This window comes from Aphidius gifuensis, linkage group LG2 (genome assembly GCF_014905175.1).
Source record: "Aphidius gifuensis isolate YNYX2018 linkage group LG2, ASM1490517v1, whole genome shotgun sequence".
In the NCBI taxonomy this organism is placed as follows: domain Eukaryota; kingdom Metazoa; phylum Arthropoda; class Insecta; order Hymenoptera; family Braconidae; genus Aphidius; species Aphidius gifuensis.
The window spans coordinates 22,962,082-23,034,170 of record NC_057789.1 but is presented as its reverse complement, the minus strand read 5'-3'; the positions used below and the strand labels follow the sequence as shown (position 1 = coordinate 23,034,170).

The following is a 72,089-nucleotide window of genomic DNA, read 5'->3' as shown; positions in this document are numbered from 1 at the left end:
TACAATTTTGTTTAATAATTATATTTACCCAAAAAAAATTTTTTTTCTCTTTAGATATGTAATTCAAACAAAGCAAACGAATATTTATTTGCCGGCTTTTTATTTATCTTATTTATATTAATCGTATAAAATTTTAGATACGACACAATTATTTCAGCCAATTTTTTTTTTTTTTTGTTATATCACCAACAGTGTGATGCGATAAACAAATATTCTTGTCAAGCCAAGCGTATATTATTGTTGATAAATTGTATATCAAATTAAAAAACAATTTATTTTTTTTAATTTAAACGAAGCAAATGAATATTTATTTTCCGGCTTTTTTTTTTTTTTTAACTTATTTATTGTTTTACCCAGGTAGGAAGTGACGACGGGCACAAGCCTAGGACAAGCCTGATTACCCGGCTCTCGGGCCTGTGTCAAGTCTCACGATGTATTTGCTGGTGTCGGACTAGTGTATCGGCTTGACACAGGCTTGTGTTTCACGCTTGACACAGTCTTGCAAAAAAAATTATAAAAAAAGATCAATAAACAATTATTATTAATTTATTAAGTTGATCTTATCATTTTTTATGCAATACAATTCGAATTAACGATAAATATATAAACGAAAATATAAACGGCGCAACGGGGGATCGATCCTAGGTCTTTCACGTGAAACTTCTATGCTCTATCAAGTCAACCACTGGGGTATCCATGAAAGAGTCAGTCAAAATTTTTTATATGAATAAATTTATTCGAGAGTCAATACACAGTCCTTGTAAAAGCCTGGCACGATAGTCAAAACCTAATAATTGTTATTTAAAATTTTTATTTACAATTTATAGATCTAATTAATATAGTTTTTTTTTTAATTGAATATATGCACAAGTCAAGTCCTGTGTCAGGCTTGTGCGGGGCTGGGGAAAACAAAAAAAATAGGCTTGACACCAGCTTAGACTATTGAGGCCTGTGTAAGGCCGGTTGAAAACAACGAAGACAGTCTTGTGTCAAGCCTCTGTTAACAAGGCTCGTGTGAGGCCGGGGAAAACAATGGGCACACAGTAAAAAAAAAAATGTAAAATGTAAAAAAAACGTAAATGTTAAAATAAAAATGTCAAATTTTTAACATTTTTTCAAGTGTTAAATGAAAGTTTAACATTTTTTCATCTTTAACATCTAAAAAAATGTCAATTTATTTTACACATACAATTAACACTTGAAAAAATGTTAAATTTTGGATTTGACATTTTTCGAATGTTAAAAATTAGTTGAGAGATGACCGCTATGTCTTGCGAGTTGCGTTAATTATTTTCCCTCGCTTCTACCAGTGAACGACGTCAAAGAAAACTTAGTGTTACAGAAATAAGTTTAATACATATTATAAAAATAAATAATATAATTAAAGAAGTTACAAAACATAAGTTATTCTTCAGTTCATCTTTTTTTTGTTTTATCGAGATCATATCCATTCGAAATAAATAATTATTTACTTTTTATTACCAATGTGTCATACCTAACCTATGATTTTGCTCGTTTGTGTCAATTTTTTTTTTATATTATATATCCATTTTACTACAAATAAATTTATTTTGTGAATATAAATATTATTATTAATTTTGAATTTGTGATATGTTTGATATTATTATTATAAATAGAAAATTAATGTGAATTGTAAATTGATAATTGTAATTGAGAACATATATTTTAACGAAATATACTATTGTGTGATTGTTTGTAATTTTATAATTAAGAAAAGATTGAAATAAATAATTTGAAACATAATCATATTCATATGCTTTTTTTCTTCAAGACAATTTACATTTTTTTGAATGTAAAATTTTTAACATTTTTTTGGATGTCAAAATCGGTCTACACTTTTTTAAATGTTAAATTTTAACATTTTTTCGAATGTTAATTTTTAACACTTTTTTAAATGTTAATTTTTTAACATTTATTAAGTGTTAAAATTTAACATTTAAAAAAATGTTGAATTTAACATTTAAAAAAGTGTAGACCGATTTTGACATCCAAAAAATGTTAAATTTTACATTTTTTTTTTTACTGTGCACAAGCTTGTGTCAAGCTTGTGCTTCCAAGGCTTGATACACGACCCTCGCACAAGCCTGGCACAGTTGTTCAAGCCCGAGAACTCTTACCTGGGTTATTTTATCTTATTTAGAACATAATACTTTAATTAAAGTTCAATATGCAATTCAACATCAGCAGTCAAATTAAGCCGTACTGTTTTAATTAGTGCAGATGATGATGATATATTTTTGAATGGAAGACGTTAACTTTTTCTATTTGTTATTTCAAGTTTTTCTGGATACGTTTTAAAAATTGAATCTTCCCGAGTGGAAATCTGATCAGGCTAGCCTGATTTGTCTTCAAGTCTTGATCAAGACTTGATCAATGTTGCCTTAACACGGGAAGCCTGATCAAAATTTGATCAATATGCTTGATAAAGGATAACTTGATCAAGATTGGATCAAAGAAACCTTAACTTATCCTTAATGAGGCCGGCTTGATCCGAACTTGATCAAGAATTGATCAATTAACATATATTTCGTCCCTTGTATTTTTTTCAAGATCATCTTGATTAAATTGGATCAAGAAAACCTTAACTTATCCTTAATAATGCCATCCTGATCCAAACTTGATCAAGAATTCATCAGTTACTATATATTTCGGTAGTTGGATTTTTTTCGAGATCATGATCAAGATTGGATCAAGGAAACCTTAACTTATTCTCAATAAGGCCGGCTTGATCCAAACTTGATCAATTATTATACATTGAGGTACTTGTATTTTTTTTAATCATTTATTCCATTCATTGTTACAACTATATCATTTTCACACTGATAAAAAACTAACGCGTTCCTCTTATTACAATCTAAGCTTCGTCGGTTCGAATCCCGGTATGTGCGCTTAATAAAAAAAAAAAAAAAAAAAAAAAATTCCGTCTCTATAATTCTCGATCTTCTGTCTCGTTTGGCGTTACGTTCTTGATCAAGTTTGGATCAAGCATCTTGATCAAGAATGGATTCGAAATCAATGTTGCCTGATCAAGTTTTAATCAAAACTTGATTTCAATTTCCAATCGGGATTTTTCTCAAAATACTGTCCAATCACCTGACTCACAATTTCTGTGGGTAATAATGAGTTTTCATTGAAAATGCAAATGATGTATGTATTATAAATAATCAGGTTCGGGAAGTTCGTCTGTTATTTCAGATCGCCGAAAATAGTATGCAAGATGGTGAAATATAGTTAGAAAAAAAGACGATCTGAACCTCGTACATCGGAAAAATGGCCTTTAAAAAAAGCCCTGACTTTTTTTTGGCTTCTTAAAAATGGCCTGATTTAAAATGGATCTAACTTAGAAGTATTTGGAAAAAAAAATAAAAATTAACTTCACAATGTCATTTTATTTTTTGATAATATTAAATACATCGTTGCCTATTTATATTATTAATCATATCAAGTTTTTTTATTGTAATTTTTAAATAACTTTCTACGCTTGTAAATGACTTTTGATTTCAACGATTTCATGTACGCCGCTGTGGTCGATAGGACAGTGTCGCTGACTTCGAACGGACAAGCTTCGAGATCGATCCCCGAAGGTTCCGGAATTCTAGTTTAGTTTAGGTTGAATTTTATGAGATAGAAATGTTGTTAATAATGATTGTTAAAAAAAATAATTGAAAAAAAGACATGGTAACGTTCGTTGGGGCGTGTGGCCCGCGTTACCCGTTGAAAATTAAAAATTTTTAATACTCCGGCTAGGGCCATGGTTATTTTAAATTATTGCTCAAATATAATTTAATGGTTCATTAACAATAATATAATTCAGTTTAAGGCTTTTTTGAAGCCTTATAAACATTTTATTTCAACTCTATGATGACATTCTTCGGACTGTTTTTTTGATTGTTTTTTCGGCATAACTTTTGTTATAATCAAGATAGAGCGTTCGTATTAGGCTCAAATTATGCGTCTCAAAAAAATCTAGTGACATCAGTCAGGATTTTTTTTCTATCAATAACGGTTTTCGAGAAAAAAAATTAAATATCCGAATTTTTTGTTTAATTTTGAAGTTTTTTTTCATTTTCTCAAAAACTATTAGAGATAGAAGAAAAAACCTCAATGCAGGCGATAGAGTTTTTCAAGGCGCATAATATGAGCCTAATACGAAGTCTCTATATCTATTTGACGTTGAGTCCCAGGTACCCGAGTAGAAATTTAAGTCAGGTCCTAATCAGGACCTGATCAGGATATTCTCATTTCAAATCCATTCCGGATCCACATTCTGGATCCGAAATGGATCAGGATGGTAATGTTTTTTGGTAAGGTTCGGATCCGGATTGGATCAGGTATACCTGATGTCGTCTTCAGGATAACGTAAAGTTACATGATCCAAAATAGATCCAGAATCTGGATCGAATTCTGGTCAGGATACATGATCCGAATTGGATCACGATAGATTATCAAGACTGGATCCAGATTCTGGATCCGAAATGGATCGGGATGGTAATGTTTTTTGGTAAGGTTCGGATCCGGATTGGAGCAGGTATACCTGATGTCGTCTTCAGGATAACGTACGGATACATGATCCAAAACGGATCCGGGATCTGGATCCAATCCTGATCAGGATACATGATCCGGAATGGACCAGGGAACATTTGCATTTTCGAAAAAAAAAAAATATTTTTTTTTCATATCTTTTCTTATAACATATAGTGGTTAATATATGACGGATGTATGAACGTTACATTATGGAACTTAACCTAAACCTAAAGCTGAATATTCTGCTCTTAAACTTGACCCAAATTAATTTACAGTGACCGGGTCTCGAACCCTCGAACGCGGAATTGAAAATATGCGGGTGACGCTCTACCCACTGAGCCATTTTGACAAACGATACTCGGGAAGATTTTTTCATTCTTATGAATTAATAAATAATAAATAAATGAGTTAGTAGATAAATAAACAAAAAACATAAATAAATAATAATTAACTATTAAAAATATAAAGAAAAAATCAAAACATAAAATAATTATTTTTTTTGTACGTGTTCAGTCCGAAATATATAAATTACTCTATCAGTTCAAGATCAAGACATAGTTACAATAAAAATACGAAATTCAGCCAATTTTTAAATACATAATTACATATATATACATAAATAAAACGTTATGTTTATGTATAATAAACGTATATGTTGAGGGTGTAATAAGTTATCCTGATACTATCTTTAACAAGAACATGGTGAAAAATTAACTTATTCTTTCAATATTTTTACTTCAGCAAGTCTGGATCAAGATTGGATCAATATATCCTTAGTAAGGATAAGTTAAGGTTATCCTGATCTAGAATGAATCAAGCAAATGGTATTGAAAGATATAAGTTACGTGATAACTTTTACCTGATCAAGACTGGATCCAGATTGGATCAAGATATCCTTATTAAGGATAAGGTAAGGTTATCCTGATGCTATCCGGATCAGGCAAATTGTACTTTAAAAAATGAATTATGTTTTAATTTTTACTTGATCAAATCTGGATCCAGATTGGATCAAGATATCCCTGTTGAGGATAAGTTAAGGATATCCTGATGTTATCTTGATCAGATAATTGGTATTTAAAAAATAATTTATTTATTAATTTTTACTTGATCAAGTCTGGATCCAGATTGGATCAAGATATCCCTGTTAAGGATAAGTTAAGGTTATCCTGATGCTATCCGGATCAGACAAATTGTTTTTAGAAAAATAAATTATCAGATAATTTTTACTTGATCAAGTCTGGATCCAGATTGGATCAAGATATCCTTAATAAGGATAAGTTAAGGTTATCCTGATCTAGAATGGATCAGTTTGTGATGGAGATACCTGAATAGGGAAAGCCTTATCATATCCTGATCCATATTGGATCAGGATGTGGTAAGGATACCTGAACAAGGATAACCTTACGATTTCCTGATCCGATCCGGATCAGGGTTCAGGCTATCCTGAACACATTTCTACTCGGGACATTTCTACTCGGGTAGGATCCCACAAGGGTGAACGGCCGTGCCAGGCTTGTTACAAGCTTGTGTTTCCTAGCCTTGGTGGACTAGAATGTGCCTAGCTTGGCACAGAGAATTTTTGCAGTCATTGCACAAGACTTGTTAATCTAGGCTTGTACCAAGCCTGTGTCGATTGTTATTTCCAAGCCTCACACAAGGTTAAAAATTCCAAGCTCAGTCTGTATTTCCAAGACTTGTTATTCCAGGCTTGTACCAAGCCTGTGACAATCGTTAATTCCAAGCCTTACACAAAGTTAAAAATTCCAAGCTCGTATCAAGCCTGTATTTACAGTCATTGCACAGTCATTGAATATTTTTTTATTGTTTTATTCAAAAGTTTACGTTTACTATATAAGATTATGGGCCTGGACAAGACAATATTTTTATATTTTGTTCATATTCTTATGCTTTTTATAAATAAATAACTTTTAAATATAAAAAGTTTGAGAGTGTCGGGGAACTGAGTTAACTACTACAAGCATCGTTTTAGTGTCGATGTAAATTTCGCTTGTTAGTATATATCCGTGCACACACATACTACTAAAGAACTTAATTTTTTCATCAGTGACGCGACAAAAAATTTTAAGATACGAGAATAAAAAAAAGCATTAATGATATATGGGCCCATATAAACTTCTTCATATAACATCATAAAAAAAACCGACAAGTATCTAAGTTAACGTCGTTTCCATTAGGGAACGACTTCCAATTCTTTTCACAAGATAGTTAATAAATATAGAATGAATATAAGGAAAATAACAGTTTTAACAAAAACATTTTCTCATTTTTAGCTGTTGACCACAGAGTTTTATATGTACCTCATTGCATTTCCATTCTCCATTCTCCATGCCGCTGGCGATTTATTTCTGATACTACCGAGAACACTAGAAAACGAAGATAGTCAACTCTATCTGTTACTGTAAAGAATAGTGTGTTGCTGTTCGGCTGCCGGATAGAAGCGCTCGCGCAGCTTATACGTTATACCTCATTATACTTCATGCCTCGTTCTCGAGATTACAATGTAGTACCGCCTACTGACCGCTAGAGTCCGCCACTTTTTAGATACCAAAAGCAAAATCTATATATCGATATATCGACCTATATGTCTACATTACTCCCTGACTTCATTACGCTTTTGGCGTTAGACAAGTCACAAAGTGTTTTTGCAAAAAAGTAAAAAATAGTGTAATTAATAATTATTAATTAATAATTATCAAGAAGAAAAATGGCAGAGAAGTTGGATAGGAAAGCAGAGAAGCGCAAGCGAGAAGAAAGGATAGACTCGGCTTTAGATTTAATCCTAAATAAATTACAAAAATTAGAGGATAAAGTTAAGGAGATCGATGAAAGAGATCCATTAAACAACGAAGGTAAGAAAATTTTTTATTAGAAAATAAATCTCATTATCAGATGAGACAGGTATTTTTAAGTACCATTGAATAACCGAGCTCATTATAAGGTGAGACAAGTGTTAATTCAAATAGACAGAAGAGTTCATTTTTAGATGAAACATAATCTGATCTCAGACAAAGCTTTTCACAAGAGGTTAAGTTGTCAATGTAAACGTTGTTGTGTGCAACGGTTTCATATTACGGTCACGTAGTCAAAACAAACGTTATCTTTTACATCTGTTTTTTCAGATGAGCAAAGTGAGAGATCTGCATTATCGGCTGACGATTCCTCGTCTAGCGATGATGACGGGCCAGTAGACAACATCAAAACTACTGCTCAGGTTCATCAACCTGATGATGGAACTGATGAGCAGCAGAAGGTGTCTGTTGAAATTGATGAAGAGACACAGCAGTTATTAGGTGATGATCCAGTACCCAAAGATGTTAATACACTCAAGGTACATGCTGATCTGGTGTCACGTGTTCCTAGCTGGATTAAAAATGGAATTGGTGAAAAGTTCAAGGAAAATTTCTTGGCCAAATTTCCAAAAGAGGGTGACCTCTCACTAACAGCACCTAAACTGAATCAAGAAATTGCTGTAAAACTCCAAGAAAAAGAGACAACCATTTTAGAGACATGCAGCAATTAATCGGTTCTGCCTTGGGAGCAACAGCATCAGCTTTGACTCTGTTACTTAATGGAGAAAAAGATTCACTAGATATCAGAGTTAACATGGTGGGTGCAACCCAGATATTGGCAGAGTTATTTCATGCAACTAGTACAGCACGTAAAGCTTTTATTACGCCTGGTTATGAGAAAAAGACACAGAATTTGCTTAATGAATCTGTGACAGGTGAATGGCTTTTTGGAGACAAATTAGGTGAGAGAGTCAAGGACCTTAAAGCTGTAGAAAGTGTTGCACTCGAGCTAAAACCTCAAGATGAAGAGAAGAAAAATCAGGTCAGGTCTGGTTCTTTAAACTCGAGAAGTTCGACAGGCAAGAAAGAGACGAACCAGTCGAACTACAAGAAACAAAATTCACGAGCATTCGTCTCAACAAAATCAAAGAGCCAACCAGCACAGAAGTCATCAACACAGTCAACAAGATTCAAGTCTCGCAGTCAACATCACCGTCGGAATTAAAAGTAAAAATTGGTGGCAGATTAAAACAATTTATCAACAGGTGGCGAGAAATCACCACGGATGAATATGTTTTAAGTGCAGTTGGTGGGTTTAAAATCCCTTTTTTTACTGAGGTGATACAGCAAAGTACACCAGACGTCACAAATTTTATAAATAGCGAAACAACTGAATTACATAATGCTATTAATAGACTGGAAGATATTGGAGCAATTGAAAAATGTAAAATAACTGATGGACAATTTTTATCTTCTTATTTCTTGGTACAGAAATCTGATGGAACATACAGGTTCATTCTCAATCTCAAAAAGCTAAATAAATTTATTGCCACTGAGCATTTTAAGCTGGAGGATGTAAGAACAGTTATAAACATCTTGAGACCACATGAGTACATGTGTAACCTGGATCTTAAGGATGCATACTTATTAATACCAATAAATAAGAAAGATAAAAAATATTTACGTTTTTGTTTTAATAACCAATTGTATCAGTTTACAGCACTACCATTTGGCATGAATGCCAGCCCTTTGGTATTTACAAAAGTGCTAAGACCAGTTATGGCTTATTTAAGGAATAGAGGCCTCAAATCAGTAGCATACCTGGATGACATTCTATTACCGGGAGAATCCCCAGATCAGTGTCAACATAACCTGAACAAAACAATAGAATTGTTAACATTACTTGGGTTTATTATAAATGAAAAGAAAAGTAATTATATACCCAGCACAAGTTGTAAATTTCTAGGTTTCATCATAAATTCGAGAGCTTGGCAAGTTGAATTACCAGAAGAAAAAAGAATTAAATTACGAAAATTAATTAAAGATTTTAAAAGAAAAGATAAATGTAAAATCAGAGAGCTGGCTCAACTGGTAGGAACACTGGTAGCAGCTTGCCCAGCTGTCGAATATGGTTGGATGAATTATAAACTTCTAGAGAGACTTAAATATTCAGCTCTGGAAAATAATTTTGGTAATTATGAAAAAACAATAAAATTACCATATAATGTCCAAGAGGACTTGAGTTGGTGGGAAGAACGTATTATAAGATATAACAGCCCAATTCGCTCTTATCAATATAAAAAAGAGATCTTCTCAGATGGATCATTAACAGGTTGGGGTGCTTTCTGTCAAGACGAGAGAGCACATGGTTTTTGGGGCCCAGAAGAAAGCAAGCTCCACATAAATCATTTAGAGATTTTGGCAGCTTTCTTGGCTCTTAAATGCTTTGCATCTGATGAAAGGTCTTGTCAGATATTGTTACGTATTGACAATACCACTGCATAGCTTATGTCAACAAAATGGGTGGAATTCGTTTTCCACATTTAAATAAAATCACCAAAGAGCTTTGGGACTGGTGTGAATCAAGAAAAATATGGGTATTTGCTGAGTATATTCCTTCAAAAGAAAATACAGAAGCAGATACCGAATCAAGAATAACAAATCTTGACACTGAGTGGGAGTTAAATGATAAAAATTATAAAACAATTGTTGATAAATTTGGTAAACCAGAAATAGATTTATTTGCCACCAGATGTAACAAAAAGTGCAATAAATTTTGTTCCTGGCAAAGAGACCCAGAGGCATTAGTTATTAATGCATTTACCATGAACTGGGAAAAATATTTCTGGTATGCTTTTCCACCATTTGCACTCATCCCAAGAATCATGAAAAAGATCAGGGAAGAGGGATCCAGTGGTGTTATTGTGGTACCATATTGGACCACTCAACCGTGGTTTCCAGTATTTAAACAAATGTTAAAAGGAAAACCAATCATATTCAACCCAGCTAATGACCTTCTTTTATCTCCTTGCAGGAAAATACAACATCCAATGGCCTCGAGCCTTTCACTGATTGCAGGGATATTATCACCAGGTCCTTTAAATTAAAAGGATCATCAGACGAAGTAGCCAAAGTCTTATTGGCTTCATTGGCTGATTCAACAATTAAACAATATCAGTCAGCACTTAAAGTATGGTGGTCATATTGTCAAGAAAGTAAATGTATCATTTATAATAAATAACTATATGTTTAATTATTAAAATAAATACAGAAATTAATTAAAACTTGTTGTTATAATTATTAGGAAGGTACAATCCTTATCAAGCTGAGGCCAGGGTGGTACTTGAATTTTTAGCAGACAGACTAAAAGCAGGAGCTTCTTATGGTACCTTGAACACTTTAAGAGCTGCAATATCATTAATTAGCAAGGAAAGTCTATCAGAATGTGCTATGTTAAATAGATTTTTTAAGAGGGTTTTTCGTATAAAACCAATAAGACCAAAGTACAACAGTACATGGAACGTACAACAGGTTTTAGATGTGATAGATAAGTGGATGCCTTTAGGAAAACTAAGCTTGAAAGAATTAACAAAAAATGTTGTTAGCATTAGGTTCAGGTTTTAGAGTTCAATCTTTAGCACTAATTAAATTGAGTTGCATCAAGTTCAAATCATCTACAGTAGAAATAAAAATAGAAGACATCACTAAGACATCAAGACCTGGTACATTTAATCCATTCCTGGAGTTTCCTTGGTTCAAGGAAAAACCAGGTTTATGTGTTGCACTAACACTGCAAGAGTATATTAATGTAACAGAAACAATAAGAAAAAATAAATCAGGGCAATTATTTTTATCATATGTCAAACCACATGGTGAAGCTTCATCACAAACACTCAGCAGATGGATAAAAGAAATATTAGTCGAATGTGGCATTGATGACAAGTATACTGCCCACAGTACAAGACATGCATCAACATCATTTGCATTTAAAAAAGGACTAGATTATGACACTATTAGAAATTCAGCAGGTTGGTCAAAAGACTCAAGTGTATTTGCAAGATTTTATAACCGACCGATTACTGTAAATAATAATAACTTTGCAAAAACTGTAATTTTAGATCAAATATAAATAAATTATTTGATAAAAAAGTATCAAAAGTAACTCTAAAGATCTACATTGTAATCTCGAGAACGAGGCATGAAGTATAATTGAAAGATCAAACGAGGCCGCCGAAGGCGGCCGAAGTTCGATCGTAATTATACGAGTGCCTCGTTCGAGATGATTACAGCCCTCCCATAATTAATTATTAATTAATTATAAATTATTAAAATTTTTCCCTACCCAGTAATCATCTGTTTTGATACTTGGGCTCTTAACTAAATGAAGTCAGGGAGTAATGTAGACATATAGGTCGATATATCGATATATAGATTTTGCTTTTGGTATCTAAAAAGTGGCGGACTCTAGCGGTCAGTAGGCAATTACACTGTAATCATCTCGAACGAGGCACTCGTATAATTACGATCGAACTTCGGCCGCCTTCGGCGGCCTCGTTTGATCTTTCAATTAATCTCTTAGATCTCTGATGTGTTCTCAGTCTGTGCAATTTTTGAAAGCTCTTTGATATCTATTTATATATAATTATTGAAAAAATGGAATGTGCGATATTCGGCGATACATTGATATATATATAATGAATGATTCCCGCATTATTTCAATACTAAAAATATAAAAGTTGGCTTCAGATTACCACAAGAGACTTTAGAAAAGTACCTCATGGAGTGGGAGGAACGTACTTTTAGAAAAAGTACCTCCACTTAATTTTTAATTTCATAAACAGATTTGTTTTCGGCGTCTATTTTTTCCTTAAATTTCAACTTAACAAAATTAAACATGATAATACAGATAATACACAAGACCAGTGTTTTTATTTATTATTGCAATTAAACAAATATGTAGTACATTTTCATTTAATACCGTCAAGTTACTTATTCTTTTTTTTATTTTTAAACATAACGTTCATACAAAATATATTTGTATGCGTATATATTTGTTGAACAAATTTACCCCCACGAAAAAATATATATCCTGGATATATCCAAATGGCGTATTCAGTATATATCCAAGATATGTCCAGGATATATCCTAAAATTTTCTGGAGAAAATAATAGTAACGCACTCTTGTACACTGAGAAAAAAAAACCACAAAAATTGTTGTGAGAGCACAACAAACTAGAGGCGAAATCCTATCCTGTCGCTTTTTGTTGTGCTGCAACAAAAATTGTTCTATCGTTAAACAAAATTTGTTGTTGTTACGTCTTGGTATAAATAATAATTAATAATCGATAATAAATAATAATTTATTAAATTCAACGGATGCTGATCAAGCAATAAAAATTTTCTTTTTTTATTTTTTTTTATTTTTTTTTTTCACACGGAATTAAATTCAAATTTTGCGTTTTTATAAAACAAATTATTTTTTTCTTTTTTTTTATATAAATTTTGGTAAGCAGTTTTCAAAGTCACCTCTGCAACGCGAGACGCCACATCCGTTGAAGTTGCTAGATTATTATTTATTAAATTGTTTAAACAAATTGAATATGCTGACTACTATGGGAACCATTGAATCCGATTGGTTCAACTATGGTACCACTTTTCATCCCTACCTAATAATTAAATTTTTATGGTAATAATTTTATTTTAATATTAAGGAGCGTCACTCTTTTATGACAACTTTCGTTCTATTCAAATCATTGAAACTAAATGAAAATTTAAAATTAAAAATTAAAATTAAATCAATTACATCTTGATGTAATAAAATAAAAATCAATTGAATTTTACGTTTTAAATAAATAACATTTTTCGAGTGAATTTAAACTAATTAACTGGTGATAAATTATTATTTCCTGTGTTATTTAACCTTCCTAATTCTATATAAAAATTATTGACTGTGACATTTCTCCGGGGTGTTGTTTTCTGTGCTTCGAGTTTATTTTACCGTTTGGATTATTCGAGACTACAAACATCAACAGTATGACCATCAGATTGACACGCTCTCAACAATTGTTTCTGGATTATTCTTACATCAAGGTACATCTACAATCATACACATTTCTAAGTTACCCTGTAGGAATAACAAAATAAGAGGATTTTTAATTTTAACGTGAAATACCAAGTTGATTTATTTTAATTATTCTATGATTATTTGGTTATTTAATTTTGATTTTACATATTCTTTCTTTTTCTTGTTATTTCATAGTTAAATTTTTATTTTTCAACTTGGTACGTAACATTGTGCTACAACAAATTTTATTGTATCGTTGAACAAATTTTATTTAGCTGCACAACAATTTTTACCATCCAATAATATTTGTTGTGTTGCTTAATAATATTTGTTCGGCTGCTCAATAAAATTTCAAGGCAAATATTACAGTGCTGCACAACAATTTGATTTTCGGGTGTTATCGGTAAGACTCGGTCTTGTTCGTGTGCCTCAGTATATCTACATGACATTGTGTGGAATTTTCTAAGTCAGTCTAAGTTGAGATCAGCTTTGGTGTGACTGACGTTTTGAAAATAAATTAATTAATCCCAAGATGTCAAGTTTTAATAACATTTTAATCATTGAATTATAAACTAAAATATTTTACAACTAGATAAATAACCAAACTTGATATTTAACAAATCACATCAACAATAAAGTATGAAATTATATGAAAATGACAAACATAACCTGCATCTGTCATTTTAATGCAGAGATTTTTTATTTTAATCTTTAATAATTATGAATATGAAAAATAAATCAAAGCATTAATTTGAATTAATTTGTTCCTTAATTGTTTTCCTTCTTCTTTTTAATTATCATAATGAAAATTTATTTCGTAATTTTGAAAAAAAAAAAAATTTAATATGGTTTTAGAATTTTTGTTATGTGGAATAATAAAAATTATTAAACTAAATACAAAAATTGTTGTATGTTCAACAGTTTTTGTTTGGAGCATAACAAATTTTGTTGTATGTCTATTAATTTTTGTTTGGAGCATGACAAATTTTGTTAAACAGCACTGTAATTATTACTCTGCCAGATGAACAAAAACTGTACTACCGGCAGAACAAATATTATAGAGTTTCAACTTCGCCTCTACTTTGTTGTGCGGCACGACAATTTTTGTCCTGTTTTCTCAACAATATTTGTCGTTTTTTTTCCACCGTGTAGCAACACGTTTTATAATGTAGCATTAAATAATAAAAAAAAAAAAAAATTAGCGTGTTGCGAGTACGCGCGGGGGAAGTGAAACTTCTTTCAGAGTAATGTCACGCTGAATATTAATAATAATAATAATAATAATAATAATAATATTAATACTGACAATAATATTCAAATATAAATATTATTAGTTAATAATAATTATTAGTATTTATATTTCGAATATTATTATTATAAACTTTATTATTTATATCGTCACATTAATGGAAAAAGGGCGTAAGTGCCATTTTTAGGAATTTTTTTTTTTCTAAAAGAAAAAGGGCGTGAGTGCGAATTTATAAATTTTCGGGCTTTGCATCCAATTTTAAGGCTTAAAGAAAAAAAAAAGTGCGTATGTTCAGGGACTTACGCCTTTCTTCCATTCTCAAAATCATTTTTAATAAAAGATGAAGATTTGTAATTATTTTTATGTTTTTCTTATTGATAATAAATTATGTATAATTATCAGTAAACAATCAATAATTTAAAAAATCCTGCCATTAAATGAATTTCAAATAAAATTGAAAGTATGCCCTTCATCTTTATCAAAATTATTTTGATAACGAAAGGCGTAAATCCTTGACATACGCTTTATCCTTTATCAAAGGTTGTTACGCCCATTTTCGCTTTTTTAAGTATTAAAATTAGATGAAAAACCCGAAAATTTATAAATTTGCACTTACGCCCTTTTCCTTTTCCTTTAAAATTGACGTTTTTGGCACTTACGCCCTTCATTCTTTAATGCGACGATATAATTGATACTATCAGTGATATTAATTATATGAATAATAATATTGACAATAACATTCATATATAAATATTGATAATTATTAGTATTGATATTCAAAATATTATTATTATAGATATTATTATTGATATCAATACTATTGTGAATAATTGGTAATATTATCAAAATTATTGTTGTTATAATTATCATTTATATATATTTATAATAATTTTATTGTTATTATAATAATGATTCTTTAAACCCGCGAGATAACTATTGCTTGATACGTTCAAATGAATTTTTTTTAAAAATCAATTATTTAAGTATTAAACTCAGTTGAACTGTTTAATAATATTTAAATAAATAAACAAACAAAAAGTCGCACACGCATACACACATAGCAGCTGACGCTCCAAGTTTATACGCTATATATAGTGCATGTATAATGCTTGCCGGCTTCCCTTCTCTCTATGTAATTCTCCTCTCTTTATCCGCTTGCGACCGAGCGTATAGCAGAGTATAGCAGAAATGAGAGAACGTCTACAAGAGAGTATACGAGAGAGTAAACGCGAGAGTAAACGCCAGAGTATGTTTAGAGCGCGTAACGCTAGCAGGGCCTCGAATTTTTTTGCTACCCTCCGTAAAGAAGTTTCACTTCAAAAAAATATGGTAACGTTTGTTGGAGCGTGTGGCCCACGTTACTCGTTGAAAATTAAAAATTTTCAATACTCCGGCTAGGGCCATGGGTGTCTTAATTCCTCAGATATAATGAAATTATGGTTTTTTAGAGAATTTTACGGTTTATTAATAATAACATTATTCAAAAGAAAATTTTCATGTTTATTGTATTTTTTCCTCAAAAAATATTGAAGATAGAAAAAAAAAAACCGCGGTCTCAAATGGACTTATAACTGATGTTGAAACTTCAAGTGGTCCAGAATTGGTACTTTGCTTTGTATTTATATCAACAGGTTTATTTGATATTGATGAATTTATAACTGGTTGAGTCTTAAATGGACTTATAACTGATGTTGAAACTTCAAGTGGTCCAGAATTGGTACTTTGCTTTGTATTTATAACAACAGGTTTATTTGATATTGATGAATTTACACTCTTGCTTGGATTGAATTTTGTAGTCGATTGACCTCCAGACCTCGAGAACGTTGGCAGATGGGCAGCGTAACCATTGGATATTCTTCGTACTAAAGTGATCAGAGGTGTTGAATGAGATGAAGCCTTCTTAAGAGAACTAATTGTTTTGTTATCATTTGACTCTTTATTATCAATTTCAACTTCACTTGAAGTTGATTCTTTCTGGTTCTGATTAGGTCTTTTAGTTGTTTTTTTGTGATCGGATCTAATATTTTGACACATTTGATTTATTGTTTCATTAAATTGAGGCCATGGTTTTTTTCCTGGGAAAAACTTTTGTTGAATGTATTCTAAAAAAAAAATTTTTTTCATTAGATTTTCATTTTATATCTTAAAAAAATTATTCCTTAAATATACTTACTTTGTAGAGTTTCTCGGACGTCATTATCAATTCCAGGTCGATTACGGGTACCAAGAGCTGATAAATTTTTTAATGTGTTTGTTCCAATAAGATCTTTCAAAATTAATCGAACAAGTCTGGCTGGATCATTTTTTGATACTTCTTCGTACTCTTCTAACCCAGAAATACTTATCCACACACCTTTTCCAGATATTAATTCTTTCTATATATGAGAAATGTCAAATATTAAAACTGAAATATTATATTCAATGTAAGAAATAAAAATAATCTAATTTTAATTATTACCTTTGAGCTATCAACTTTTTTCCACTTGGGGATGGTGATGGATTTTTTCATGATTCCATTGTGGTTGATATTCATTGATTCTTCATCCTGGCATAACTTTTTGTATTTTAAATAATTCAAATACTGTTCTTGAATTCGGATCATGTCATCAGTAACTATAAAAAAAAAATTATTATGAATACATAGAAATGTATTTAATTTAAATATCTAGAAAGAAAATTTTTTAACACAAACTGTAAATATCATTGATAGAAAACGTTGGTGAGGCTCCACTGTTTGATCCTTTTTCGAAGTTGCTGTTGTGTTCATCATTTTCTACAAGATCATAATCATCATCCAAATCTAATTTTTCATGAGCTGTTTGTTTATTTATATTTACTTCAACTGTGGCCGAAATTTCTCTGTTTTTTATTCCGAAACTTTTTTTTTGTTGAACATTATCCTCATTGTCATTATCATTACTGTTTATTTTAGATTTATTCTGTTGTTGAATGTCGTCGTTGTAATTATTAATTAATGGAATTTCTTTGCTTTTTATTTTAGATTTTTTTTGTTGTTGAACATCATCCTCATTGTCATTATCATTACTGTTTATTTTAAATTTATTCTGTTGTTGAATGTCGTCGTTGTAATTATTATTTAATGGAATTTCTTTGCTTTTTATTTTAGATTTTTTTTTGTTGTTGATCATCCTCATATTCAGTAAGCATAGAATTTTCATCGTATTTTCGTTCATTTTCTATGCGTCTTCGCTTCACCGATTTGTTTATTTTTTTCAATTCACTTGTACATTTTTTTATTTTATTTGTATCAACTACGTTCAGATGAGAAGTTAACAATTCACCATTTTCCGAAACTGGCATATTTTAAAGGCCATTTTTAAGCTCTGAAATATGAAAATAAAAAACCACAAAATATATAAAATTAAATTAAATTAAATTTTTAAAACGAATAATCAAATCCTCAAAAGAAAATGTCTTGAAAAAGACATATTTAGTCTTTCTAAAAAAGTGAGGTTAGTTTACTTACTAGATTTGCACAAAAGCTTTCCTTCCCATAGTCTTCCACCATATGTCACTTGATAATTTTTATTAATTATTTTTGCATCTGTTGAATTAATTTCATCTTCTTTAGCAATATAAGTTTTTTATCTTTACTAAACCAAAAAAGGTAATACATTTTTAATCAACTACATAGATTAAATGACACGTGAAAAGAGTGCACATGGAACAGAGTTTAATTAAAAATGGCTGTTTCGCAGATGACAACATGGTGGTTGAGACGCAGTATTGCTAGTAGCGCTTGGTGGACACAAAGGTAACCTTCACGGGCATGCGTGTTGTGTATACATTCCTATTCTTTTCTGTCTTGGTACCTGTTTCACAAAAATAAGTTGAGTCTTTCTGTCTTGGTACAATATAAAAATAAATAGAATGACCCGAAACAATTAAACAAATTAATAGTAAAGGAAATCAATAAATTATAAATAGTTGAAAATTGAATAATACAACACCAATAATAATAATAATAATAATAACACACAATAATAATAATAATAATAATAATAATAATAATAATAATAATAATAATAATAATAATAATAATAATAATAATAATAATAATAATAATAATAATAATAATAATAATAATAATAATAATAATAATAATAATAATAATAATAATAATAAATAATAATAATAATAATAATAATAATAATAATAATAATAATAATAATAATAATGACAATAATAATAATAATAATAATAATAATAATAATAATAATAATAATAATAATAATAATAATAATAATAACAATAATAATAATAATAATAACACAATAATAATAATATACAATAATAATAATAATAATAATAATAATACACAATAATAATAATAATAATAATAATAATAATAATAATAATAATAATAATAACACAATAATAATAATAATAATAATAATAATAATAATAATAAATACACAATAATAATAATAATAATAATAATAATAATAATAATAATAATAATAATAATAATAATAATAATAATAATAATAATAATAATAATAATAATAATAATAATAATAATATCGTGAATAAATATTTAATTACAGTTTATGTGCATATACATGTCTATATAAGGATTGGAGTAACTTAGTTATTCTTATAAAATTATATTCAATAAAAATAGATTAACAGTATTAATAATTATTTAAAAAATGAGTGATCAAAGATGAAAAGTATTCCCAGCCACTTTAAGCCCATAAAAACAAGTCTTTGGACGAAGTTTTCATGCAGACAGTAGCGAAAGAATAAAATTGAGTGATTCACAACATTACCAGAACCAGTACCAGAACTGATACATAATCAAAGATCCTCTGTCCTGTGTAAGTATCATTTATATAAATGATAAACAGAATTTTAGAAAAAAGATTCAGTCATCAGGATAATTATTGTATCTTTGAAGATGAATTAATAACATTTTTAACGTCTGTATCACATAACCAATGAAATTTTTAATATTTATCTATAGGTGACGAATCATTGGGAGAAAAACGAAGATGTCTCGACAGTCATGTTAGGTTTGAAAATAATGGTAATTATGAACAAGAACAACATGGAAACGTTGGTGTACAAGAACAAAACGAACACAGTGATGTTATTGAAGAAGACTTGAATGAGCAGGATGAAGTTCGTGGTGATGGTTCTACTTCACATGATGATGATAATAATGATAATGATGGTGATCATATTGATGATGATGGTGATGATGACGATAATAATAGTGATGATGATGATGATGATAATAGTGATGATGATGATGATGATAATAATGATAACGATGATGATGATAATAATAATAATGATGATGATAATAATAATAATGATGGAGAGGATGGTGACGATAATAATGATAATAATGATGACGGAGAGGATGATGATGGCGGTGATGAGGATGATAATGATAATAATGATACTGATGATGATGATGATCCAGATGAAAATCCACTGTTATATGATGGAGCTTCTATTACAGTTGGTGAAAGTTTGATTTGTACTCTTGCGTTTGTTATGCGATTTTCACTGAGTGGTGTAGCTTTATCACATCTTCTAAAGTTAATATCTTTACATTGTCCAGAACAAAACCGTTGCAAGAAAAGCCTATATTTGTTTGAAAAATATTTTCCATCAATGCATACGCCTCTTACTCGCCAGTTTTACTGCTCACAATGTTATGAAAAACTTGACAGTAAAAACTCAAAGTGTGGGCCTTGCAGTGTTGATCCAAATTTTGATAAGAAAGCAGTATATTTTATAAAAATTCCAATTCTGCCTCAATTGCAAACTCTGTATAAACGACCTGGTTTTTCTCAATTGTTAAAGTGGCGTTTTCAAAGGGTAAAGAAAAATATAAACAATTATGAAGACGTATATGATGGTACATTTTACAAAGAGTGGTGCCAAGAAGGTGAATTTTATCCAACCCCGATAAATACATTCATTTTGGAACACAGATGGTGTATCACTTTTTCAATCGAGCAAAATTGAAATATGGCCTTTTTATTTTAAGTCTTAATGAAATTACCATTTTTCAGAAAAAGAACTGTAAAGAAAAATTTGATACTTTGCTGGTTTGTGGTTGGCTCAAAAGCCACTACCCTCGTTATATATCTTGAATCAGTATGCAATGAATTAAAATGATTTAAAAAAGGCATTGAATTTAAACTACCAGCTAACCAAAGATGTTTTTGTCCAAGGCAAAGTTTTGTGTGGCACTTTAGACCTTCCTGCCAAAGAATATTTTTGAATATGAAGCAATATAATTTGAGTATGGTTGTCAAGCATGCAAAGCTAGATCAGTAGCTGTACAGCCTGGTTCTTTAGCAAGAGTATACCCATTTCAAGAACAACTAGAACTTCGTGATATAACACAAACAGTATTATGCTGCACAGGCTACTATTATCAAAGATTCTGTATTTGGGGTCAAGGATCCAATTATATCACGAATAACTGATGATTATTTACGTCAAACAGCAATTGATTCCATGCATGCAGTTTTTCTTGGTGTAGTAAGATCACTGCTGATTATTTTGTTTGATCAAAAGATGGAATAACAATACTGTACAACTGTTGATGAAGCTATACGTCAAATTACTCCACCTGATTTTACCAAGATTACCCAGAGCTATTATTGACAATCTCATGTATCTCAAGGCAAGTGAGCTGAAAGTGTGGTTTTTTTACTATTCAGTTCCAATCTTAAAAACATTTATGCCTGGTAATTATTTAGACCACTACATGATGCTTGTCAAAGGCATATACATAATAAATCAGTCAAGTATTTCAACAGAATCACTAAATTTATCAAAGGAACTTATTGAAGACTTTGTAAGGCAATTTGCCTTGATGTATGGTGATGAATAGATGACAGCAAATCTACATCAACTGCTTCATTTGTCATCAACTGTTTTTAACTTTGGACCTATATTTACAACAAGCTGCTTTCCCTTTGAAAATGCTGATGGTGTTTTAAAAACACTGGTGACTGGAACCAAATTTGCTGATTTGCAAATATGTAAAGGGGTATCTATTTTCATGAGTATGCCACAATTTCAATCAAAACTTGAGCCTAACAGTGCAAGTGCTAAATTTTATAAGACAATTACAAACCCCCAAGAGAATAAATATAAATCTCACAAAATATCAAAAAATTCTTCAGTTGTAGGAACTATGGCAGTGATGAATCAAGTCACTCCTGATGTCGTGCAAGCAATTCAATCATTTGATATTGGTGATAAAAATATAAGAATTTTCGACAGATATATCAAGTCTGGAATTTTCTGTACATCAGAATTATATAAACGATCCAGAAAAACTAACTCAAATTATGTTAAATATAATTCAAATAATGAGCAATGTTTCGGGATAATTCACTGTTTTTTTTATAATTTCAAATTGTGATTGTGTTCATTGTGGACAAAATTGCAATGCCCAGTATTATGCTGTCATAAAAAAATTAAACACTTACTTGCCATTTTCTGCTGAGGCTGAATTAACTTTGAGTTTTATTCACCGATATCGACCCACAAATATAGTATCAGTAGTAAGCGTAATTGACATCAATTGCGTTTGTTTTTATGTAAAAATAAAGCCACAAAATCTTGAATATATAATAGAACCAGTCAATTTATTAGAAATGGAATAACAGATTTATCTAAAAAAAAATATATATAGTATAGATATAATTATAATAAGTATGGAAATGAGAATGGAAATATAAATATATTGAAGTGTATGCCAGCATATAATCATCAACAAAGAATAAAGCATAAAATCAACGTTTGTAAGAATCTGTGTACGTTATTATAATGAGAATATATTCAGCTATTTGTCTGCAAACAATTTTACACCAATAATAAAATTAAACAATAGTCATATTATATAATTTATTATAACCATTAACCCGAGATGAAAAAACTCTGTATACTATTTGCAATATTTCCTATAATATACTAAAATATTTGTGGCAAATAATTGAGGAATTAATTTGAACTGTTAATCAATTTATTTAGTTACTTTCTTCCCTTAAAAAAGGTGTAGCCAAATAAATGAATTAATATAAATATATAAATCAATTTACGAGCTAGATTGATTCCACAGCATTTTTTTATATATTAAATTAAAATTATAGTGTCAAATGGCTGTGGAGTTAATCTAGCTTATATATTAATTAATTCATTTGGTTACATCATTTTCTAAGTATCATTTGCCATAATTAATTAATTAAAAAGCTATTGGCAAATCTATCTAAGGAAAATTATAATCATAATGAAAATTATTATTTCCCGGGATTACTTTATTATTAATTGAGAGATTGGATTATAATAAAAAAAATAATATTTAAATATAAAAAAAATTAAATATATTTACGCTGAACTTATTAAATTTAATCAGTAATATATGTTTATTTATATTCAATTGTTTATTTATAATCTCTAGATTGATAGACTATTTATCGTTTTAAAGATATCATTCTATCATGCTGTTTTAAGAAACTTTGAAAAAAATACATTTTTTTTTAACTTTGAAAAATGTAGGTGTTGAAAAATTCTAAGTTTTTTTCTAGACTTATAAAATTTTTGACATCTCTACATTTTTTCTAAGTCCAGAAAAAAACTTAGAATTTTTTTTAACACGCTTTTGAGTTAAATAATAATAACTAAAGGCTTGATAGTGTATAGAGATTCAAGGCTCGACCGGTGCAAAGAATAAAAAAGACTCGGCCATAGAAAAAAAATTCTGGTCCACAGCTCATTTTTTAATTGAGAATGTTTGAACGTCTGGAGTATAGAAGTAAACAGCTCAATAACGTCTCAACAAACGCCTAGAACAGCTAGAACTACGGGAAAAAATGAGTGAAACCGGTAAAATTCATATTTCTATACTCACTTCTATACTTAAAATTTTATCCCGGGCGATTATGCGGGCGATAGAGTTTTTCGCGACGCAAAATAAGATCCCGTTACGAATTCTTGGTTACATATCAAAAAAAATTTTCCAAAAAAAACTCGAAAAAAACCACGACAAGAAAAATCATGACAGAAAAAATTTTAAAAAAAAATTACGTCATAATAAATTTTTTTTTTTCTAAATAATAAATTTAATATTTCATATAAATTATTTTTCTCATATGAAATGAAAAAAAAGCCGTTAGATTTTTTACTCAGCTAGTAGATTTTTTACTTAACCTTAATAATAGCCACACAATCAATATCTACATCATTTTACTTAGCTAGATTTTGTATTTAGCTATATTTTTATAAAGCTAGATTTTCTACTCAGCTGTGATTGTAGCCAAACAATTACTATCAATTTTTTTCAACCATTCAAATCTTTGACTCAGTCACTAGATATTTTTTGTCTAAATTTTTTTTTTTTTACTTTTTGTTGTGATTTTTTTTATCGTTATTTTTTTCATCGTGATTTTTTTAGTCAAAATTTGTTTTGTCGTGATTATTTTTGTCAATTTTTTTTTTGAAAATTTTTTTTGTCGTGAAATTGAATTCTCTATTTCAATTTTACGTTAAGTTATTCATTGCCTAATTTTTCTGAATTGTTGAAAAATTGATTAAAAATAATATAACTCTCAGGATACTGAAGATAGAAACATTGTATTAGGCTCAATTGAAAGTTCTTAAAAAGCTCTGTTGTAGGAAATGTGGGTTATTTTTTGGCCTTGAATGGTTTTTGAGAAAAGAAATCGAATATTAAATTTTTTTCATTTATTTGAAAGTTTTTTTTTTTTTCTTCAAAAACTATTGGAGATGTAGGGAAAAACCCACAATGCAGGCGATAAAGTTTTTTGAGACGCAAAATATGAGCCTAATACGAACCCAGGTAGGATCCTACAAGGGTGAACGGCCGTGCCAGGCTTGTTACAAGCTTGTGTTTCCTAGTCTTGTTGGACTAGAATATGCCTAGCTTGGCACAGAGAATTTTTCCAGTCATTGCACAAGACTTGTTAATCTAGGCTTGTACCAAGCCTGTGACAATCGTTAATTCCAAGCCTCACAGTAGTATGCATAGGAGGATCCTGGCTCACCCCCGCTGTGATCCCCCTCCCCCTGCTGCGCCACCCCTTCCCCCCCGCGACCCCCCACCGTGATTCGCGATTGATTTCGCGGAATCCGCGGATATCACCCCGGGGGGTCCGCGAATTAATTAATTGGGTCACTTAATTAATTAATTAGGTCAAATCGCCACAGGGGGTCCTCTAATTGATTAATTAGGTCAAATCGTCATGGGGGGTCCGACTTTTCATAAGACGCCATATTGGTTTTTCCATAAGACGCCATATTGGTATTTTTCATTAGACGCCATATTGGTTTTTCTATAAGACGCCATATTTGTTTTTCTATAAGACGTCATTTTAAATTTTTGAAATTTTGAAATTCCCGGGGTCCCATTTTTTCATAAGACGCCATATTGCTTTTTCGTAAGACGCCATATTGGATTTTTTTAAATGTCATCTTTGGTTTTTGAAAGACGCCATCTTGTGTCATTATTATTATTAATGGAAAAAAAATATTTTCCCCAACTGGGATTTGAACTCAGACCTTTGGCATGAGAGTTTGGCACGCTATCCTCTGAAACAAACAAGAGATTATGCTATTCCCTGTCGGTGAAAGAATATTCCTTCGTATATATTATGGAATTTCAACTTGTTCATATATTATTAATATTTATAAATTGTTCATAAACTACTGAAAAATGAAATATTTGAATTTTATAAAAATTATTATTTATAAATTCAAAGTATATAATTTCCCGCGAAACGACGTCGGTAAAGCAGTAATCGACATTATTGATTATTATTCTATCGATTATTGATTATTCTTTTATCGATAATTGATTTTTCTTTTATCGATAGAGAAAACAATTAACTAGTTGCGCTAGTCGTCAGAAAAAAAGTGGGGATATCAGTATATAAGCAAGTGCATTTTCATAAAAGTCCTCGTCTTTTCATCGATCATTGTGGAAAATTATATCCTGTCAACTATATATAACAAGTAAGTCATAACCTTAAAATTTTTTACATTTTAATAGAAATAGTAGTATAAAAAATAACATCGATCATCCTTATTCCATCAATCTCATTGCAATCCTTGGATATTTTATAAATGTTTTAAGTCTTTCATCCTTAGATTTTCACCAGCTATCATTTGACATCAATATTTTTTGCACCAGGTCATTATTTCTCTAAAAAATAACATAACCTTCAAAATTTTAGTAATCCATTAATATCTTCGCCATCCTTGAATATTTTTAAAATGTTTTTAATCAATCATCCTTAGATTGTCACCAGCTATCATTTGGCATCAATATTTTTTGCACCAGGTTAATATTTCTCTAAAAAATCGACATAACCTCTAAAATTTTAGTAATCCATTAATATCTTCGCCATCCTTGAATAATCGATCATTGTGGAAAATTATATCCTGTCAACTATATATAACAAGTAAGTCATAACCTTAAAATTTTTTTACATTTTAATAGAAATAGTAGTATAAAAAATAACATCGATCATCCTTATTCCATCAATCTCATTGCAATCCTTGGACATTTTATAAAAGTTTTAAGTCTTTCATCCTTAGATTTTCACCAGCTATCATTTGACATCAATATTTTTTGCACCAGGTCATTATTTCTCTAAAAAATAACATAACCTTCAAAATTTTAGTAATCCATTAATATCTTCGCCATCCTTGAATATTTTTGAAATGTTTTTAATCAATTATCCTTAGATTTTCACCAGCTATCATTTGACATCAATATTTTTTGCACCAGGTCATTATTTCTCCAAAAAAGTAACATAACCTCCAAAATTTTAGTAATCCATTAATATCTTCGCCATCCTTGAATATTTTTGAAATGTTTTCAAGCAATTATCCTTAGATTTTCACCAGCTATCGTTTGACATTAATATTTTCTGCACCAGATCATTATTTCTCTTAAAAAAAAAAGTAACATAACCTCCAAAAATTTCAGTAATTTGTCATTATCTTTGCAATCCTCATATATTTTATGAAATTTTTTTTAATAAATTTGTAGATTGTCAGTATATAACTTTCTTTATAACTATTTTTTAATTTTTAGGTCAACCAAACAATTATCAATAAAATGGATCCAACTAAACCACAGAGAATACTCCGAGAGGATTACCGAAAAACAGTTGAACTTTTACAACAGGACGCGAATCCTGATCGCATCCGTTCGACAATTGTTTCATTACGTAGAGATATTACAAATTATAATCAATCACTTCGAAGTTTGCCAACTGCTTATAGAAAAATGACTCAGACAACAGTCATAATGCTGACACGTTTTTTATCAAAATTGGAAAGTTTGCAAGTACGAGGTGCAGGTGCATCTGCAACAGTTGATGTATCAAACGCTTCTACTGAAAACTACATTGAATGGCAAGACTTAGAAAATGTATTCGGAAACAGGATGAAGACAAGCATTATAATTTATTTAAAACATAAAGATGTAAAAGACTTTCTTTCTGATGCTAAAGAGATGTTAATTAGTCAGATAGCTCTTATTTTACAAGATAAAAATGCACTCAAAGTCGATACTGTATTAGCTTTGAACTATGAAATTGAAAAACCATCGGATAATAGTGTGGAAGTTGAAACAAAATATTTCAGTGGAGGTAGTTTTGAGGTTTTACAATCATCAGATCTAAGTCAATTATTCAACGAAAATTTTGAACATTTTATAGAAGATGTTGAGGAAGCTGAATTAAAAGGATCTGGTTAGAAACTGCTTGAAATTCTTCATCTTGAAATTCAAGTAAATGATTACATACCACTGCAAGGTGGTAATTCATCATTCGTTGAAATGCCATCATGGATACTGAAAACTCACTCAGTTGTAAACGTAAAAAATTCAGATAATTTTTGTTTCGTATGGTCAGTTTTAGCATGTTTATAGAAAGTGCCAGAAAATGGTGAGCGTGTCATTATATAAAACATCTTGATGAAATAAATTGTAGCGGAATAACTTTCCCGATAACATGGGAAAAAATCAAAGTTTTTGAAAAACAAAATAAGTTAAAAATTAATATTTATGGTATTGATGATGATGATGATGATAATGATGATGAAAGTGATGATGATGATGATGAGAAAAAAAATAAAAAACTTAGAAAAGAAAGGATAGGACCATATTATATAAGCAAAAATGAAACGATTCATCTTTTGATGATCAAAAGAGAAATAGAAGCGGGAGATGATGATGATGATGATGATGTTGTTGTTGTTAATGATTTCAATTCACAAAAAAATTTGTCACAATATCATTTTGCATGGATAAAAAACTTATCAAGATTGGTTTATGGACAAGTTTCTAAAAATAAAAATAAAAAAATCATTTGTGATCGCTGCTTATGTCATTTTCAATCTCAACAATCTCGCGATAATCATGAAAAACTATGCAGTGAAAAATGTAAAAGTGCAATGAGATTACCGACTGCGAAAAATAATATTTTACAATTTAAAAGTTATAAACATCAATTAACGGTACCGTTTATAATTTATGGTGATTTAGAATGTTTATTGGAAAAAGTGCACAGTGAAGAACTTGAAAAGAATCAAATTTATCAAAAACATGTTCCAAGTAGTGTAGCTTATTATTTAAAGTGTAGTTATGATGACTCACTTTCCAAGTTCAATCTTCATAGAGGTAAAAATTCAATTGAATGGTTTATTACAGAGCTTGAACAAATTGCTCATCAAGTCAATAAAATAATAGATGATATTAAACCAATGTCTCTTACACGAGATGAAGAATTACAATTTTTGAATGCTAAAAAATGTTATATTTGTGACAAAAATTTTACGAAAAATGACGTTAAAGTACGTGATCATTCGCATTGGACTTCAGAATACCGAGGTGCCGCCCATCAAATATGCAATATAAATTATCAAGAATCATGTATCATTCCTGTAGTATTTCACAATCTCACAGGCTATGATGCACATTTCATCATCAAAAAACTAAAAAACCAGTTCCGAGGTAAAATTGATATACTTGGAATCAACAAAGAAAGGTATATTTCATTCACAAAATCTGTCAAAGGTACCCGCATAAAATTCAGATTCATCGACTCATATAGATTTATGGCTAGTTCTATAGATTCATTATCAAATAATCTAGATGATAATAAAAAATCGATAACGAAAAGTCTCTGTAAAAATGATGATGAATTCAATTTAATTACAAAGAAGGGAGTATTTCCATATGATTATCTTGATAAATGGGAAAAATTTGATGATACAACACTTCCATCGAAAGATCAATTTTATTCAAAATTGAATGAAGAAAATATTTCAGATGAAGCATATGCACATGCTCTGAATGTTTGGCAAAAGTTCAATATAAAAAACTTGGGAATATTCTGATTTATATTTACAAACTGATGTTGCCCTTTTAGCTGATGTTTTTGAAAGCTTCAGAGCTGATTGTTTAAATACATATAAGTTAGATCCAGCACATTATTATACACTACCTGGACTTAGTTTTAGTGCAATGTTGAGATATACTCAGATTGAACTAGAATTGTTGACAGATCCTGAAATGATGTTGTTCATTGAGCAAGGTATAAGAGGTGGTTTATCACAAGTCTCAAATCGATATGGAAAAGCAAATAATCGATATATGGGCAGTGAATATAATCCTGAGGAGGAAGAGTCATTTTTAATGTACTTTGATTTAAATAATATGTATGGAGCAGCAATGAGAGAATATCTTCCAACTTGTAAATTTGAATGGATTAATAATTTTGATATTTCAATATTAAATTCAACTGCTGATAACTCGAAATATGGATACATTCTTGAAGTTGATTTAGATTATCCTGCAAGTTTGCATCATCACCATAAAGATTTTCCACTAGCACCAGTACGCGAAAAACCACCTCTAGAAACCAGTAAAACTCCAAAATTATTGGCAACTCTAGATAATAAAAAAAATTATGTTATCCATTACCGGAATTTAAAACAATATTGTTCTTTGGGGATGATTATTACTAAAGTTCATCGTGTTTTAAAATTCGAACAAAGTGCATGGCTCAAATCTTATATTGATCTTAATACTGAGTTACGAAAGAAAGCCCGTAGTGCATTTGAAAAAGATCTTAGAAAATTATTCATCAATGCAATTTATGGTAAAACACTAGAGTCTGTAAGAACTCGTAAATCCATAAAACTTGTAGAAAAATATGGTGGTAGAGGTGGAGCAAGATATTATATCTCAAAGCCAAACTTTCACAGTCATTTAATCATTGACGATCTTGTAATAATTGAGATGAAACCAACAAGTATACTTTTCAATAAACCAATTTATCTTGGATTTTCTATTTTGGAAATGTCAAACACATATATGTATGATTTCCATTATAATTTCATAAAACCAAAATATGAAGATAAAGTCAAGTATTTATATGGTGATACTGATTCTGCTGTTTACCACATATTTAGTCATAATCCATACGATTTAATACGTAATAATCCTGATAAATTTGATACATCTGATTATCCAGAAAATAATCAATATGGAATTCAATTAAAAAATAAAAAAGTTATTGGTATTATGAAAGATGAGAATAATGGAAAAATAATGAAAGAATTCATTGGTTTACGAAGTAAATTATACTCTTATGTTATAGCAGATGAAAATAATTCATTAAAAAAACGTGTTCATATGAGAGCAAAGGGCGTCAAAAGATCAACTGTAAGACAAATAACTTTCGATGATTATAAAAATTGTTTAATTAATCATGTTATTTTAAAAAAGCAACAAAATATTATAAGATCACATAAACATGAAGTAACAACAAGAACAATTGAAAAAATTGCTCTCAGTTGGCAAGATGATAAACGACAGTTAACTAATGGTGAAACTGACACTCTGCCTTGGGGATATATACCTGTTGAACGAATGTGTTTGAGTAAAAGTATATTTAAAAGAAAATATGAATGATGTAAATAAAAATTGTATAAATGTATATAATAAAATTATTGTTAGAAAATAAATACACGTTGCTTTTTTTATTTATTAGTTTATTGATTATTTATCCATTGATTATGACTATTGTCAAATCCAAGATATTTTACATACATCTGATTCCCTCGTCGTTTCAAAACTTTTTCAATCAAATAAATGTCGGAATGTCGAACTTTTTGTAGCTCTTCAGTATAAAAGCTTCCCTGTATTGGATTTCCTTGATAGTCTTTAAGCTTATACGTTACAGGTGATGTTTTATTAATTTTAGTAATTGTGAATATTTCGTTTGTCCAATTTGGTTTATATCCTTTATCAAAGACATGCTTATATTTACTTATTCTTACATGTTGATTTAATTTAAATTTGATTTTAACATGACAATGATTTAAACTTTTAAATACAGTTTGTTTTAATATTTTAATATTTTTACCAACAACTTCAACTGGTTTCATTTTAATTGTGCGATGTTTTGTATTATTATATTTTTTAATTAATTCTGGCAGCAATTTCAACCATTTATAATTTCCTTGCATGCTAAATTCAAAAAACATTTTGTTTTTTAGTGTTCTATTGAATCGTTCAACTATTGATGCTTTTAAATGAGTAAATGTTGAATACATATGAACATTATATTTTTTTAACATTGTTTTGAATGTTGAATTATAAAATTCTTTTCCTTGATCCACATGAAGATTTTTGCATATTCGACCTTTTTGAATATTGATTCCATTGCTGCTGTTACCTCTTTTCCAGTTTTATTTTTGAGTCCAACAGCCCAGCTGAATTTTGAGAAAATATCAATGACTGTTAAAATATAATTATATCCAGAATTGATCTTTGAATGTTCAATCATTTCAACAAGATCAGCTTGCCACGTTTCATCCTTATCACGAATATCAACTTTACGTCGTAAAAATTTTTCTTGCTGGAGCGTGTAACTCACGCACAACGTCTCTTTATAATCAGTCATAGTTCACTGACGGATGTATACAGACTGATTTTTATATTAATATATTAATATATTAATCCACATTCTCTCAACTCTTCAATAATTGACATGATCTCATTATCATGATTCGGATTACCAGCTGTTCTTGATGCTACTAATAATCGTAATCGATCAACAAGTTCATTCGGATCGTCCCAATAGATATAATTGACTCTAGTTGGATTATTTTTTCTAAGAGTCATAACCGTTGGTAATAATCCAGTACCATAATGCTCATTATTAACATTCTTATGAGGTGCAATAAAATCAATGTATTTCCGAGATGCTGAATTTTTTATTGGCATATTAGATCTATGATATTGATGATGTGCATTTGTATTATTAATAATTTCATTATAATTTTTTTCATCAATATCAGTAATAGTTCTTCTGTCTGGTGATTTCATAAATAATAATTCCATTAATCCAGGTGTTATTTTGTATGGTGTATCAAAAATATTTAATTCATCATCGTTAAAGAAAATTTTCGCATTTCCAATTTTGTAGTCAGATTTTACTTTTTTTACACCATAATCTTTATCCCACTGTATACTATTGATTTTTCCTAAGTAATCATCTATTAAATCTTTATTTGATTCTTCCACAAATGTTTCCTCACCTTCATCAGCAGTATCATATTCAGCTTCTTGTTCATAAACTGATTCTTCAATATCAGAAGTACTAAAATTGTCCTCATGTGTTGAATTATTTTTTTTATCATTCGTATTTTTTTCATCTGGAAATGATTTATCATCATCAATTAATGATTTTTTGCTAACCGTTGTTGTTGGCAGTTGTGCAGCTAATTTGTTGAGCGGTGTGACAACAGGTTTAAGATATTCATTTGCAGCATCTGATATATTTTCTTTCCCTAATTTTATCAATTGATATTTTTTCCGAATAACGTCTTGTACTTTTTCAATTTCACTTAAAAATTTTGTTTCATCAACTAGTTCTTGCTCACAAAGAGGCATGTTGTTCCTTTGCGATTTTACAATTAACTGAGAAAATTTAACAAATTGTTTTGTTATTTATAGTTATAAAGCAGTCAAAATTTTTTCTATATCTCCTTTATCTATATCTCTATCTTTATCGATACACAGGAAGCAATATTTTTCTTTCCAACAATCCACACACATCTGACGGAATTTACTATACTCCATATCAATATTAACGTGATCGTGATGTATATGCTTTAAATTTGTATCATCTTGTGGGAAGACTATTAAAAAATTGATATTATCACGTATTAAATGTTTTGGTATTCGTGCATATGATTGACATAAATAAAAAGAATCAACAGCTTTGTGCCTTCCCATACAAAAAAATGCTTTTATATGATCCTGCTTTTCAGTTGCAACATCATCAAATATAAACAACGAATTTGGTTTTGCTTCATCAACTGGTACGACTTGATCGTTGTCGGAAAATTTATAATAATTTATTTCTTCAAGTGGTTCTAGTAACTTTTCTAAATATTGATATTTTGGTTGGTATAATGATTTACTATAAATATAAATATTTGCAAATCGTAAACCATTTGGATCAACAATTAAACTCATTAAAGCGTTCGTTTTACCACAATTACTTCCTCCAATTATCGCACATCTTATTGTATTCGGTAGTAAATCACCATGACGTTTTTCTATTAAACCATTACCACTTTTTGATGTAATTATATCAAAGTTTATAACTGGTAATTTTAGAGCTTGTTTCTGGTATTCCATCGTGATGAGCACTGAGCTCAAATCATATAAATTCAACCGTTTTATACCAAAGCAAATCAGTCTGTTATAAGCTATGATTGAGCATACATCAAAAAAGAAAAAGAACAAAAAACGTTGTGGAAAAGGAATACTCAATAAAATAATCAACAAGTTACCATTCGAACTCCATCTGCCTGGTTATTCATATTGTGGACCAGGTACCAAGTTAGAAAAACGTTTAGCAAGAGGAGATCCGGGAATTAATCCTTTGGACGCAGCCTGTAAAAATCACGATATTGCATATTCGAAAAATCGCAACGATATCAAGGCAAGAAACGCAGCTGATGATATTTTAGCTCGTGAAGCAGCTAAACGTATTTTTTCTAAAGACGCAAGTTTAAGTGAGAGAGCAGCAGCTACATTCGTTACTGGAGCAATGAAAGTAAAATCAAAATTTGGTATGGGTTGTGTTAATGAAAAAAAGAAATGTACGAGAAAAAAAAAAAAACCATTATCTTCGTTGAAAAATAGAAAAATAAAAAAAAAGACTGGAGGAAAATTAATAAAAAATAAAAAAAAACGTGCAGTTAAAAAAAAGAAAATAACAAAAAAGAAAATATCATTTTCAAAAATCGTACAAGCAGCAAAACAAGCAATGAAGGGATCAAATAATTCATCAGTTGCAATTAAATCAGCAATAAACGGTGCGAGAGCAGCTATTAAAAAAAATGGTGGCAAGAAAGCTATTACAGTACCTAGAGTTTTACCAGTTGCTAAACATATCGGTGGTGCACTACCACTTTTAATCCCGATTTTCTCAGCTATATCAGCATTGGGTGGATTAGTTGGTGGAGCATCTGGTGTTGTCAAAGCTATCAATGCAGTAAAGACAAGTAAAGAACAATTAAATGAAAATAAGCGACACAATAAAATGATGGAATCAATTGCAATAGGAAAAGGACTTTATTTAACACCACATAAAAGCGGTATGGGACTTTATCTCTCTCCAAAAAACTTCAACTGATGCTACCACAAAGAGCTTTAACTGACGGTGATTTATTAAAATTTGCTAAACAATCAAAATTGCTAATTCCGTGGAGTTTTTATGCGAAATGATATGCCAAAAGATGGACCTTGGAAACAAGAGTGTGGAATCATTAATTTAGATGATAAAAGGAATCCTGGAACACATTGGGTAGCATATAAAAAACTCAATAAAAATTCAGCAATATACTTTGATAGTTTTGGCAACTTACAGCCACCGAAAGATCTTGTCAGTTATCTTAATGTTGGTAGCATCAATTATAATCATAAACGTTATCAAGATTGGAATACGTATAATTGTGGACATTTATGTCTCGCATTTCTCACAGGAAAACTATAAAAGCAGAAGAAAAGAAAATTTCCAATCAGTTATTTATCAACCTTGACAATGAACGATACGTTTACTTTAACTCTCACCGGTAAATCTTCAGTCTTAGAAACTGATTACTTTCCACCCATACAATTATCAAGTGAAAAAAATTATTCATTAGCACTTATTTCATTTTTATCATTTAATTCATTACCAAATATCGATCATGAAAATAATATGATTACATATTTGAACAGTTATGATACAATTGAAATACCAACTGGAAGTTATGAAATAGATGATCTAGCTGCTTACTTAGAAAAATATAATATCAAAATTACATATAATAAAAATACTCTACATTCATATATTACAAGTGAAAGAGACATTGATTTTGTAAAACCAAAATCACCAGCACGTTTACTAGGATTTACACCGAGAATATTGAGTTCTAAAACAAAATATGAATCAAACTACCCGATTAATATTTTAAAAGTGAATACATTGAGAATCGAGTGCAACATTACAACAGGAGCTTACGTGAATCAACAAAAGTTCATACAATATATAACTTTTTCCTGCTGCTACCACCTGGTTATAAAATAATTGAAGTACCAGCTAATCCAATTTATTTACCGATTACTGTTAAAACCATTGATCATTTACAATTAAAAATTGTTGATCAAAACGGAAAATTAGTGAATTTCCGTGGTGAAACAATAACCATTACGTTACACGTAAAATCATAGGAATGGGAATTTGCTTCAATTCACGCGCTATAAAACGTGGGGCATCGTATAAAAGCAGCACATCATGGACACCTCCAGTCAGTCTGAATCGAGCAGTCAAGAAGTTGACATCTCAGAATATAAATTACCTGCAGAGTCTAGGTCTAAAAGTAAAAAAAAATTTTGGAACTTTAATTGGATAAATATAACTTGTCTTAATTGTTTTACACGTCAAAATGAGTGATGAAAATATTTTCGATATAAACGCGCCAGTTCAATTTAACAATGAAATATCCAACTATGAGCTACATGCTCATCAGTCATTTGGATCAACGAGCTTCGATAATAGTGATGAAATAAGAATATCAATACAGAATCAAGATTTGTTTGTTCTACCATCAAAAGCTACATACGTATGAGTGGAAAATTAACGCAAGAACGTGTTGCTGCAAATGCAGAAGATCCACTTGCTGATATTTATCCTTTAACGTTAGTAAATAATGCTATGTGTTTTTTGTTTGATGAAATGCGTTATGAATTAAATGGAGTTTTAATTGATAAATCAAAGAATGTTGGTATAACATCTACAATGAAAAATTATTTGTCATTAAGTTCAAGAATGAATTATGAAAATGCAGGGTGGATAAATCAAAATGGTATGAAATTGATAAATGATGATGGATATTTTGATATATGCGTTCCATTAAATATAATTTTTGGCTTTGCTGAAGATTATCAAAAAATAATTGTCAATGCGAAACATGAACTCATTATGATACGATCACGTTCAAATTTGAATGCGATCGTACGAGATAATGAGAGAGTTCCTAATATGCCAGAATTTGATTTAAAACTTACAAAAATTGAATGGCTTGTACCGTATATAATGTTATCAAACAAAAATAAAATTGATATAATGAAATATATACAAAAAGATCCTGTCATTTCTATTGGATTTAGATCGTGGGACTTATATGAGTATCCATTGCTGCCACAAACAACTCATCATATATGGACAGTGAAAACTGCAACTCAACTGGAAAAGCCACGTTATGTTATTCTTGGTTTTCAATCAAATAGAAAAAATGATTGGCAAAAAGATGTAACACATTTTGATCATTGTAAAATAACAAATGTTAAACTTTATCTTAATTCTCATATTTTTCCATATGGGAATTTGAATCTAGATATTGAAAAAATCTGTATGTATGCTAATTTTGCAGAGTCTTACTATGGCTCAAAAATAGATTTAGTAACAAAAGATAATTTTATTAAAAAATCTCCATTAATTGTTATTGATTGTAGTAAACAAAATGAGTTTTTGAAGACTGGTGCTGTAGATGTACGCTTGGAATTTGAATCAAAAGAAAATTTTCCTCAAGGAACGACAGCATATTGCTTAATTTTACATGATAAAATAATTGAATATAGACCAATAAGTGGAATAGTACATAAGTTAACATAAATTAATTGTAACCTATGGTTTTAATTAAATAAAAACAAACGAAAATAATTTGATTTAGTGTATTTATTTATTTATTTATTCACATTTCCTCATCATCATCGAAATCACGTAGATCATATGTACTATCATCTAATATTACATCTTGGTTATTTTCACCATCAAGAACCATGGTTAGTGTTCCTTTCTTGACAGCATTTTCTAGCTCCTTAAATTCTTGATCATCTTGATTGAAATGTGTAGCAAATCTTTTTGGTAGATATGCATAATTTTCATTGTTGATTTCAACTGTTAGCGCTGGACCATACTTTGATGTTGGAAATCTCGCTACTTTAGTAATTTTGTATACTACTTTCCTCTTTAAATCCTTCAAAGATTTGCGTTGGTTAGCTTTTTGAAGTTTCTTTGCTTTTGTAAAACCCATTTTTAATATCTGTAAATGGAAAAGTTATTTTGTAGTTAACAAAATAATTGAAAAACATTGAAAGTATTGATAAGTTAATAAAAATTTATAAATATATGGTTAAACTTACTTGTTGGTTTTTAAGACTGGGCGCACTACAGCTGATGGACTGAACGATGAGTGATGCTTAGTCTCTGTGCACGAGAATATATACTAAATCTCAGGTCCCCCACCAACGAAAAAGTTCCCTTTCCTCTTTTCACTAAGAGTGGGGGAACGTTGTGATTGGTTAATATTTTGTGGGAGAAGGGAAAAACAGGTTATGCTTATCCCTACTATAAGTTTTTTAAGAGTGGGGGAACGTTGTGATTGGTTGATATTTTGTGGGGGAAGGAAAACCAGGTGATGCTCATCTCGACTAAAATTTTTTTCTTCTTAGAAAATAGTTTTTACTTTCTATTATTCTAATCTCTTAATCCTTTAATCTTTTTTCTGGAATTTATAACAATAGATGTGAAAAATATTCTTTTGAGAAAAGCTAATAATTCCTGTTTGAACATGTTTCAGTATATTTTCTAAAATTTAATCCATTGTTGTCAGATGATTCATCAATTTTTATAACAATGAAATCTAGTCAGTATTTTTTTTTTTTTTTCCTGTTCAAACATGTTAAAACTTGTTGAAACTTGTTTCTATTATTTTATTATACAAACTAAATCTTTATTTTTTTATATCTTATATTTAAAGGAAGGAAGGATAATTCTAAAAAAATTAACAACTTTTAAAAATTTGGTTTTGCATCATTTATTCATTAATAAAATTTAATTCTCCATTATCAGTTCCTTCTTTACATTTTAAACAATCTTTTTCTAGTACATAATAAGATATTCCAACTTCATCTTCACAATCATTTTGTATTGGATGTTTTTTACATCGTTTTAATTTTGAAATTGTTGGATTTGAACGTTGTTCTACTGATAATTTTTCCCAAATTTCATCAATTTGATGTGATGCAAATTTTATAATAGCCATCACTGGAAGTGCAGCAATATCTTTTTGTGTCAAGTCAGTTATATTTTCAACTGCACAAAAATGTAAAATGGATTTTTTCATGTTGGCTCTTGTTGAAAATTTTTTAATATACCAGTATTTGTATCTCTGTGCATTTTCATATGCACATTTGTAAGAACTGCATAAAGGATGTGAATTCACATGTCTTATTGCTGGATGTTCCATCTCTAATATTTTTATATCTGGACATCCTAGGTCTTCCAAATTGAAAATTGTCATTGGATTAAAACGTAAAATAAATGTTAACCATTTTTTTCTATCTTCACCTTTGACAAATAAATAATTAAACTTTCCAACTAATTCTTCAATGATTATTGTTGATACGTTATTATATTGATCACAACCAGCTTCCCAAGATATCCCATGATAATTGTTTTCACAATTATTCACAGTTTTTTTATATTCTTCTGTTAGATGTGATTTTTCACAAGGTGGTTTGAATATTTTTATAGTTGGTGAAGATCTTGAATTTATAGGTTGGATAACCAACTCTTTTACAACAAATAAACCTTGAGGTTCTTGAAATCCTTGGAAATCAATGAATGCTGACATTTTGTTTCAATATATATCTATTCAACTCAACTCAACTGAATAGTGACCAGTTCTGAACTGATGATATTCCTTTTATACCTCTGGATATCCACTCCCCTCTTTTTCCATCCCTTCCACTTCCTATTTACCCCCTCCACAACTTATTTTATAAACATCAAATAGATGATGAAATAATGGAATTATTTACAATACTTTCTGTAATTTGTCTTGATGATGCAAGAGCTAAGGTTCCAACCTATAAAATGATTGGTCCTCAGTTCAAACCATCATCAAGACAAATTTTTTTTTTTTTTTTCAATTCCATCAACATTGTTTTTATATGAATAAAAAAAAAAAAATATTCCTTCGAGCCGGATTCGAACCAGCGACCTCTGGATGTCTCTCATATTTTAATCAAACCAATTACAGTCCATCGCTTCTACCAACTGAGCTATCGAAGGCAATTTAGTTTTTCATTAAATAATATTTGAAGGAATATTCTTTTACCGACAGGAAAATAGCATAATCTCTTGTTTGTTTCAGAGGATAGCGTGCCAAACTCTCATGCCAAAGGTCTGAGTTCAAATCCCGGTTAGGGAAAATATTTTTTTTTCATTAATAATAATAATAACACAAGATGGCGTCTTTTAGAAACCAAAGATAACATTTAAAAAAATCCAATATGGCGTCTTACGGAAAAAAACAATATGGCGTCGTATGAAAAATGGGACCCGGGAATTTCAAAATTTCAAAAATTTAAAATGGCGTCTTTTAGAAAAAACCAATATGGCGTCTTATAGAAAAACCAATATGGCGTCTTATGAAAAGTCGGACCCCCCATGACGATTTGACCTAATTAATCAATTAGAGGACCCCCTGTGGCGATTTGACCTAATTAATTAATTAAGTGACCTAATTAATTAATTCGAGGACCCCCCGGGGAGATTTGACCTAATTAAATTAATTCGCGGACCCCCCGGGGTGATATCCGCGGATTCCGCGAAATCAATCGCGAATCACGGTGGGGGGTCGCGGGGGGAAGGGGTGGCGCAGCAGGGGGGAGGGGGATCACAGCGGGGGGGTGAGCCAGGATCCTCCTATGTATACTACTCCTCACACAAGGTTAAAAATTCCAAGCCCGTGTCAAGCTTGTATTTACAGTCATTGCACAAGACTTGTTATTCCAGGCTTGTACCAAGCTTGTGTCAATCATTAATTCCAAGCCTCACACAAGGTTAAAAATTCCAAGCTCGTGTCAAGCCTGTATTTACAGTCATTGCACAAGACTTGTTAGTCCAGGCTTGTACCAAGCCTGTGACAATCGTTAATTCCAAGCCTTACACAAGGTTAAAAATTCCAAGCTCGTATCAAGCCTGTATTTACAGTCATTGCACAAGACTTGTTAGTCCAGGCTTGTAACAAGCATGTGTCAATCGTTAGTTTCAAGCCTCACACAAGATTAAAAATTTCAAGGTTGTGTCAAGCCTGTTTTTCCAGTCACTAGACAAGCCTTGTTAATCCAGGCTAGACACAAGACTGTCCCCTCGATTTTTCCCGCCCTACACGAGCCTCGTAATACAGCCTTGTTTCAAGCTGGTGCCCATTGTTTCACCAAGCCCGACACGAGATTTGACTTATGCATATATTTAACTCAAAAAAAAAAAGTTATAGTAATTAGATATATAAATTTAATATAAATTTCAAATAAAAATTATCAGGCTTTGACTATTGTGTGAGGCATTCGCGAGGACTGTGTGTTTAGTCTCAATAGAATTTATTTATATAAAAAATTTTGACGACCACTTTTATCAATATCCCGATGGTCGACATGATAGGGCATTGGACTTCCACGTGAGAGTCCCCGAATTGATCCCGCGTCGTGTCCCTAGTTTTTTGCTTATAATTATTATCGTTTAATAGAATTGTCTGAATTAAAAAATAACAATGTCGGAATTATTAAATTAACAATAATAATAGATTAACCATAATAATTTATTTATATTTTTTTTAGGGAATTTTAATTTCCTATTGTTTTCGCTTTTCAGCTGGACCCCCCCCCCAACCATGGTAGACTGAAAATATTATAACCATAATTAATCTAAATACGATAAATTTGGTAAATATAAAGAAAAATACTGAATATAAAAGAAAATACCATAAAAATGGGGAAAATATCAGTAAATATAAAGGAAAAATACAGAAAAATATATGAAAATATCGAGAGAAAAACACCGAATATAAAGAAAAAAATACGATAAATATAGAAAAATTTAAAGGAAAAATCATTGAATATAAAGAAAAACTACGATAAATAATGGGATTTATATAAATTATTTGTGAGAAATTTTAAAAGACAAAATCATTGAATATAAAAGAAAAATACGATAAAAATGGGAGAAAATATCTGATAAATACCAGTAAATATAAAAGGAAAATACAGAAAAACACGATAAATATTAGAGAATATCACATAAATATCAGTAAATATAAAGGAAAATATACGAAAATTTCATGGTAAGATCACTAAATATAAAGAAAAATACATTAAATATGAGAAATTTAAAGGAAAAATCACTGAATCACAAGTGGAAAAAATATATTTATTAGAAATATAAAATAAGTTTAATTTATATTTAAAATATATGTAAATTTAATTTAATTAATGTTTTAAAAAAAATATAAATTAAATTTAATTACATGTAGTCACATTTAATTTAATATAGTAATCTATATCTATACAAAAATAAAATGTTTTTTTATATTTTTTTTTCAAAACATAAAATAAATTTACTTAAAATTTTTTCAGCATTGCAAAAAAATTTGGATGTACTTCAAATTTAATTTATATTTTTTCAAAATATAAAATAAATTTACTTTTAATATAAATATAGTGCATATGAATTAAATATAGAAACAATGTAAATTAAATAAGTATTTTTAAAACTTGATAATCAAATTAATTCACATATATTTTAAATATAAATTAGAAGACTGATTCATATTTCCAAAATATATTTTTCATAGGAATATAAAAAGAAAAACACGATAAATATGGGAACATATAGTACTACCCCTCCCTCCTTTCCTCCCACTTTATCCTCCTACCCCTTCACTTCTCCCTGAAAATATTTATTTAAAAAAAAAAAAGAATGAAAAGAATGATATTTATCTAAAACAAAAATCTTTAATTTTACTTTATTTATAAAATGTCAAATTGATATCAGAGAATGTCAACATAAGTCACCTAAAATATAGTAATGTTGATCCATTTCAGTTACAATTCAGTTACAATTCATTTACAACATACAGTAACCACAATTTCTGACATAAAATAAAACAAAAACGATAGAACAACTTGCATAATGAATCAATAAAAAAGAAACATCGATCATTTTAACAATTTTGTAAACAGATCAAAGGGAATTTTTTTCAAAATCAACAGCCAATATAATCAAAGTGGGTAAAAAGAAAACAAGAAGGGGATAATCCAAACATGACGAAAAAGAAAAATTAAACTAAATGAAAAAAACACAACAAAAAGATACAACGATGAAAGAAAAATTACAAAATAGCAAATTTAAAATAAACACAATATGGTAAATATAAAAAATAAGAAATAAATATAATAAACATAAGGTAAAAACTAAATTAAAAATTCAAATACAGTGATACAGTTCGAGCACAAAATTATACATAAAATTGAGACAAAAGAATGGAAAAACGAACGAGAACAGGCAAAATTACGATCGACATGCATAAGTGATGAAAGCGATAAAATAAAGGTGTATTTTTTGGGCTGCAAATAAATATCATGGATTAATTGAAGTACAGTTATCAATGAAATTTATCAAACAAAATGTTTTTAAAATGAATGATTATTGAAATAATCAATTATTCTATGTTTTGAATAAACAAAATATATACAATCACTGGCGGATTAGTGAGAAAAGTTAATGAAATATACCCATCGATAAATAATAAAAGAAATAATGATACCGGTAGAGTCTAGTATAAAACTTGGAAGACGAAGACGAGAATGAAAATATTCAAAAATTAATTCGAGTTTAGAAAAATAAAAAGAAATCGTACATTTACCGAATAATTCATTTACAGGTTAAATTATTTTTTAAATAAAAAAACAATATTATTAATAGTGGTACTGATTTTTTAGATATAATCATAAAATCATAATAGCACTGGAGGAAGTAGAATTTATATATTATTCAATGACAGGACGGTTATTAAGAAAAAGAACAATATCATTAGACGGCAGTGGATTACAGTAAAAAATCAAATTTAGATGAAAAAAAAAACTAATTAAAGATACTAAATTTACTAAAAAAATATATATTTCAGATTGAATTCAATATATGTGGAATGAAGAGGCAGAAAGTTTTGAGGAAAAAGGGTGACGTATTAGCACTGAAAAAAGAATTGAAAATAAATAAATATAAAAAAGATTAAAAACTTTTAACAACGACTTCGACAACGACATAAAAAACTAAATCCTAATTCAACAAAGGGAAAAGTAAAAAGTAAAAAGAAATAAAAATATAATATGGAAATTTATAAATAGATTTTTAAACATTCACAGAGTAAAATCATGGTACAACAAAATAAATAAAAACAAAGGAATTTAAAAGGTGAAGAAACTGATTCGGAAATGAGAGATGACCCATGAAGGAACAAGCAAAATGAACGAAAATTAAATAAACTTTACGCATTATAAAAATAAAAAATAAATATTTCTATTCACGAATCATTTTTATTCGTTACCTCAATTTTCAATAGACTAAAAATTGAAATTAAAATTCCCCCCGAAGGGAAGGCACAGTTGCTTCAGCAACTGTAATATTGATTTTTTTTAAATTGTTTTTGGAAGCTTGAGTCAAGCCCGAGGCAAAAGCCTTGGCACAAGGCTTGTCATCAAGCTTGTAACATAGGCACATTTCCAATCACTTAACAACCTTGGCACAAGCTTGTAGCACAAGCTAGTCACAAGCATGTGAGCCTTGTGCCAGGCCTGGCACAATCGTTTACTCCTACCTGGGCGTTATTCATTGCGCTGTTTTTATAACTTGTAAAATTTCTACGTAAAAACATCCCGAGTAGAAATTCAGGTCAGGTTCGGATCAAGCCCTGATCAGGCTTGCCTGATTTCAAATCCAATCTGGATCCAGATACTGGATCCGAACCTGATCAGGATGTAACGCTTTTTCGTAAGGTTTGGATCCAGAATGGATCAGGATACCTGATCAGGCTGTAGTAAAGATACATGATCCATAATGGATCCAGATACTGGATCCGAACCTGATCAGGATGTAACGCTTTTCGTAGGTTCGGATCCAGAATGGATCAGGATACCTGATCAGGCTGTGGTAAGATACATGATCCTATGGATCCAGATTCCGGATCAAAACTGGATCAGGATACATGATTTATTCAAAAATTAATAATTTCAAATTTATTTTTTTTTTTTAATTTGAAATCGCTTAACAGAATACAAGATAAACTTTATTATTACAAACTGACCTATTGATAATTTACCTAACTAATTATTTGCTGACTGGGGTTCGAACCCTTCGCCACGGGATTACAACGCTAGTACTTGACACGCTCGGCCATTGAGGCATTCGATAATTCGTACTAATTTGGTCCTCATAGGTTCACCACAAATTGCCTGATCAGGATAGCATCAGGCTAACTGTATTTTTATCATAAGGGAATGGCACAGTCAGATTCAGGACAAGACTTTGGATCAGAAAAATTATTTGAAAAAAATAAATGCAATAATTTTTTCAATGATCAAAGGTTGATCCAGAATATGGATCAACTACTATTAAGGATAAAATACAGATAACCTGATACTATCTAAATCAGAGCACTAATTAATAAATTAAACGCAAATTTGATACTTGTTTCTTCATCCATTTTAGGATCAGCTAGCCTTACTCTATCACTTAATAGAGTAGCCTGATCCATTCTGGATCAAGACTGGATCAAGAAAAAATTGTGAAAAAATAGAAATGCAATAATTTTTTCTTGGTCAAATTTAATCCAGAATGGATCGGAAACTACTCTAATAAGGATAAAATACGAATATTGCCTGATGCTATACCTGATCAATTTGAATTTGTAAAATTCAAGACGCAAATTTGATACTTTTTCTTTATCCATTTTGGATCCAGCTAGCCTTACTCTATCCTTAATAGAGTAGCCTGATCCATTCTGGATCAAATCTTGATCAGAAAAATTATTTGAAAAAAAAATTCAATAATTTTTTCTTGATCAAGATTTGATCCAGAATGGATCAAACTACCTAATGAGATAAATACAGATAGCCTGATGCTATCCTGATCAGGCCATTCCTACTCTATCTTTAATAGGGGTAGCCTGATCCAGTCGGATCAGGACTTGAATCAGAAAAAATTATTTAAAATTGAATAAATTTAATACTTTTATCTTGATCAAGTCCTGTCCGGACTGAATCAGCTATCTAACAAGAAAAAGATGTAGTTGCCTGATCCAGGCTTGATCAGGATGTGATAGAGTTACTTGAATAGGGATAGCCTTACGATATCCTGATCAGGCCTGGATCAGTGTTCAGGCTATCCTGAACAAGTTTCTACTCGGGATATGTAACATTTTGAGTTACATAAATAATAATTTAAGAATAATGAAATATTAAACAGAGAAGTTTTACGAACAAAAAACCTCCGGTGATAAATAATCATAATAATAAAAACCCATCATGCGGACGATAGAGTTTTTGAATGCGCTTCTTTTATACCTAGTACGAAGACTCTATGTTACATAGTTCGCAAGTTATGAGCTTTTTTTTTTTTACGGAGGCTAGGAGCCATAGGCATCTAAAAAAAAACGCTCATAACTTACGAACTAAGTAACCCAGAGACTTCGTACTAGGCTCAAAAGAAGCGCATTAAAAAACTCTATCGCCCGCATGATGGGTTTTTTCCCTTATTTATAATAGTTTTTGAGAAAAAAAAAAAAAACTAAAATTTGACAAAAAAATCGGATATTTAATTTTTTTGCTCGAAAACTGTTATTGAGAAAAAAAAAAAAAAACCCCAATGCCGTCATTAGATTTTTTTAAGGCGCATAATTTGAACTTAATACGAACTCTCTATCTTGATTATAACAAAAGTTATGGCTCGCCGAAAAAAAAATAAAAAAAACGGATCAAAAAATGTCATCATAGAGTTGAAATAAAATGTTTATAAGGCTCCAAAAGAAGCTGTGAAACACTCTATTGCCTTTCTTTTGAATATGAATAATGTTTTTGTTAATTAACGGTTAAAATATGTCTAAGCAATAAAAATAACAATGGCCCTAGCCGGAGTATTGAAAATTTTTAATCTTCAACGGGTAACGCTGGCCACATGCCCCAACAAATGTTACCACGTCTTTTTTTGCCGATAAATTCAATACTGCGGCTGAGCCTATGGCTCCTAGCCTCCGTAAAAGCATATATTTGTTTTTCTTAAATCAAAATTCGGATCCGGTTTAAGTATAAATTCGGATCTATGCTGGATATGCATTTTGCAATTCGATTTTGCTAAGGGGTCCTTATTATAACCGGATCTGGATTCCCTGATCTGATCCGGATCTCTACCGGCGTACATTACGAATCGGACCAAAATTTCCACTCGGGTAGCTACATCAAACAAAGTAAACCAACATTTGTTTTCCACTATCTTTTTTGTCTCACTTCCCAGGTAGGATCCCACAAGGGTGAACGGCCGTGCCAGGCTTGTTACAAGCTTGTGTTTCCTAGCCTTGGTGGACTAGAATGTGCCTAGCTTGGCACAGAGAATTTTTCCAGTCATTGCACAAGACTTGTTATTCCAGGCTTGTACCAAGCCTGTGTCAATCGTTAATTCCAAGCCTCTCACAAGGTTGAAATTTCCAAGATTGTGTCGAGCCTGTATTTACAGCCATTGCACAAGAATTGTTAGTCCAGGCTTGTACCAAGCCTGTGACAATCGTTAATTCCAAGCCTTACACAAGGTTAAAAATTCCAAGCTCGTACCAAGCCTGTATTTACAGTCATTGCACAAGACTTGCTAGTCCAGGCTTGTATCAAGCCTGTGTCAATCGGTAATTCCAAGCCTCACACAAGGTTAAAAATTCCAAGCTCGTGTCAGGCCTGTATTTACAGTCATTGCACAAGACTTGTTTGTACCAAGCCTGTGTTAATCGTTAGTTCCAAGCCTCACACAAGATTAAAAATTTCAAGGTTGTGTCAAGCCTGTTTTTCCAGTCACTAGACAAGCCTTGTTAATCCAGGCTCGACACAAGACTGTCCCCTTGATTTTTCCCGCCCTCACACGAGCCTCGTAATACAGCCTTGTTTCAAGCTGGTGCCCATTGTTTCACCAAGCCCGACACGAGACTTGACTTATAAATATATTTAACTCAAAAAAAAAAAATTATAGTAGTTATATATATAAATTTAATATAAATTTCAAATAAAAATTATCAGGCTTTGACTATTGTGTGAGGCATTCGCGAGGACTGTGTTTAGTCTCAATAGAATTTATTTATATAAAAAATTTTGACGACCACTTTTATCAATATCCCGATGGTCGACATGATAGTGCATTGGACTTCCACGTGAGAGGCCCCGGATCGATCCCGCGTCGCGTCCCTAGTTTTTCGTTTAATTATTATCGTTTAATAGAATTGTCTGAATTAAAAAAAAACAATTTCGGAATTATTAAATTAACAATAATAATAGATTAACCATAATAATTTATTTATATTTTTTTTTAAATTGTTTTTGGAAGCTTGAGTCAAGCCCGAGGCACAAGCCTTGGCACAAGGCTGGAATACGAGTCTTGACACGAGCCTTGGCACGAGGCTTGTCATCAAGCTTGTAACATAGGCACATTTCCAATCACTTAACAACCTTGGCACAAGCTTGTAGCACAAGCTAGACGCAAGCATGTGAGCCTTGTGCACAAGCTTGTGCCAGGCCTGGCACAATCGTTTACTTCTACCTGGGTTATACGAGCACTTATATAAATTTTATAAAATTATTTCGGGTAAATTTTTATTTTTATGATATATTCAACGGTGTAATGCGACAAATAAATTCTCTTGTTGAGCCAGACGTATACTATTATTTAAAAAATATATTTAAAAATTTAATTTGTTTATTTGAAAAACTTTTTTTTAATTAATTATCTATTTTTTTTTTTTTTTTACAGTTAACGAATTTTATTCCAAAAATGATTTATATAATGTTATATAGCTTTTTTTTTTTTTTCTACACAGACATACGACATCAAAGATAATGTCTATTTATTAAGCATTCATATTTTTTTATAAAATAATCTTTTTTTGTACACAAACTTGTTTGTTAGTCTGGTACTCGAATTTCATGTATAAAAATTTTATCGAGACTCAAATAATGCGTCAAAATTAGTTCTTTTTTTTAACCATTATTTGTTTTTATTAATGCATATAACAATTTATGTTTATTCAACAAGTTTGTTAACCTTACTATGTACTCTCTAGTAATTACATGCTTTTTATTGCACAAAATTATTTGACCAAACTACCGTCATGGTGGATAGACAATTTTCATTGCTTATTTTTTTTTTCTCACTTAAAAATGTCGTCGTTTATAATTAATATGATTATAAAACTCAGCTCGTAAGAAAGTGATAACACTATTTTTAATAACAAACAGGAGCAAAACTATTTTGTTCAAATCCATATAGAATTTTCAAATTTTAAAAGAATTGTTTAAATATTTGTTATTAATCATTTTTTAGTTAAAATTAAATGAAATTTTTACTGTTAAATCAATTTGATAGCCTTGATTCTCATATCACAATAATGTTTTACGAAAATATTGTAATTTATTCACGATTTTATTATTGTAAAAAATAATGATTTATTTTTATAAATCATATTATGTACATGTGCAATGATCACATAAGTTATTTTAAAAAAGTAATTTGAAAAAACTAATGTTTTGAATGCTGTTATTATCTAATGAATAAATGTCAGTGATGATATTAAAAAAAGCAGATATATCAACAAGATAACCACTGTCAATGAGATCACTTGTGAGTTTAGCAAATAAAAAACAATTACCATCTTCGTTATATTAACATGTTTGATTTGACTAGATGAGGATTTTTTGTAAAAATCATTAACTATAATTAATCATTGCTGTGACATGTCTTTGTATTGTTGAACTTTGGGTAAAATGATAATTAATATAATGAGGGAGACCACGAGTTAGGGTGCAGGAGCAACATATTCAATATTATGATTTGGTGATTCCAATTCCAGAACAAGTTTCTAATCAAGATCCTAAAAAAAGTTTTAACAATATTTAATTAACTTTGTTATAATTTTATTTGTAATAAAGATTAATTAATATAAAAAAAATGTTACTTGTTGATTGTGATTTAAATTTTTCTGGAATCATTGCTCCTATAACAAGTGGATTGACATCTGTATAATCTATACAAAGTATCTTGTTACACCATTTTTAACAGTACACCTTGGTACAGTTTGATATCTAAAAAAGAGTTTATTAAAAATTAACATTGAAACAGATGTTGAATCAAACTTGGTAAGATAATAGTAGGGTTGTTTACTTACTTGAGTCATTGCACTTCTTGTTGAAAGCATCAGGAAGCTAGTTTTGTCTAAATAAATAGCCATGGTGCATCAGACTTAAAAGCATTATTACCTTGGTGTTGAAAGTAGATACTTGTACAGAGCTAATGAAAGCAACTGAAATAATAAAAATTAATAATATTATTTATACATTATACTGGTTAAAAAATATAATTGTTTATTGATATTTTTGGTAGAACGAATATGATATCAACAAAATTACAAGTTGAAAGGTTAACCATTGATGACTCATTAAAACTTACTGTTTTGAATTATTGTTGTTACTTTGTACTCCAAAATTTTTACTCCAAATTTCAAAAATATAAATGAATAATAAATTTCAATTATTTATACAGCAGCTTGATTAGTTGACTAAGTTGAAGGTACATTCTTGCTAATATTTGAGGCTTCAGCTGGATTTTTCATTTCACTCCAGTCAATATCAGCATCACAAATATGTCAGGATCATATTTATCACAAGCACACGTTTTTTCTTTTTTTTTTATAACTACTTGATTAACGTCTATTGAATGATGATGAGTTTTAAATTATTGTTTTCACAGTATTGTTTAGTTGCACTTGCCAAAAATAAAACTCGTACATCCTGACACTTAATTTTATTTTTTTATTCAACACGTTTCTGTTAAGACTTAAGGTTAATGCTCACTAGTATTACCATGTTTCTCGTTGCACAAAACTATTTGACTATACTACCGTCATGGTGGATAGACAATCTTTATTGCTTTTTTTTTTTTTTAATTTTATTTTCGTCGTAAATATATTTTTATATATCCCATCACAAATGTAAGTAACACAAAATTGAGTAAGTTTATCGTAGCTATAAAAATTTGATGGCCCTGAAAAGGGCCGATTGGTTTATGTTGTGTCGGTTGACCAGTTGTTTACTTGGAGCTAGTGTACTTGGTGACAGCCTTGGTGCCTTCACTGACGGCATGCTTAGCAAGTTCACCAGGAAGAAGAAGACGAACAGCTGTCTGGATTTCCCGGGAGGTGATGGTTGATCTCTTGTTGTAGTGAGCAAGACGGGAAGCTTCAGCAGCAATACGCTCAAAGATATCGTTAACGAAACTGTTCATAATGCTCATGGCCTTGGATGAGACACCAGTGTCTGGATGAACTTGTTTCAATACTTTGTAGATGTAGATTGCGTAAGATTCCTTCCTCTTCTTTCTCCTCTTGGACTTGTCAGTCTTGGTGATGTTTTTTTGAGCCTTGCCGGCTTTTTTAACAGCTTTACCACTTGCTTTTGGAGGCATGTTGATAGTTTAAGGATCAACTTGGAAATTGTGAGGGTCGGCGTTTTTCGGCCGCTTTTAACTGTTTTTTGTTGTGAACAGCGCACCAATAACGTTAGAGAACGAGCAGTTGTGAGCAAAGGAGAGTTGTGATTGTTGCGCTGTTTACAATTTTGTTGCTATCTTTTACTAAAAGAGTGACTAAAAGGGTGAAAACGCCACGCGATTGGTGCGCAGTTGCGGCAAAAAAGTCCATAAAAGCCGTGTTTCGGGGCCTCAACAGTATTAGTCGTCTCTCACACGCCTTACAGGTCGTGTATTCATTAAGCATCAAGTTTACTCCAAAAACTCCAAGTCATCATGTCTGGCCGTGGCAAAGGTGGTAAAGCAAAGGGAAAGTCAAAGACTCGTTCCAACCGTGCTGGACTCCAATTCCCAGTTGGTCGTATTCATCGTTTACTCCGTAAAGGTAACTACGCTGAACGTGTTGGTGCTGGTGCACCTGTCTACTTGGCTGCCGTTATGGAATATTTGGCTGCTGAAGTTCTCGAGTTGGCAGGTAATGCTGCTCGTGACAACAAAAAGACCAGAATTATTCCACGTCATCTTCAATTGGCCATCCGTAACGACGAAGAGTTAAACAAACTTCTCTCTGGTGTAACCATTGCCCAAGGTGGTGTCTTGCCAAACATCCAAGCTGTTCTTTTACCAAAAAAGACTGAAAAAAGCAGTGCTTAAATTCAACAAGCCATCAATATCAAACCAATCGGCCCTTTTCAGGGCCATCAATTAATTCAAAACGATATGTTATAATCTTTGAATTTTCGTTCAATACGATTCATAAATTTTCCTTCTTTTTTTTAAAAAAAAAAACAAATTCTGGATTACTCTAGAAATTTAAAATAATTTTTCTGTGGCTTTTAGAACAATGAAAAAAATAGATACTCGTTACCAAATTTTAATTAAAAAAATCAATACATTTTTACTCCATAAATTTTGGAGTAGTTTATTTGTTTATATTTTCCTGCACACATGTTTATTATTTTGCTCCGAAATTTTGGAGTAAAATGCACTCGCATGCCTATGTACTTATATTGGTCGTCTGCGCAACGCTCAATTATTGATTTTTCTCAAGACTCACACAGCGTTGAACACCTGTCGATCTCTATGTGTATGTGTCCGACATACCAATGCCTAGAATTTATAGAAATGGGTTCCTTCAATAGATAGTATTTTTCGACAACAAATCGGAGTAAACAAAATTTATTATATATGTATAAGATTTATTTCAATCAAAATAATTTTGTATTTAATTTATTGTAAAAAAAATAATAAATGTAAATAATTTGATTTATGAGCAAATGAAATTTAATTGATAAAAAAAGAAATTGTAATTGCTATGTTATTTAGAATGTTTTAAGCTTGAAAATAAATCAGAAAAAAAAATTTGTTTCAACTTGTTAACACCAACAATAAGAACGATCGGAGTCGCAGATAAAAATATCAGGTCTAATATATATATCGGTTGAAATTGAATAAATATTTTCTAGTTAGATCAATTTGATGGCCCTGAAAAGGGCCGATTATTTTTGTTGATGTTGATATGATACTCTAAGCACGTTCTCCTCGGATACGACGTGCTAATTGAATGTCCTTTGGCATGATAGTAACACGCTTGGCGTGAATTGCACACAAGTTGGTGTCTTCAAAGAGACCAACAAGATAGGCTTCACTTGCTTCCTGGAGTGCCATAACAGCTGATGACTGGAATCTCAAGTCGGTCTTAAAGTCTTGAGCAATTTCACGAACAAGACGCTGGAATGGCAACTTGCGGATCAAAAGCTCAGTACTTTTTTGATAACGACGAATTTCACGAAGAGCTACTGTTCCTGGACGATAACGATGTGGCTTCTTGACACCACCGGTTGCTGGTGCACTCTTACGAGCAGCTTTGGTGGCAAGTTGTTTACGTGGAGCCTTACCTCCAGTTGATTTACGGGCAGTTTGCTTTGTACGTGCCATGGCGATTAGAGAATAGAGAGACGTGTTACTCGGTTAAAGAGAAGACGTAAAATGTACTCCGAAAGGTAAAACGCGTGTTTTTAAGCATTTTGGAGCAGTGGTTTACTCTATGCTGATTGGCCGATGGCCTATAAAGAGTTAATACACCTTGTTCATTGGCTCTCAGTCAAAATATGGGGATACAACATGCTTCGAAAAGGCTTTATAAACAGCGTCGTTTGCTCCGAAAATCACATTCAACTGTTAGTTCTCAGTTAAGTAACACCAACTCTATACTCATTCAAAATGACTGGCCGTGGTAAAGGAGGCAAAGGATTGGGAAAAGGAGGAGCAAAACGTCATCGTAAAGTATTGCGTGATAACATCCAAGGTATCACCAAGCCAGCTATCCGTCGTTTGGCTCGTCGTGGTGGTGTAAAACGTATCTCTGGATTGATCTACGAAGAGACCCGTGGTGTACTCAAGGTTTTCCTAGAAAACGTCATTCGTGATGCAGTCACATACACCGAACACGCCAAGAGAAAAACAGTCACTGCCATGGATGTTGTCTATGCATTGAAACGTCAAGGACGTACTCTCTACGGTTTCGGAGGTTAAGCTCTACATCAGCAATAAAAAAATCGGCCCTTTTCAGGGCCATCAAATTTATTCAACGTTTGCTTATTATTCATTTTTTAACATTATGTTTTTACGAATATTTTTTTTTTTTTTTATTCATAAGTTTACGTTTACTATATAAGATTATGTGCCTGGACAAGACAATATTTTTATATTTTGTTCATATTCTTATGCTTTTTATAAATAAATAACTTTTAAATATAAAAAGTTTGAGAGTATCGGGGAACTGAGTTAACTACTACAAGCATCGTTTTAGTGTCGATGTAAATTTCGCTTGTTAGTGTATATCCGTGCACACACATACTACTAAAGAACTTAAGGTTTTCATCAGTAACGCGACAAAAAATTTTAGGATACGAGAATAAAAAAAAGCATTATTGATATATGGGCCCCGCAAGGCATAAATATTAGTTCGGAGATGGAACTTGGAATCGAACCCAAGTGTCATTTTTTTACGTATACGGATAGATTTTTTCTTTTTTTTTTACTAAAAAAACACCGCGATTTTTACGATGGCCCACAGCAATCTGGAAACGTGGGGGAAATGTATTAGAATTTGATATGGGCCATAGCAATTTTTCTCGATGAGCGCCGCCTCACGGCAATTTGGACTTTTACCCTTGTACCGTAGTAATTTTTGAAATAGCTATATGAAAAATGTACGAAGCCAATACTAAATATTGGAAATTGACGATGCAAATTTTAAAGAAGTGCATATTAATATTTAATGAGACAAATCCTAAATTTTACAATGTAGAAAATTAAAAAAAAAATATGTACACTCGAAAAATTTGTTTGAAACATAATAAAAATTGAAACAGGCAATAGCAAATTTTACAATAGTTAAAAATTTTTTACCCCGCACCGGCCCCCCCCCCACAAGCGGGAGGGGGCGGTGCGGGGTAAATACATGGTAACTATAATAGAATAAAAATTAAATAAATACACAGATAACGTTCAGACGATAATTTATTATAGAATAATTTATAATAATAATAATATTTTTACATCCAACTTTTTGGTATAAAAGAAAAACCTTGAGATGTTAAAATTTCTGACGTTATAACTGATGTATACTCAATAATTTTGTGGTGTGGAATAAAACCTAATTCAGTATCATTTGAGTCGATTAATTTATATGCATCAAAGTGTTCATCCTAATAACTTTTTATTTTCTTTGTATTGTTAACTGTATTATTAACTTTTTATCAATCATATTACGGTATTCTATCGGAATATTTTATTTATATTTTTTTTTAAATAAAATTAAAATTTCACTTGTAAATTAAAGAAAATATATTTTTAAAATCCCTTGATAACTTCAATAAAAGTAACACTGGCTGACTTTGAATAAAACACATTACACATTTCGCCGTTAAAATTTATTTCATGTCTGTGCACGTCTGATAGAAAGAATCGATTATCGACAAAGGCAGACGAAGCTAAAAATCATCTGGAATTTCCAATGCGCAGAATAACGGCCGCGCAGTAATTTAATTTTTTTACTATGGCCCATTAGAATTTTCGCTAAGCCCATATTAACATAGGCTTTTGAATACTGCAGTCGGTAACAACGAGCATCGCAGCAAGTAGTAGATAAAGAATTGCTATAGCAATATATGGTGCATTGTAATTTTTAGATGGAGACATTCGAATTTTTTTAACATAACTATTGTAAAATCTACAATATGCACAGCAAGTTCGACGCTGTGCTCAAGCAAAAATAAAAACCTATAAAAATTACTATGGTACATTGTAGTATTAGAAAAGAAGCATAATAATTTTTTGAATTTAAATTTGTAAAGATTCCATGTTACGTTGCAGTTTTTATTTTATACAAAGTAAAAAATCGAAATTTCAAATATTGCTATGGTCCATTGCAATTTTTTAATCACAACATTGTTTTTTTTCGTAATATTTAATGTAAAAATTGTTTTAGTTGACCGATGTTTCTTGAATACTGTGGGACCGTAGTAAAATTTCGTGTAAATTTTTTTCCGTGTAGGCGAAGCCTATAGTATTGAATTCATACACGTTTTTTTTTAAATGATCATATCTTGTAAAGTAATAAAGTTAGAAGAATCGTATTAAGATCAAATTATTTGTCTATGAAAATACTAAAACCGGGGACTTACTAAAAGTAATTTCAATTGTTAGTTAATTTGTTATTAACAAAAAACGATCACCGTATAATTTTCAAAGTCAAATAATAAGAAAACTAAGAACAAATCATGGATGCGATTTTTTGCCAGGATATTAAGAATGACGGAATTTATAATAATCGAGTTGAAAATTGTTTTCAATGTCGTTGGAAGATTGTTAAAAAACAAAATAGCTGTTTTTTTTAATTTTGCATAACTCTTTAAAATTTTAACTTACAAGCTTTGTTTATAGCTCAAATTAATTGTCTTTTCGATACCGAGAGCCACCCTCTCTTGATAAAATTTGCTCTAATCATTTGTTAATTAGATATCAGCAATTGTTTATAACAATCACTATCATCCTCTATGTCACAGTTGAAAAATAGTAACGAAGGAGTGATTTTAGCGATTTCATATCAAATTTTTTGAGCTTAATAAAACTTTTTTATGTTAGTTTGTTCAAAAGTTATCCAAAATATAAACAATTACCGATTTTTATTTTAAACATTTTTTCTTCAAAAAAGAGTTTAAAGCGCATTCGTAAAACTTTCTTTGCTGTGGTTATAATTTGCTTGATCGATAAAATAGTTATTTATATTACCATGTTATTGAAAAGAAAAAAAAAACTACCATGGACACATTTTTATAAATAAAAGTAATAAACAAAATGGTTCTAAAAAAGATTTGTTTAGTTAAAAAAAAAGTAAATTGAACGATTTATTTTTTTTATATTTGTATTGATTTCTTTTTTGAACGAATCTAATAAAATTATTATAATTACAAGTGATTACAAGTGGTATAACCTCAAATTTTTTTCATCTGTATTTTGATTTATGTACATAATTTGACAGCGCGAAAAAAACAAAAAATATTTAATCATATAATTTAAAATTATTAATAAAAAAAAAAAACTAAAATGAATTTGGAATAATCAAAAGGAACCACACGGGCTTTCGCCGGAGTTTTGAAAATTTTCAATTTTCAATAGAACGAATCCGTTACTAAAAATTTTTTTTTTTTTTATCATCTTCTTCATATAAACATCATAAAAAAAAACCGACAAATATCTAAGTTAACGTCGTTTCCATTAGGGAACGACATCTAATTCTTTTGACAAGATAGTTCATAAATATAGAATGAATATAAGGCAAATAACAGTTTTAACAAAAACATTTTCTCATTTTTAGCTGTTGACCATAGAGTTTTATATGCGTACCTCCATGCATCTCCATTCTCCATGCCGCTGGCGATTAATTTGTGATACGACTGAGAACACTAAAAAACCAAGATATAATATGAGAATATAAAAATATTTTATTTATTATATTATTACTTTTTCTAGTGAATATTTCTATATTCCAAGATAGCAAGTTGTTAAATAATTGCATAGTGTTTTATTCTCTAATAAATCCCTGGTGAAAATAATATGGCAGATTATGTCATAATATGCCATAATATGCCATAAAATGACAGAAAAATTATGGCATATTATGACATATTATGACATATTATAATCTGACATCTTCTGTCATTATTACTTTTCAGAATTTGTCGGAAAATGCCGGAATTTCTAAGGTTATTTGTACTTCCGACAAATTCCGACGAATTATGACAAGATTTTTTTTTGGGGATTATGCCATATTATGACATATTATGAGATAATCCGCCTTTTATTAACGTCAATTTATGGCATTTTATGTCATAATATGACATAATTTACCAACTTTTTATGGCATATTATGGCATAGAATGTCATAATATGACATAATCCGCCAACTTTTTACAGCAATTTATGGCACATTATGTCATAATATGGCATAATCCGCCGCAACTTTTTATGACATTTTACGGCATCTGGCGAATTTCTGATATTTATTAAACATAATTATTTACTTTTTTTTTCATTTTTACTTCCTTCAAACAATTACGGGGAACATTGATTATTCAACTTTTTGTATTATTATATCGTCATATTTTTTGGATATGAATATGATGGATCCATATCGTATATATAAGAACTAGTTGTGAGATGACCACATGCGAGAAACTTTAAAAAGCAATGTACAAGAAGAAATGTAAAAAAAATGGTATCACTCAAAAAATTTCTTGCGTAGTAATTTAATAACAAAGTCACATAATTAAAACAACGACGTGACCGAGAAGAAAATATTATTTACTAAAAAAACTATTATCAAAATGATTTTGCCATTACGAAATTTTTAGATGTCAGAATATGGCATTTTCTGGCATATGAAGTTTGTCAGAATATGCCAGATTATGACATATTCTGACATATTCTCACATGATTTTTGGATGCCATAATATGCCATTTTCGGCAAATGAATTTTGTCGGAATATGTCAGAATATGCCATATTCTGATGTATTCTTACATGATTTTTGGATGCCAAAATATGCCATTTTCTGACAAATGAATTTTTGTCGGAATATGGCATATTCTGTCATATTATGTCAGATTATGTCATATTATGCCATATTATGACATAATCCGCCAAATTATTTTCACCAGGGATGTACTTTTATTCTTGACTTATCATCAGTATTACCATTGTACCAAGGGTTATATAATCATAAGTAATGATTTATCATCATTATCACCATTGTACCATGTGTTATAATTATAAGAGATGATTTATCATCATTATTAACATTGTATCAAGTGGTATAATGGTTTACAACCACCTAGTATCATGGTGATACTGATGATAAGTCAAGAATAAAAATACATGTACATAAAGATGAAATATTATCATGTTTTTTGATAATTTTATTTTAAACATGAGCTAAATATTAATCTTAGAGTAAATTGCCAGTTTTATTCGCCAGTTTTTCAACTTTTTCTTTTTTTTATGCCTGTTTTTGGTTGCTCTTCAGGTCTAGGAAGTTATAAAACGATTTTCACTCCAGTTCAAGAAAAACAATTTAAAGACCACATTGTCAAGGTTCAATCGCAGCTACGAGGGCTTGGATCCAAGCAGACACGAGTACTAGCCAACGTGGTGGCCGAAAAAAATAAAATCATGACTCCTTGGATCGGATCAGCTGGTAAGGACTGGTATCGGGGTTTTCGGGCACGTCACCCTGATCTAGTCCTGAGAAAGCCCGAGTCTGTGTCGATTTATCGAGCCAGAGGATTTAACCAAGTTGTTGTAAATTGTTTTTTTGATTTGTTGGAGCAACAACAACAACAAAATATTGGAGCTGATGATGGTGGAGCTGGTGCAAGATTTCCACGAAGTAGAATTTTTAATATTGACGAAACTAGTCAGCCAGTTGACCCAAAGACCGTCATCAAAATACTTTGTTTGAAAGATCAAAGACGATCAGGTCAACTGACAACAACTGACCGAGGCAAGACAATAACTATCACCGTCTGTGTATCAGCACCAGGTGCACTGCTTCCCCCCGTGTTCATTTTTGGAAGGAAAAAAATGCACCCATCCTTGATAGCTGGTACAATGGAAGGTTCTTGGGGAACAGTCACTGTACGAGGATGGATGACATCTGAGACGTTTGGTGACTGGATTGAATGGTTTATCAAGTATACAAGACCAACAGCAGAAAGTCCAGTTCTGCTGATACTTGATGGACATGTCAGTCACTCCAAGAATTTGAAAGTGGCAAGGCTTGCTGCTGACAGTCATTTGGCGATTTTATGCTTACCTCCACATACAACACACAGATTGCAGCCACTGGATGTAAGCATAATGAAGCCAGTCAGCAACGCCTATGCTGAAATTTCCACTGAAATGACTCGGTCAGGTACAAGACTACTTGAAAAGGACATTGCCAGAATAATGAGTCCGGCTCTTGAAAAAGCAGCAACACCAAAGAACATCAGAGCTGGATTCAGAGCAACTGGCATATGTCCTTTCAACAGGAACATATTTTCTGCAGCTGATTTTGCGCCAGCAGAGTTGTCTGAACGACCAAATCCAGCTGCTGAGACTCTGAGCCGGTCAATGAGCAGTTTGTCAGTTGATGAAAACCCTCGTTTAAGTCAGCAATCAATACCAAACAGTCTACTCACTTAACGATAACCAACCATCATCAACTTACTCACAATCATCAACTCATCCTCAAACATCAACTCAACAACGACAAACATCAGCAACACCATCAACATCAACTGGTACATCAACTGGTACAAGAACATCAAACCGTCCACTATTTTGGTCAGGTCGTCCATCATATTATGATAGCTCTGATGATGAAAGTACATCAAATAATAAAAGGAGACTAACACTTTCATTATCAGAGCAATACCATTGGAAGAAACAAAAATTAAATATTTCTATGGATGACACTGATCAAACTGGAGTTGGCCTGGCAAGTCGCGAGAGGAGAAGTAGACCTCAAGGCAAGACTGTACTTGTCACATCAGCTGACTACATCAAAGAACTTGAGGAATTGGAAGAAAAAAAGAAAAAAAACAAGAAAATATTGAAAAAAAAAATACAAAAAAAAGATGAAGATGAAGAAGAAGAAAAAGATGCTGAGTGCCTTGTATGTGAAAAATTGTATTCAAACGCAACTGGAAAATGGATCCAATGTGATAAATGTGACTTGTGGGTACATCTACTGTGTGTGAATGTGCCTGAAGAAAATTTAAAACAGCAATGGTATTGCAATACTTGTATAAATGAAATAATAAGTTAAAAAAAAAAATTAGTGTGATGACATGTGATAGTGAATAGTGTTATTTGTTTTTATATGATTTAGTTTATTAAACTTTATTAGTATTAATAGTTCAAAAGTGAAATAATAATCAAAACCAAATATTAATTTTAAAATATAATTCGATATCAATATAAAATATAGTGTAATTTAATGTGTTAAAAATGTACAGTTTTTTTTTAAATTGTTTATAGTTGCTATTATTATTATAATTACTATTATTATTAACATTCCAATGCGGTTAAAAAAATATTATTTTAATAATAAAATTAATATTAGTTTTTTAAATTGATAATAAAATGTATTTATGAGCTTACGCCATCTGTGTTGAAAAAAAAATTAAAATGGCTCATGTAATAAATTTTTTAAAACATAACCAAAAAATTTTTTGACAGGTCGACCGATTATAAATTAATCGTTTTGTTAAAAAACAATAAAAATATAATTATTTAAACAAAAAAAAAAAATAATAATTTATTGATAATTTTGAAAAAAGGGAAGGTGCTCATATTGGACACCCTGCTCATATTAGACCACTCTCCCCTATAATTATTTAAAAAATGGGAGTGCGATATTCGGCGATATATTGATATATATAATGAATGATTCCCGCATTATTTCAATACTATAAATATAAAAGTTGGCTGAAGGATTGCTACAAGAGATTTTAGAAAAGTATTTCGCGGAGTGGGAGGAACGTACATTTTAGAAAAAAAAAGTACCTTCACTCAATTTTTAATTTCATAAACAGATGGCTCTGTTTTCGGCCTCCATTTTTTCCTTAAATATTTAAAATATTTAAAATTAATATTTAAAATTTTTCTCCAATTTTTTTCAACTTTTTTCGCCTTTTTTCCAACTTTCTCCACCTTTATTTAATAATAATAATCTCCATTTAATAATAATTTTTTTACAGAATTATATTATTATTTTAATATTATTCATTTAATTGAAAAAAAAAATTTTTTTTTCGATCTTTTTTATTATTTTTTTTGTTTTTTTTTTTTTTTGTTTAACGTTTTGCAATGTAGCGTAATTGCAATATTAAAAAATAAAAAATATAGAACGTGGCTAAACCAATTAGAGATGATATAATAATTAGTAATTGAGTTTATAAATCAAATACATTTAAAATTTTATTGCTGTTGATAGTTGGGGTGCAAGCCCCTCGAAGCCCCCTTTATAAATAGCGCATATATCGTTTCTATTTAATGGATATACGAACGCGCGAGCATAGGCGTTCGCGAGAGAAGGGGCGGACAATCACGCATGTATAGCCTTAACGGTGGTTCTGAATTTGTTATTAAATTAATAACTCAGTAAATAATTAATAAAAATATCTAAAAATTTGTATAAAACTTCTTGATATACTGCTTAACAATATTGCCGCTGATAAGTTACTCAGTTTTGAAATTTCTCCGACTCTTTTTTCATTCAAAGTTTGACAAATTGAATTTTTCATTGACATTAAACAATCATATAATAAAAATTAAACAATATTAATAAATAGATTTTTTAATGTTACGGTTGCCATCGCTCGTCTATAATAAAGCTACAGTCAAATTTTCAGGTCAATTTATTAATTTTTAAAGAAGTTATTACGAGTTATATGTTTAAAAAAAAGTATTTTTTCAAAAAAAAAAAATTTCGTTTTTATTCTTTATCTCTTTAACTAATTATCATAAAAAAAAATTATTTAAATAAAAATGTATATTTTTCAATTTTATAGATGACTGTATTTTTTATTTTTTTTATTTTTCAATTTTAATTATCAACTTAAACAACGTCGCTTTTTCTTGTCTTCGAGCGCGGAGCGTGTTACTGTATCCGGACCCTCAATTACAAAATACCTGAATTAGTGGGTGAAATGAAGAAAAATAAACGAATAAAAGATTATCGTCAAAAATTAAAAATTTTTCATTTCATGAATCTAATCGTAGCAACCATGTGGTATTTAAACAACGTATTCTAAATTCTTTTTTTTTTTATGCATAAATTATAGGTTGGTGAATATCTGTTGGATCAAGAAAATGTACGGAATAATTTCAGAACAATACAGAGCTCTACAAAAATGATACGGAGAATTCCTCGAAAAATCTGGAACGATTCAGGAGAATTTCCGGAAAAATTATTAACTTATCGGCCTGTAGCTTTGGGGGAACTTATGATCTTTACCTGGGTTTTTTAAAAGGCAAGATCTTTGCTCTTTTTCATTGCATGGGAAAATATGATGTGTAAAGACATGCATTGAAAATATGAATTATTTGTATGATAGCTTTTTTTACTAGATTTTTGAGAGTCATATGTATGTTCTGTATATTGTCAAAGCTTTGGGCTTTTATTGGCTTGGCTATTTTTGAATGCTCTTCGACTTCTTCATATATAACTTTTCTCATACCTTCTGGGTAAATTTGCGTTTTTCTAAATGATTCATAAAATTCATTTATTTGGTTTTCTAACTGGATGTTACCCATGTCTTTCGTTAAATGGTGTATTTTATTGCTAGGCCGTTTGAGCCATGTAGTGTTGACTGTTGGTATATTGTCGTTAGCTTTTTTTTTTCAGTTTCAAAAAGTTTTTGTCCATATTGTTTATACATTCGGAGATAAAATCCGGAAAGATTATTTCTACCATGGGGTATCATTTCTACCTGTAGGGGTATCCGGATGATTATAAGATTCCTCTGGAGTATTGAAGAAATGTCAGCAAAAACGCAAACTTCTTAATTTGATGTTATCGTTTAAGAAAAAGTATACATCCAGAAATTTCGATTTTTTTTTATTAAAAAGCTTGATATCGATTTATGGGATCAACACAGAGAGGAATTTTTCCATCTTACTGAATTTTTACGTAGGCGAAGCCTATACACTGAGAAAAATATCCTGCGATTTTTACACAGATTATTGTAAAATTTGGGACCGTTGCCGACATCTGCGAAATACACCATAATTTTGTGTAATTTTTACATAAATAAAAAATGATTCTACGTTATCTGATAAATCCCATAAAATTTTCATTGACTATATTGTAAGATTTATTATTTTTAAATGGAAACTTATTTCATATGAGAAAATGTAAAGTTTGCATTAAAAGAAAGATAAATTTTGTAATATTTTATTGTTAATTTTACATTTTTTTAGGAGAAATACCGGATATTCCGAGAAAATTAAACACCAGAATAATTTAATAGAATTCATCTTATTTATTGTAAAATTTACCGAAAAAACATGAAAAAAAAACATTTATTCAGTGATCTTTTTGATTTACGTCGTTGGAACGTAAAATTTACACTTTTTCCGTAGAAATATTGTGACGTACACATTGCTCCCACTCTTGCTTTTTTGTCGAAATGTTTTTTTGCCAAACAAATTAATACGTAGTTTAAATTACTTTTACAGCCGTACGACACAATAATTATATTTTAAAATAAATAAAAAAGCAGTAGCTAAGGAAAAGATGTAGCTAAGAAAAAAATGTAGCTAAGGAATTAATGTGACTAAGGATTTATTTCCTTGAAATATAATTTTTTGGCAACATTAATTCCTTAGCCACATTAATTCCTTAGCTACTGCTTTTCCTTGGACATTTGTATTTTTAAAAAATAAATCTACATGTATTTTATTTATAAAATAAATGAAAAATGTCCAAGGAAAAGCAGTAGCTAAGGAAAAGATGTAGCTAAAGAATTAATGTGACTAAGGAATTATTTCCTTGAAATATAATTTTTTGGCAACATTAATTCCTTAGCCACATTAATTCCTTAGCTACTGCTTTTCCTTGGACATTTTTTATTTATTTTATAAATAAAATTCATGTAAATTTATTTTTTAAAAATACATGTAAATTTATTTTTGAAAAATACAAATGTCCAAGGAAAAGCAGTAGCTAAGGAAAAGATGTAGCTAAAAAAAAGATGTAGCTAAGAAATTAATGTGACTAAGGATTTATTTCCCTGAAATGGAATTTTTTGGCAACATTAATTCCTTAGCCACATTAATTCCTTAGCTACTGCTTTTCCTTGGACATTTGTATTTTTAAAAAATAAATTTACATGTATTTTATTTATAAAATATATAAAAAAATGTCCAAGGTAAAGTAGTAGCTAAGGAAAAGATGTAGCTAAGGAATTAATGTATAAAAAATCGACATTAATTCCTTAGCTACATCTTTAACTATCTTTCCTTAGTACTACTTTTCCTGGACATTTGTATTTTTAAAAATAAATTTACATGTATTTTATTTATAAAATAAATGAAAAATGTCAAGGAACTAAGGAAAAGATAAAACTAAGGAATTAATGTGACTAAATTTATTTCCTGAAATATAATTTTTGGCAACATTAATTCATATACATTAATTCCTTAGCTACTGCTTTTCCTTGGACATTTGTATTTTTTAAAAATAAATTTACATGTATTTCATTTATAAAATAAATAAAAAATGTTCAAAGAAAAGCAGTAGCTAAGAAATTGATGTACCTAAGGAATTAATGTTGCCAAAAAATTATCTTTCAAGAACATAATTCCTTAGTCACATTAATTCCTTAGCTACATCTTTTCCTTGGACATTTTTTATTTATTTTATAAATAAAATACATGTAAATTTATTTTTCAAAAATACAAATGTCCAAGGACAAATACATGTAAATTTATTTCTTCAAAATACAAATGTCCGAAGAAAAGCAGTGGCCAAGGAATTAATGTTGCCAAAAAATTATGTTCCAAGGAAATAATTCCTTAGTCAAATTAATTCCTTAGCTACATCTTTTCCTTGGCTACTGCTTTTCCTTGGACATTTTTTATTTATTTTATAAATAAAATACATGTTAATTTATTTTTTAAAAATACATGTAAATTTATTTTTTAAAAATACAAATGTCCAAGAAAAAGCAGTAGCTAAGGAAAAGATGTAGCTAAGAAAAAGATGTAGCTAAGAAATTAATGTGACTAAGGATTTATTTCCCTCAAATATAATTTTTTGGCAACATTAATTCCTTAGCCACATTAATTCCTTAGCTACTGCTTTTCCTTGGACATTTGTATTTTTAAAAAATAAATTTACATGTATTTTATTTATAAAATAAATGAAAAATGTCCAAGGAAAAGCAGTAGCTAAGGAATTAATGTGGTTGAGGAATTAATGTTGCCAAAAAATTATATTTCAAGGAAATAATTCCTTAGCCACATTAATTCCTTAGCTACATCTTTTCCTTAGCTACTGGTTTTCCTTGGACATTTTTCATTTATTTTATAAATAAAATACATGTAAATTTATTTTTCAAAAATACAAATGTCCAAGGACAAATACATGTAAATTTATTTTTTAAAAATACAAATGTCCAAGGAAAAGCAGTAGCTAAGGAAAAGATGTAGCTAAGGAATTAATGTGACTAAGGATTTATTTCCCTGAAATATAATTTTTTGGCAACATTAATCCTAACCACATTATTCACTTAGCTGCTTTGGACATTGTTTTAAATAAATTTACATGTATTTCATTTATAAAATAAATAAAAAAATGTCCAAGGTAAAGTAGTAGCTAAGGAAAAGATGTAGCTAAGGAATTAATGTTGCCAAAAAATTATATTTCAAGGAAATAATTCCTTAGCCACATTAATTCCTTAGCTACATCTTTTCCTTGGACATTTTTCATTTATTTTATAAATAAAATACATGTAAATTTATTTTTCAAAAATACAAATGTCCAAGGACAAATACATGTAAATTTATTTTTTAAAAATACAAATGTCCAAGGAAAAGCAGTAGCTAAGGAATTAATGTTGCCAAAAAATTATATTCCAAGGAAATAATTCCTTAGTCACATGAATTCCTTAGCTACATCTTTTTCTTAGCTACTGCTTTTCCTTGGACATTTTTTATTTATTTTATAAATAAAATTCATGTAAATTTATTTTTTAAAAATACATGTAAATTTATTTTTGAAAAATACAAATGCCCAAGGAAAAGCAGTAGCTTAGGAAAAGATGTAGCTAAGAAAAAGATGTAGCTAAGAAATTAATGTGACTAAGGATTTATTTCCCTCAAATATAATTTTTTGGCAACATTAATTCCTTAGCCACATTAATTCCTTAGCTACTGCTTTTCCTTGGACATTTGTATTTTTAAAAAATAAATTTACATGTATTTTATTTATAAAATAAATAAAAAAATGTCCAAGGTAAAGTAGTAGCTAAGGAAAAGATGTAGCTAAGGAATTAATGTATAAAAAATCGACATTAATTCCTTAGCTACATCTTTTTCTTAGCTACATCTTTTCCTTAGCTACTGCTTTTCCTTGGACATTTGTATTTTTAAAAAATAAATTTACATGTATTTTATTTATAAAATAAATGAAAAATGTCCAAGGAAAAGCAGTAGCTAAGGAATTAATGTGGTTGAGGAATTAATGTTGCCAAAAAATTATATTTCAAGGAAATAATTCCTTAGCCACATTAATTCCTTAGCTACATCTTTTCCTTAGCTACTGGTTTTCCTTGGACATTTTTCATTTATTTTATAAATAAAATACATCATGTAATTTTCAAAAAAAATGTCCAAGGACAAATACATGTAAATTTATTTTTTAAAAATACAAATGTCCAAGGAAAAGCAGTAGCTAAGGAATTAATGTTGCCAAAAAATTATATTCCAAGGAAATAATTTTTTAGTCACATGAATTCCTTAGCTACATCTTTCCTTAGCTACTGCTTTTCCTTGGACATATGTATTTTAAAAAAATAAATTTACATGTATTTTATTTATAAAATAAATGAAAAATGTCCAAGGAAAAGCAGTAGCTAAAAGAAAAGATGTAGCTAAATTAATGTGACTAAGGAATTATTTCCTGAAATAAAATTTTGGCAACATTAATTCAGTATTCCTTAATACTGCTTTTCCTTGGACATTTTTTATTTATTTTATAAATAAAATTCATGTAAATTTATTTTTTAAAAATACATGTAAATTTATTTTTGAAAAATACAAATGCCCAAGGAAAAGCAGTAGCTAAGGAAAAGATGTAGCTAAGAAAAAGATGTAGCTAAGAAATTAATGTGACTAAGGATTTATTTCCCTCAAATATAATTTTTTGGCAACATTAATTCCTTAGCCACATTAATTCCTTAGCTACTGCTTTTCCTTGGACATTTGTATTTTTAAAAAATAAATTTACATGTATTTTATTTATAAAATAAATAAAAAATGTCCAAGGAAAAGCAGTAGCTAAGAAAAAGATGTAGCTAAGGAATTGAGGTTGCCAAAGAATTATGTTTCAAGGAAATAATTCCTTAGTCACAATAATTCCTCAGCTACATCTTTTCCTTAGCTACTGCTTTTCCTCGGACATTTGTATTTTTAAAAAATAAATTAACATGTATTTTACTTATAAAATAAATAAAAAATGTCCAAGGAAAAGCGGTAGCTAAGGAATTAATGTGGCTGAGGAATTAATGTTGCCAAAAAATTATATTTCAAGGAAATAATTCCTTAGCCACATTAATTCCTTAGCTACATCTTTTCCTTAGCTACTGCTTTTCCTTGGACATTTTTCATTTATTTTATAAATAAAATACATGTAAATTTATTTTTTAAAAATACAAATGTCCAAGGACAAATACATGTAAATTTATTTTTTAAAAATACAAATGTCCAAGGAAAAGCAGTAGCTAAGGAATTAATGTTGCCAAAAAATTATGTTTCAAGAACATAATTCCTTAGTCACATTAATTCCTTATCTACATCTTTTCCTTAACTACTGATTTTCCTTGGACATTTTTTATTTATTTTATAAATAAAATACATGTTTGTTACTAATTAAAATTATTTGCATCGTGTCAATTACGACTGTCGTGTAAATAAATTTTTTTTTTTGTTTTTCTTTTAGATAAAACTACGGGGTATTTTGTAATTATACCTTTGTTGACGTTATATGTTTTTTATAAGTACGGGGTGCCCCGTAAAAATAAATTCTCTATTTTTAAAAGCCTTTAAAATTTGTTTGTTGTCATAAAAAAATAAAAGAAGCCGTAAAAGTACGGGGTCCCCTGTAAATATAAATCGGTAACTTAAAAATTCGTCAGTGTTTTGCTAACTTTTTTAGAGTTTTTTTCCGTATTTATAAATTTCTTGGTAAACGTTCTATATCTGCGGTGTCATACCGGAATATTTGATGTTATATTCACAAATAATCTATATACCCTTCGTAGACTATAAAATAACTCGTGAATACACCGTAAAATATTCAATGCGCAATAAAATAATTCCGTGATAATTTGATATTTTTTACATCATATTCCCGTAATTATAAATTCCTGAATTTTTACGGTCTTCTTTCGTAAATAGTAGTAACCACGAAAACTTAGTGTAAATAAATAGTTAAATACGGAAATGTCAACTTGGCCCACTTCGTAGTGGTTTGCCCCGTAAATTAACAAAAATTCTCTCAGTGTAGTCTATATTCATATCACAGTTAATTCTAGTTTATTTATTTGTTTTTAATTTTTATACTCCATTCATGTTTTAATTTTTTTTTATATGTTTATTTCTTTATTAATTCAATTTATCAATTAAAAATGTATTATTTTTTATTTGTCGAATGTCATCCTTGATATGGACGAAAATTTTCCGACTTTTAAGTTTACGCTCGATGGCTCAGGGGATAACGCACTGGCTTTAGGATTATAGGTTTATACAGGTTTAGGTAGATGTAGGTTCAAATCCCGGTCGGGACAAGCAAAAACCAAAATAAAACAAAACAAACTCCCTTAATATTCTGAATAAAAAAAAAATCTAAAATTTTTTTTTTTTTTTGTCAATTTAAAATCGTTATATATTACAGGGTTGCCAGACGTCCAGAATTGTCTGGATTCTTCCAGACATTTTAGTGGCTGTCCAGAATCCAGATTCTGTATCATTTTTTTCCAGATTTTCTAGATTTTTTAGATTTTTTATTTTATTTATTTATATTTTAATCTTTCGCTAAACTTTTACAGATATCGATAAAAGATAACAACTAAAAATTACCTACAAATTAATTTGGACCAATCACAATCATTATTATGGTTTCCATGTTTGTGGCGGGATATTAAATGACCAGAAATTTTTTGTCGAAATTTTATTATTCATATGGCATCTAAAAATTTCAAAGGTTGATTTTGAATTGAAATTTTATAATATATATTCATTTAAATTTCTTATCTAGGATAGCTATAATATGTATGATTCTTTTTTATTAACCTTATCTACTTTACGATGTGGACTATATGTATACCTATATTAAATATTAAGTAGCAATATTAATATTAAGGTTGATTCTGGAAATCTGAAATCGCAACAGATTTTTTTTTTTTTTATCTTATGTTTAAATGAAATAATTATCTACATTGTCAATTTTTTTTAATTTTTTTTTTGTGTGGTTTTTTTGAGATATTTACTGTCAAAGTTGACAACTTTAACACGCAAAGTATAGGCGGTACATCATATTTTTATTAATAACTTTTTCAAAACGCAACAGAAAACGTTAAATTTCTATCAGTTTGTAGTGCTAGAAAAGACAAATTTTTGATATAAATTTTTAGTATTTCGTCTGCTGCGTTTTAAAAATAAATAACTTTAAAATTCAAAAATTTCGCGAGAAACGCAGCACACAGACATGAACACAAGCATGGTTTCAGTGTACGATGTAATCTTCGCTTGCTAGCGTGTAGCCACGCACACACATACTACTAAAGAACTTAGTTTTTTCATCAGTGGCGCCACAAAAAATTTTAGGACACGGGAATAAAAAATAGCGTTATTGATATACGGGCCCTTCGTGGCATAAATATTGGTTCGGTGATGCGACTGGGAATCAACCTTAATGTTAAAAAAAAAAAATTAATATATTTTTTTTTACATATTAATAAATATCTTTAAAAAATTAATAGGAGAAAATTTTGCACTAATAGGTATATTCCGTGTTTTACACAATAAAAAATTTAATAAAATGCTAGGGTTTTTAATTTTTTCTAAGCCATCCAGATAAATCCAGACTTTTGCTCAGCCCCCTCCAGACTTCTCTTTTAGACTGTCTGGCAACCCTGATATATTATTCAAAAACAAAAAAAAATGTAAATTTTACATGATTCGTCGGTAAAACACCATTTCTACAAAATAAAGGTAATTTCTACAGTTTAACTTTATAAAACAACATTTCTACAAAAAAAATGTAATTCTCGCAGTTTAACTTTGTAAAACAACACTTCTACAAGAAGAATGTAAACTATACACAAAAATACGTGAAACAGTCGATTACTAAAAAAAAAATGAATTCTTACAATATTTCAATACGGTCCCAAATTTTACTTTATTTTTTGTGTAAAAATCGCAGGATATTTTTCTCCGTGTAGTATTGAATTCATACACGTTTTTTTTTAAATGATCATATCTTGTAAAGTAATAAAGTTAGAATCGTATTAAGACCAAATTATTTGTCTATGAAAATACTAAAACCGGGGACTTATTAAAAGTAATTTTAATTGTTATTTAATTTGTTATTAACAAAAATCAATCACCGTATAATTTTCAAAGTCAAATAATAAGAAAACTAAGAACAAATCATGGATGCGATTTTTTGCCAGGATATTAAGAATGACGAAATTTATAATAATCGAGTTGAAAATTGTTTTTAATGCCGTTGGAAGATTGTTAATAAACAAAAAAACAAAATTGCTGTTTTTTTATATTTTGCATAACTCTTTAAAATTTTAACTTACAAGCTTTGTTTATAGCTCAAATTAATTGTCTTTTCGATACCGAGAGCCACCCTCTCTTGATAAAATTTGCTCTGATCATTTGTTAATTAGATATCAGCAATTGTTTATAACAATCACTATCATCCTCTATGTTACAGTTGAAAAATAGTAACGAAGGAGTGATTTTAGCGATTTTTATCAAGACAGGGTGGCTCTCAGGAATTTCATATCAAATTTTTTGAGCTTAATAAAACTTTTTTATGTTAATTTGTTCAAAAGTTATCCAAAATATAAACAATTACCGATTTTTATTTTAAACATTTTTTCTTCAAAAAAGAGTTTAAAGCGCATGCGTAAAACTTTCTTTGCTGTGGTTACAATTTGCTTGATCGATAAAATAGTTATTTGAATTATCATGTTATTGAAAAGAAAAAAAAAACTACCATAGACAAATTTTTATAAATAAAAGTAATAAACAAAATGGTTCTAAAGAAGATTTGTTCAGTTAAAAAGAAAGTAAATTGAACGATTTATTTTTTTTATATTTGTATTGATTTCTTTTTTGAACAAATCTAATAAAATTATTAAATTACAAGTGGTATAACCTCAAATTTTTTTCATCTGTATTTTGATTTATGTACATAATTTGACAGGTGAAAAACAGCGCGGAAAAAAGAAAAAATATTTAATCATATCATTTAAAATTATTAATAAAAAAAAAAACTAAAATGAAATTGGAATAATCAAGAGGAACCACACGGGCTTCCGCCGGAGTTTTGAAAATTTTCAATTTTCAATAGAACTGATCCGTTACTAAAAATTTTTTATCTTATAATTAATAAAAGCGTGAAGATTTTGGAGGGTGAGAGGTTTGCTCTGTCGCTTCGATGTAGGCACGGTAGCTCTTTTCGTTTCCCCACTTTTTTTTTCTCTTACTTGACATAAGTATGGAGTTTTTTATCAGTAGCACCACAAAAATTTTTCGAAAACGAGAATTAAAAAGTAATCATTGATACCCTGGTGAAAATGATT

The 72,089-nt window shown here is 29.9% G+C and overlaps 5 protein-coding genes and 1 non-coding gene across 6 annotated transcripts; 3 read left to right on the top strand and 3 right to left on the bottom strand.

Annotated features, from left to right (window-relative positions):
* Positions 1 to 8,169: 8,169 nt before the first annotated feature.
* Positions 8,170 to 11,484, top strand: LOC122850548. Its single transcript, XM_044149678.1, has 6 exons — positions 8,170 to 8,397; positions 8,703 to 8,799; positions 9,861 to 10,282; positions 10,390 to 10,570; positions 10,660 to 10,866; positions 10,973 to 11,484. Exons 1-6 carry the CDS (start codon positions 8,170 to 8,172, stop codon positions 11,482 to 11,484), a joined length of 1,647 nt encoding a protein of 548 aa, XP_044005613.1.
* A 27,814-nt stretch (positions 11,485 to 39,298) lies between these two features.
* On the bottom strand, positions 39,299 to 39,397 carry Trnay-gua. The gene is made up of 2 exons: positions 39,360 to 39,397; positions 39,299 to 39,334 (listed from the first exon to the last, which is right to left on the bottom strand). It is a non-coding gene; the product is annotated as a tRNA-Tyr (tRNA).
* A 10,912-nt stretch (positions 39,398 to 50,309) lies between these two features.
* On the bottom strand, positions 50,310 to 50,887 carry LOC122849636 (histone H2B). The gene has a single exon (XM_044148406.1). The coding sequence runs from the start codon at positions 50,870 to 50,872 to the stop codon at positions 50,498 to 50,500; it is 375 nt and encodes a 124-aa protein (XP_044004341.1). The 5' UTR covers positions 50,873 to 50,887; the 3' UTR covers positions 50,310 to 50,497.
* A 265-nt stretch (positions 50,888 to 51,152) lies between these two features.
* Positions 51,153 to 52,194, top strand: LOC122849627 (histone H2A). The gene has a single exon (XM_044148397.1). It carries the CDS (start codon positions 51,212 to 51,214, stop codon positions 51,587 to 51,589), a length of 378 nt encoding a protein of 125 aa, XP_044004332.1. The 5' UTR covers positions 51,153 to 51,211; the 3' UTR covers positions 51,590 to 52,194.
* Positions 52,195 to 52,462: 268 nt separating this feature from the next.
* LOC122849661 (histone H3) lies at positions 52,463 to 52,879 on the bottom strand. The gene has a single exon (XM_044148435.1). The coding sequence runs from the start codon at positions 52,871 to 52,873 to the stop codon at positions 52,463 to 52,465; it is 411 nt and encodes a 136-aa protein (XP_044004370.1). The 5' UTR covers positions 52,874 to 52,879.
* A 246-nt stretch (positions 52,880 to 53,125) lies between these two features.
* Positions 53,126 to 53,840, top strand: LOC122849653 (histone H4). Its single transcript, XM_044148425.1, has one exon. The coding sequence runs from the start codon at positions 53,159 to 53,161 to the stop codon at positions 53,468 to 53,470; it is 312 nt and encodes a 103-aa protein (XP_044004360.1). The 5' UTR covers positions 53,126 to 53,158; the 3' UTR covers positions 53,471 to 53,840.
* Positions 53,841 to 72,089: the final 18,249 nt, after the last annotated feature.

What these genes read in the sequence shown, in the direction of transcription:
- LOC122849661 (XM_044148435.1), bottom strand. Translation starts at nt 52,873, where the DNA reads ATGGCACGTACAAAGCAAACTGCCCGTAAATCAACTGGAGGTAAGGCT.
- LOC122849627 (XM_044148397.1), top strand. Translation starts at nt 51,212, where the DNA reads ATGTCTGGCCGTGGCAAAGGTGGTAAAGCAAAGGGAAAGTCAAAGACT.
- LOC122849636 (XM_044148406.1), bottom strand. Translation starts at nt 50,872, where the DNA reads ATGCCTCCAAAAGCAAGTGGTAAAGCTGTTAAAAAAGCCGGCAAGGCT.
- LOC122849653 (XM_044148425.1), top strand. Translation starts at nt 53,159, where the DNA reads ATGACTGGCCGTGGTAAAGGAGGCAAAGGATTGGGAAAAGGAGGAGCA.
- LOC122850548 (XM_044149678.1), top strand. Translation starts at nt 8,170, where the DNA reads ATGGTGGGTGCAACCCAGATATTGGCAGAGTTATTTCATGCAACTAGT. An exon ending in GATCCAGTGGTGTTATTGTG is followed by an intron (nt 10,283 to 10,389) that starts GTACCATATTGG and finishes ATCTCCTTGCAG; the next exon opens with GAAAATACAACATCCAATGG. An exon ending in GTGGTCATATTGTCAAGAAA is followed by an intron (nt 10,571 to 10,659) that starts GTAAATGTATCA and finishes TATAATTATTAG; the next exon opens with GAAGGTACAATCCTTATCAA.